The 72,089-nt window shown below is 42.3% G+C and overlaps 3 protein-coding genes across 3 annotated transcripts in view; 2 read left to right on the forward strand and 1 right to left on the reverse strand.

Moving 5' to 3' along the window:
- Positions 1 to 4,625: 4,625 nt before the first annotated feature.
- Positions 4,626 to 21,388, reverse strand: leo1 (LEO1 homolog, Paf1/RNA polymerase II complex component). The gene is made up of 14 exons (XM_080429424.1): positions 21,306 to 21,388; positions 20,963 to 21,114; positions 18,968 to 19,506; positions 17,582 to 17,838; positions 16,422 to 16,643; positions 16,170 to 16,264; positions 11,498 to 11,643; positions 11,081 to 11,165; positions 10,460 to 10,554; positions 10,227 to 10,361; positions 8,289 to 8,424; positions 5,584 to 5,779; positions 5,283 to 5,380; positions 4,626 to 4,924 (listed from the first exon to the last, which is right to left on the reverse strand). The coding sequence occupies exons 1-14, from the start codon at positions 21,364 to 21,366 to the stop codon at positions 4,799 to 4,801; spliced, it is 2,343 nt and encodes a 780-aa protein (XP_080285550.1). The 5' UTR covers positions 21,367 to 21,388; the 3' UTR covers positions 4,626 to 4,798.
- A 5,200-nt stretch (positions 21,389 to 26,588) lies between these two features.
- On the forward strand, positions 26,589 to 51,513 carry tmod2 (tropomodulin 2). The gene is made up of 10 exons (XM_080425493.1): positions 26,589 to 26,710; positions 34,286 to 34,500; positions 35,872 to 36,028; positions 44,133 to 44,255; positions 44,793 to 44,867; positions 45,984 to 46,114; positions 46,387 to 46,494; positions 46,650 to 46,793; positions 47,236 to 47,380; positions 48,567 to 51,513. Exons 2-10 carry the CDS (start codon positions 34,375 to 34,377, stop codon positions 48,596 to 48,598), a joined length of 1,041 nt encoding a protein of 346 aa, XP_080281619.1. The 5' UTR covers positions 26,589 to 26,710; positions 34,286 to 34,374; the 3' UTR covers positions 48,599 to 51,513.
- Positions 51,514 to 66,883: 15,370 nt separating this feature from the next.
- The window catches only part of lysmd2 (LysM, putative peptidoglycan-binding, domain containing 2), an 8,151-nt gene continuing 2,945 nt past the window's right edge, over positions 66,884 to 72,089 (forward strand). Inside the window, exons 1-2 of the mRNA XM_080430227.1 lie at positions 66,884 to 67,344; positions 68,617 to 68,966. Of these exons, the coding sequence (XP_080286353.1) occupies positions 67,078 to 67,344; positions 68,617 to 68,966 (617 nt within the window). The 5' untranslated portion in view covers positions 66,884 to 67,077. The remainder of the gene's footprint in view (positions 67,345 to 68,616; positions 68,967 to 72,089) is intronic.

Here is a 72,089-nt window from a genome sequence, read left to right on the forward strand (position 1 = left end):
GAAGCAGATGGCCGATACACAATGGAAATTTTGAATTCTGTCAATATGGGATTCTATAGGACATTGGTTCTCAAAGTGGGGTCCGGGGACCCCCAGGGGTCCTTGAAGGAGTTCCAGGGGGTCCCCAGCTAAATTATGGATATTTAGGAACTAAATGGACCCTTATGGGTCTGTAACTCTGAGAGTGTACAAATGGAACCCATTTGTACACTCTCAGAGTTAAATTAACATTGATTTTATATCATATAAATTGGGCTCACAGATATAGGAATGCCATTAAATGGGGGTCCGTAACCTAATGCATGTCGAACTGAGGGTCCTTGAAATTAAAATGGTTGAGAATCACTGCTAGAGCCGTAAAAAGTCTTCTCTTATGGGGGTCCCTGGCATATCTTTTCAAATGGGGGTCCGCGGGCTAATAAGTGTCAATTTGGGGGTCCTTGACATGAAAAAGTTTGAGAACCACTGCTATAGGACACAAGAGGTTCGAACCGCTATGCGGCCTCCACACCTACGTGGCACCGCCGATCCGACCAATATGTCCGAGTCATAGTGTCGGGGGCTTTGTCAGAGTAGACTGCCGGTTGTATATATATGGAGATCTCAGTCCCATATATGCACATGACCATATATGGGCATAGCGGTCGGATCTGTGGCTTTGGATAACCGGATCTCCATATATGCCTATATATGGGCATATGGGGTTTGTTTATGGTTATGTCTGAGTCATAGTGATATGCCTATATATGGGTGTATCTGGTTGGTTGGTTTGTTTGTTTACGGTTATGTCTGAGTCAGAGTGACGTGGCTGTGGTTCTGCCTATATACGGGCGTATCGGGTTTGTTTATGGTTGTTATGTCTGAGTCAGTGTGACGTGGCCGTTGTCCTCCCAGTAGCCAATATTAATATAGGATAGGATAATCAAATAGGAAAACAATAGAAGCATTAAAAAACAAAAGCAGGAACATTTCGTTTATCAATTTACATTTCAACAATGTACAACAACTGTTGACAAAATGTCTCATCTCAATATTCTGGTAAAGAGAATAGATCTGACAACTGACATTATAATAAATGATGAGTCAAGGAATCAAAGCATGACAATGAACTTCTGACAGTTATCATCGCTAAAGAATAAATGTTTTATCACTCATGTCATCTACGATTATTGGTTAAAAGATATCAACCATCCATATGTGTGCACATGCACATACTAACAAAAACACGCCCCACGTACGCACTCGTGGCACGTTGTAGATGTGCTAATTTTGGCAAATGTTCACCCCAGAATAGGAACACTAGGGTTCATGGGGTTAATTTAGCAAAAGCTGGGTATACGCCAACCTCTTTTCTAGGGCCCAAGGCCAAGTGTGTAATGAATGACACCCTAGTCTAACAGAATGACTCAGCCATATTTTGTAGAGGGCAGAGTATGGAGAGACCCTCACTGCCTTTGCCTGCCTGGGCTTCTTTTGAAAATGTAATGCCACTGAGTACAAGACCACAGGATCAGACTGACTGAGGAATGACAGGGGGAAGCTGGCTGGACAGCCGCAGTGTTAGAGAGAGAGAGAGAGAGAGAGAGAGAGAGAGAGAGAGAGAGAGAGAGAGAGAGAGAGAGAGAGAGAGAGAGGTTGAAATGCTGCAGCATGTCTGTAGCAGTGCCCCCCCCTTTACTCCTTTACTCTGTGGAGCAGTGTTACGTAACCCCACTGCAGTCTGAAATAAAGCAGTGCGTACGTACACACACACACACACACACACATTACAATGCATAACATGTATAGCTTTATGTATTGTTTACCATGTGAAGATTCATAATGGGAGCATTGGTTTCCACACCATCACTGGTTGTATGAAGGTGCATGAGTGTGTGAGTGCACACTCGCACAGACACACATGTTTATGTTAAACCTAAATAGCTGACGGAAAGGCCAATACTGCTGGGGTTATTTTGGTCCATGCCTTCAGACATGAATCATCTAATGACCACACACGCAATAATTTCAGACCTACCACACAGCTTCATTATAAAGTAACAGAACTGTAGTGTCCGGTTTCCAGACTCGGAACATGCTCCAGGCCGTCCCACTGCCACCGTTATTCCACCGGTGGCTGGCTCTCTTTATTACATAACATATATGTTCATTCGTATGCAAACAAAGGCCAACTCACACCCAACCCATAAATATTGCACAAAGGTCTTTGTTGTTATTCTGAGCTGAGGTTACAGATGTCTGACCCTATTTGGAAACCGTGTGTGCGCGCGTGCATGCATGCGTACGTGTGCGCGTGTGTGTGTACAGTATGTCTGGGACAGAGGAGGCTGTTGTCGACAGAGAGAACATTTTACGTAGCTCTGCAGTCTGCACTTATTGTGATTGGCTACAACCGGTTCGGTTTGGATGCGGTTGGTGGTGCGGTTCCAAGCAAAGGTCACCGTCTATCCCTGGGAGTCCAGTTTAAATGGCTGTGTGTATTGGTGTGTGACACCGTGCGTCACTGTGGCTGTCGGGGGCTGAATCAGTAACCAGGGCTGTCATTCCATCCATTCTTATCAGAATCAGGTGGATCAGACGGGATCTAGGGTCACAATACTTCAAACATCCCTCGACGACAGTCCTGGCGTCATCACTATCACTGTACAGTGAAACACTGAGTGTTCATGTGACTAATTAACTCCTTCTAGCTGGGTAGGCTCTCAGGTCTCTTTCAAACAACACCCCCCTTCCTCCCTCCCTCTAATTGGCAGTATCAGGTTTAGATGGATCTCGCTATTACAATACCACACATTGCTATCTCTAACTCACTTGAAACAATCCGCAAATCTCCTCGTCCCTGGTCGCTCATCAGTTAAGCTCAGATGGTTTTGGTCTCAAAGTAGTAAGACTAGTGCTTATTCTTTCCATCAACCACACCTGTCTGCCTACTCCAATACCTTTCCTAAATGCGCTCTCAAGTCGATGCACACAGTAGGCACGTAGGTTGGAAAATGCATTCGCATTTTTCTACAAAAAGGATTTGACATGTCATATATTGTTTTCTTTTGCCTCATTAAAAGTGTGAGTGGGTGAGTGAAACTGGGTGAAATAATAATCCTATCATAAAAATCTCTACCACCTTTCCAGAGTTTCCGAAAGATTCTCCATTTCAGAGGCTCCTCCATCTGATACCATCCTAAGGGTGTAACATATTTTATTTGACACACTTTTGATAAAAAATATGAAACACCTTCCAATCCCTGATATATCTCGGACAAAGACGAGAGAAAGGCGTAACTTGTACCCATCATAATGCAGACTGGGAGAAAGTTATGGAAAGATTTAATATAGTGTTTGCCTCTCCTAGACAGAAATTCAATTTAACATTCTACCCAGTCACACAACGCATACCTAGCACAACATAGATCGCATTAAACTAAAATTTATATATCCGTCATATACCAAAGATATAAAATAAGTATTTGATTTTTATGCTTTGGAAAAGGAGCCCAAAACGTCACAGCAGCACTCAAAGAAAAACAATTCTACAATTGGAGCCCAGTGTGCCAGCGTTCTTTTAGTTCTCGTTTAGTTCTCGATCTCATACACCCTACTAGACATGTTTAGTAGGGTGTATGAGTGGTAAACCTATTTCCTTCCTCATCTGTGGATGGATTTGTTATGGGGAAGAAAAAGTAAAATATACTGTACATTGATGTACTATAAATAAAGCTATTGCCTTCCTCTTAGAAACCCACTTTGAGTCATGCAGTCCCCCATCAACAGCCTACCTTCAGGTAGGCTTACAATTTAGGCATCTATTCAAAGCAACTTACAATGTGCAAGATCAGGGTGAGTGGCATGAACTCTAGTCAACAAGCGACCTAGCATCTGTCTCATGCTGATAACTTAGGATTTGTGGATAAGCAACCCTCATTCATCTGTCTAAATCGAAACATGCATACGTCTGTATAGTATAACTAGCATCCATCAAATGGATGATGAACAATGAGTGATACAAGGAATGTGGTCTTTTTTTTACTTACATTTTTTATCCCACGATTTTGTAACACATTTTTGTCACCCAGTGCCAATTGCCTATGTAATCCTGGGCGCAACTCTCCCTCTGCAAGCCTGGGAAGAGCCCAGAACTGAGCTCATGCCTCCTTCAATGCATAAGGAGCTACTAAGCCGCTTCTTATCACCTGACAGGGGGAGAGTTTCCCCGGTTGGACGTAGCGCGTGGAAGGAACACGTTATTCCAACCAACCAGTTCCTTTCCCCTCCATCAGGCGCCCCGGCTGACCAGGGGGAAGCAGTATAGAGACCAGGACTACTGGATGTTTTTTTGTGAGGGTACATGGGGGGGGGGGTGCAAACAACATGCAAACTCCACACAGAAAGGCCCTTTCGTAACCCCACCTAGGGTATGGGCACTGATGACGCGGAGGAGAGGACACGCCCCCAGCGCCCCCAGCGTCCCTGGCGGGAATCGAACCCAGGACCTTCTAGCTGTGAGGCGACAGCGCCACCGTGCCCCCCGGTGAGGTGGAGTCTTAAGAGATGAGTTTTCAGCCTGTTCCATAATCTCAAAGCATTATGGTTTACGTCCCTGATTCATCACATTAAAAAGAGACCTTGGGGAGCTTTGGTTATCCGAGACATTTCAATTCTTTATTTCTCGACTCACCTCAAATGTACAGAACACATACACACACACACACAAGTTCTCTGAAAATGTACAAAACAAAATGTGGCTGTAATACGCCACGCAGACGGAGCACTGATAATGCAGTGATAGTATAAAAAAATGGACTTATTCATCATCCTCTTCATCTTCTTCATCACTGATGACATATTTCTTTGCCTTCTTAGTTGCCGTTTCATCGTCATCATCATTATCATCGTCGTCAGCCTTTCTCTTGCCCGAGCCCTCGCCCTCCTGCAGAGGCACACACACACACACACACACACACACACACACACACACACACAGAGTGAGTGTGAGAACTTGAAGGAACCCTGATTTACAACAGCAGCAAAACATTGAGTACTGCATCTCAGGACTCTGTGTGCACGTTATAATTTCAACCCATAGCATTTTATTTGCAGCCTCAACACAAAAACTTTTCCCTTAGCGTCAGCTGGTGCTGCAGACTGACACTTTATGTTCTTTACAAGGGACTGTTTGTTCCCATTTACTTTAGGAAGAAAAGTAGGCTTTGAAAATCTTTTCCTTCCCCCCAGCAGTGTTCTGCATTACAGTGCCCTCTTTCTCTTCCAGCTGGTACTGCACCTACCTCGTCGCTGTCCAATTTTTTGGCCTTCATCAACCTCTGGGCCTTGTCGTCATCGGAGCCTTCATCGCTGTCAGATGAGTAGATCCTTGCTCGTTCCTCTGGATGGGGATTAGGAGGGGAAGCGAAAAAGTGAATGCACTGGTTATTACACAGCAAAAACCACAAAGTTTACACTACATATCTTTGCAGGAAATAGTCAATCTACAAGCTTCATATTTAGTGTAGCGCGAAAACAGGATGCCTAGTACAGAGCCCTAGTATAGAAGTATACACTTTAAGTGGTTAATACTCCGATTCTCACCCCTGAGGCCGCTTCCTCCTCCTTTGTACTTGCTCTTGATGGCAGCGAGGCTGACGGCCTCGTCTCCCTCCTCGTCGTCGTCATAGCGGTCAGGCTCCAGGTAGCTGCTGCTCAGCCCTCTCTGGTGCTGTTTCTCCCTCATCCTCCTCTGCTGGGACTCCCTGCGGATGGAGGCACGCAGACGCTCCTCCTCTTTCTACAAAAAAGGTGCGCACATGCGGAAAGCCGATGTTCATATCCATGCATTGACCATGTGCAGTGTTTCTCAAACATTGACATGTCAAGGACCCCCCAATCTGTTATGTACAGTGCCTTGCGAAGGTATTCAACCCTTTCACTTCCACATTTTTAATGTTAAAGCCTTCCTTATTCAAAAATGTAGAAAATTCATTTTTTTAACTAAATATTATCCAACTATACCCCATAATGACAAAATAAAACAAAAAGTTTTTTAGCAAGGTAGCTAGGCACAGATCTAGGGAGGGTTACCAAAAAACCTTCCGCAGCATTGAAGGTCCCAACAAACACAGTGGCCTCCGTCATTCGTAAATGCAAGAAGTTTGGAACCAACAGGACTCTGTCCTGGTCATCTGGCTAAACTGAGCAATTGGGGGGAGATGGGTCTTTCTTGTTCAGGGAGGTGACCAAGAACCCAATGGTCACTCTGACAGAGCTCAAAGTGCAAAGAATAGTTTAAAAATGTTCGCTTTAAATCATATATTTTCAAAGATTTGCACACATTTTCACTTTTTTTCAAAAATAGCAGATCTACAAGTTCGAGTGCCGCGCTATGAGCTTGTATATCTGCTATTTTTGAATAGCCAAAGTGTAAAATAATGCTTTTTAGCTCAAATGAAAAATTGACACAGATGCGTTCCAGGTCTTAACGGGTTAAGGTAGAGTGGCCTGATGGAAGCCAATCCCCAGTAAAAGGCACATGACAGCCCATTTGGAGTTTGCCAAAAGGCACCTAAACATTCTCTGGTCTGTTGAAAACCAAGTGTAATTGTCTGGACAAAACCAGGCACCGCTCATCACCTGGCCAACACCATCCCTACAGGGAGGCATGGTGGTCGCAACACCATGCTGTGGGAATATGTTTTAGCAGCAGGAACTGAGAGACGAGTCAGGATCAAGGGACAAAAGAATGCAGCAAAGTACAGAGAGATCCATGATGAAAACCTGCTCCAGAGCGCTCTGGACTCAGACTGAGGCAGAGGTCCTTCCAACAGGACATGGAGTCTAAGCAGTAAGCACACAGACAAGATAACACAGGAGTGGCTTCAGGACGAGTCTGTGACTGTCCTTGAGTGGCCCAACCGGAGCCCAGACTTGTAGCATCATACTCAAGAAGAATTGAGACTCTAATTGCTGCCAGAGGTGCTTCAACTAAGTATTGAGAAAAGGTTGTGAATACTATGCACATGTAATTTTGTATTTTTAACACATTAAACCATTCTAAAAAAACGTTTTCATTTTGTCATTATGTGACATTGTGTGTAGAATTCTGAGCAAAAAATGGAATGTAATCAATTTTTGAATAAGGCTGTAAATTAACAAGGTGTAGAAAAAGTGAAGGGGGGTGAATACTTTCCCAAGGCACTGTGGTGCCTTGGGAAAGTATTTTTGAAAAGCCCAAGTATAAACTATGGCTAAAGTGGTGAAAGTTAAACTGATGCTGGGTCCCTCCCTGAGACCCCTTCAAGGACACCTGAAGGCCCCAGTACCCCACTTTGAGAACCACTGACCTAACCCTAGCATCCCTATTCTGGGGGGAAACATTAGCAGAAAATAGCACGTCTAGATCTGCTGGACGGCAAAGAGGATAGGTGTAGAGGGGGTGGGGGGGAAAGGAGCAGACCAAGGACAGAACCGACCCTCCTGTTCTAGTTTACTAAGTAACAAAGTATAGAGAGTTTAAGTGGTTAAACACCAATTGAAGCACAATCCCACAATTATTGGGTAAAAACATTCTGCAGTGACACCAAAACCCTAAGATTGAACACCTCTAGCATTGCGGAGGATTTTTGCCTTGCAAACAAGAGTTATTAAGACGAGAGAAAATATGAACGCATGTCAGTCAGTGTTAATATTTGTCTATTGAAGCACTCAAGACACTTTAGGGTCCAATATCCTGCAGACGCAATGGCTGCTAGTCTACTAAATATACTAAGGGAGTTTCCAACACAAAGATAAAGATGTTCACAGTAGAAACAGATCAGTCCTTCACTGTTGACACAAATTCTGCGTCACTAAATTCTACATGACTGCATTATGTAATATCAGATTATGACTTTATGTAACCCATTTTATCTCTTCTGTCTTACATGAACTCAATCACTCACAAAACACACCCAGAGCGTGTAGAGGTGAATGAAAGAAAGCACAACCAGGTGGACTTAATACTCAGTGCACAGCGTGATCCTACCTTTATCATCTCACATACTCAAGAGTACAGAGTGCAGACTTATGGTACTTTCACCATCTCTTTAATACTCATTAATTCTCAGTGCAGAGTCCAGCGTTATCACACCTTTATAATCTCATTGCGCTGGGACTCAGGGTCCCGTCCATACCTTTATCATCTCATTGCGCTGGGACTCAGGGTCCCGTCCATACCTTTATCATCTCATTGCGCTGGGACTCAGGGTCCCGTCCATACCTTTATCATCTCATTGCGCTGGGACTCAGGGTCCCGTCCATACCTTTATCATCTCATTGCGCTGGGACTCAGGGTCCCGTCCAGCCATGGGAAGGATCCTGATCTTCTGCGTCTTGGAGCAACGGTCAGCAAGAGACAAGGTCATCTTCCTGTGGGTGGCGCTGTCTGTAGAGTGCGGCCTGGCAGGACGGAGAAAGCATAAACCTATAGTTATAACTTATTGTAGCTCACTTATAGACTCTGACACATTAAAGTGCTAGGGCTAATGGTTTCAGTGCATACGTTTTGCATATGTACTGCTCCCCGAACTACATTTACTTGAAGTGTAAAGGTGTATTTAAGCTAAATCAACACTGGCACTATGCGTAAAACACTTGGCATGATATCTTCTTTGCTAGCCAGCTCTCTCGTTAAGCATGCATTTGATTTCCTTGTACAGTATTGCTAACGTGATAAAATTCAGAGACCTTTTTGTTTTCACATTAACTGCAGTCACTTGGATCTCCTCTCTAACCTATTGTTGTGATCATTTGATTCTGGAGCAGACTAAAGGTCCTTATACACCGGGAGCGTTTATTTTGTACGATTCATTCACATGAATTAAACTACTTGTTTGTGTTATGAGGGCGATTATAAAGAGGCGATGAAGCGACAATTATTTTCCGAATCAAGGTAAAAAAAAGAAATCAGCGTGAATACATAATAAACCTGTATGAATGAAGCATCACCAAAATAAAACTTTGATGTGAAATAATCGCGTCACTTTTTCGTATGTTTATACGCGTCGCTCCTGGTGCGTAATGACCTTTAGTCCTAAATTCCTGATCAAGCCAACACGGCTCTTATCATAATACTCAATCAAAACAAGTGCCGATCTGCTGTACAAGGTCTAGGAGGGCAGTCAGGCGCAGTAAATCAGCTTTTGCAGGCATGCTACTTGTCCCAAAAGACAGAACATCCAGGTAGGTGGAGAGGGTAAGAGGCTTATAGACGTCTGATTGGTAGAAACCAGGGCAGCTAGAACAGGGTGAATCTGGGAGTTAAAGCGTTGAGGACATTTCTGCACAGAGATCAAATAAAAGCTGCTATTGTTATTGGGTTGAGTTGGAACAAGCTCTGGGGGTCCTTCGACCAGGTCTGGCAGCCGAGGAAAAACTCTGCAAACTCACATTTCTTTCTTTTTAGCCCAAGTCGTGTGGTCAACACATTCTCACTCCCAACTCGTCACATACTGACACTCGTGTCACAGTTCAACGCACTGTGTGGGTACACCTTTAGTGTCACTTTTAAACATTCAGGGTAGTCTGCGTCATGTGACGTATGATGCAGACCATTTACACTAAACATCTAGTGAAATGAAAACAAATCATAATTGAATCTTTAAACAAGGCAAGTACAGCTTCAGAAGCGGACTTGATCACCATGAGTGACCTCGCTCGGTTGTCACTCATTGCTAGTAGCCAAGCGAGTGCCCACGCAGAGCGGTGTGACTGCCGACTCAACACTGTTCTAGTTGCATACTGATAGGCAGACATTTCATTCGATTTCATGAATGATAGAAACACTGACAGCCAATCACAATGCATCACAAGGAGATCTGGGATCGGTCTCACCCTCTGAATCAAAACTACCACTGAGGTAGTTTTGATGTTATTAGACGGAGATGAGAAGACGATTATGAATTGCTAACGCTAGCTGGTAGCTGGCATTACCTCAGGTAGCCTACAACTATCTCGCCTATTCATAATTCAAAATCAGTCAGATTATCCATATATATAGCATATTGCACGGATCTTTCAACACCACTGTCACAGAAGCTGAGATCTGTCTCTCACTCTCTCTGCCATGCTCGGTGCCACTCTCTACTGAACGTATGGTTCATCTGTGTGTACGCTCACATAATTATCGTTATAGTCATCATGCTTGGTGTGAAAGGCCCTTAACATGCTCCTAATACCAAGTGAGTGTGGAAGTGTGTTACCTGAATGTGAGTTTGGTTTTGAACACAGCCTGTCCCTGTAGTCCAGTACCCTGCCTGATGAACAGATGGTTATGATCGCCCTGCAGGGGAGCTTTGTAAACGTCAAACACCTCATTTCCAAGGTGCAGTGACATGCTGTGGATGGGAAAAAACAATACTTTATTCTACACTACATCTTAAAACGTTTTTTTTTGTTTATAAGGCCGAAGCCTGGGGCGCTACAAAATACAGACCTGCCATCAGACCATTTGACGATGCGCGCGTTGCTCTCACGTGTCTCATTACCCTCCTCATCTTTCTTTGCTCTCCAGCGAATGGTATTCTCCACCTATAGCAAGTAGAGATGGCTGGGTTAGCAAGCTTGTTGATTGAAATTCTTTATTTAGGAATAACCCCTTGAGATGTAGCATCTCGTTTGAGGGGGTTGGCAAGTACCACAGTATAATTCAGGCATTATTCTCCCTCCCTGATACAATACAAACAAGTAGCTGGTAGCAACACTGTAGGCAATGAAATTATTGTACTTAGAGCTTCCTCAAATGTGTGTACATTGTTATAAACAATGTGTGTATAACAATAGAAATAAGAAAATGAATAAGAATAGCCCAACAGCAATACATACAGCCAAATATCAATAAGACAAAGTGAACTGTAATCTGCACAGACAGTATATCTATATATTACATAATATATTATTGCACAGCTGCCTTTAACTTTATTCTCAGTCATCCAACGAAATATTTGACAGAACAACCATTATGTAATGCGGCCACCGTAATTGATTTAACCACTGAATCACTTTGTCAAATAAAGTATTATTCAATTTTTACACTCCATAAAGCAAAACCACGTACCTTAAGTTTGAGCCTGGTCCGTCCCTCTTCATCTAACATCTCCTCATCCTCAAACTCATCCTCATAATACTGAGGATCGAAGGGCCTGTGACGGATCATACAAGAGTAAATACAGGACAACACCATACAATATTTGTTACATGTACATTTACAGGATCAGCAACACCCAACATCTCTGGTGATGAGCACACTAATGCATACTGCATCAGTCTAAAAACAATGCACCATAGTTGAGCCACAGCATCCTCTAGTGGACAAATGTGATAGACATACTTTTTGCACTTTAATGCTATGCGGCAGCTCAAAACAAGTTCAAGTTCAAAAGGTTTATTTTTAAAAGACCTGAGTTTACTACATCTTTCCAATCTTTTCCATTGAGTGAAACTTGCAAATGGATGTACGGTGCTGGACTCTGACCTTGGCTCCACAGACAGGAAGTTAGGCAACTTGACAAAGTAGAGGTCAGATCCCAGATCAGTGCTGACTTTGGGTATCTCCACCTCAATGCGGGTCTCAGGGACTGCCTCGTCAGCCTGTGCATTCTCCATGTCATCCTCTGCATCCTAGGCATGGATAAATAAACAAACACACACACACACACACACACACACAGAGATAATGTTTTGTAATACTTTTGACGGTGCCATTCTTCTGGTTGCTTGTAAAAAACAATTTACAAAAACGTTTTGTTTACAAGTCGCATAACCTGGGTCTCACACACTGACAGACAGCTAATGGACCAGATCATTATTACTTAGAAAGCTGAATGTACTCCGTCTAATGGGCAGAGCAAGACAGAGCCAGAAGTTGTTAAAATCAGTTAATATACTGTAGATTCATGGAGGCAACAGGCAATAGGGTACGAAATACAGACTAAATTAAAGGGTTTACTGACTATCCGGAAAGCAAATCACAGAATCAGACCAAATTAGCACATTCCAGAGCTCTGTTTTCATTTAGGCCCCTCGAGGATCTGGTAAGCTGAAGAATTTTGTATATTTTATAAAACACTCATATCAGCAAGTACTCATAAAATAAAATACTCATATCAGTGAAACCAAGTACTAAAGTACTAAAGTACTTGTGGTTGTGAAAAGGTGGTGAAAGCAAACAGTGGAGATCCATAGTAAAATGTGTATTCCAGCATTGTATATGTCACAGGTAAATTGGCATTCCAGGTAAATTAGAAGTGGAGCGCTTGTTTTTAGGCGCGGGGCTGCGAGGCGAGGCTTTGATGCGAGGACGACAACAAGAATATAGCAACCGGGAAATGCAATCACCAGCCACAGTGGCGCACTTCGATAATCATTGGACTCCCCATCCACTACCACTGGGAGTCTGGGTTTGACTGAATATCGACATGACACTAATTAAAGATATAATCGAAACAATAGTCACACCACTCACACATATTTGTAACCAATCATTCTCAACAGGTATTTTCCCCAAAGCCATGAAAACAGCCAAAGTCATTCCCATCCACAAAGGCGGCGACAAACATCAATTCACCAACTATAGACCTATCTCCTTGTTATCACAATTCTCAAAAATACTAGAAAAATTATTTGTTATAAGGTTAGACAGCTTCATAGATAAACATCAGCTACTGAGTAACCATCAGTATGGTTTCAGATCCAACAGGTCCACATCGATGGCAGTAACTGAGCTAGTGGAAGCAATTGCAACAAACACAAACAACAGGGAATACACGGTCGGGGTCTTTATAGATTTAAAAAAGGCATTTGACACCATAGATTATAACATACTACTGAAAAAAATGGAAAGGTATGGTATCAGAGGAGTCGCCCATTCATGGCTAAATAGTTACCTAAACGACAGACAGCAATTTGTTCATATGAACAATGTTGACTCAGACTTACTTAATACTACATATGGAGTGCCACAGGGTTCCGTATTGGGCCCCAAATTGTTCATCATGTACATAAATGACATATGCAAAGCATTGCCACGGATGAAGTGTGTCCTATTTGCCGATGATACCAGTCTATATAGCTCCGGGAAAGACCTCGGGCAGCTCCTGCAGGCAGTGGAAAGGGAACTAGAGACCCTCAAGAAGTGGTTTGATATCAATAAATTATCATTGAACTTATCTAAAACCAAATACATCATCTTCTCCAATAGAAAAATGATGACTCCAGTCAAATTATCAATCAATAACATCGAAATTGAACGAGTGTATGAGCATAAATTCTTGGGAATTATAATAGATAATAGACTCAGTTGGAAACCCCATATAGATAACACAAAAACAAAAATATCAAAATCAATTGCAATATTATATAAAATGAAACATTTAGTAAATAAGAACTCACTTCACATATTGTATTGCTCCCTCATACTTCCATACTTAACCTACTGTGTGGAGGTATGGGGGAACACATACAAAACCACCATAAAACCAATCTACATGTTACAAAAGAAAGCAATACGAATTATAACCCATAGTGATTACCTTGCACCCACCAACCCACTATTCATCAGTACAAAAACTCTCAAATTAGAAGATCTAGTGGACCTACATACAGCTGTAATTATGCACAAGGCACACAATAATATACTTCCACCCTGCATGCAGGAGCTGTTTGAGGCTAGGGAATCCCAGTATGCACTCAGGGGTACGTGTATATTTAAAACAAGAAGTGCTAGGACCAACACAAAAGGCAGGTGTATATCGGTAAAGGGGGTGAACCTATGGAATAACTTAGATAGAGAACTAAAAACTTGTAAAACTGTCACTACATTTAAAAAGATGTTAAAAAATAAGTTACTAAACAAATATAAAACCTTACTATGATACAGCACTCAAACAAACAGTTAATAATAAATAAAAATACCAGTATACAGAAGAAAAAGTTGACTTGTTTGACGAGCCTCTTGGCCCCATATTCTGTGGTTAAAAAGCCACCCAGTATGGACTCTGCCGCTTGGTGTTGGTAAATGGTGAACCAGAATTAAACTGTAGTCTTTCCTGTCTTGTGCCTGGAAAGTCCTTCCGAATTATGCCTTTTATTTTACTATAATAATGTTTGTTAATTACATTTATTTATGTTTTGAAACTTTTGCAAATTTTTGGAACTTTTGTTACTCCTCAAATTAGATTATATAAAAGTTGTCTTTTGCTTAGATTTCCTTTAGTTTTGTTAAAACCAATGTTTGCCTAGATTTATTTTCTTTTTTTCAATTTACCTGATGAACTTAGCTTAGTCAAAACAATGTGTTACTACTTTTTATTTTATCTTCGAAACCAAAGTTTTCTTTTTCAAAAAGGGTAGGCAAAATAAGCTTCGGCTTCAGCCTACACCTTTTCGGTGCCACTTGTAAAAGTGGACTCTAATGTATGTATGTATTTTGTTTTTTTTTAATGGACCGAAATAAAGATTTACTACTACTCCCGCTTGGGACATTACTTTTTCAAACAACCGCGGACTACTTTTTTTCGCCGATAAAGTATAGTTTTGGGCCATGACGGAGTTATGTACCGAGTTATGTACCGATAGGCACAGAATTGTAAATGATGTTGTGGGGACTGCGTTTGCCCCAACTGCCACTCACTGCACTAACATAGCCCGCCAGCACCGCCCCCTTGTGCTTCAACTGCATGGAATATGGCTGTGTGTGTGTGTGTGTGTGTGTGTGTGTGTGTGTGTGTGTGTGTGTGTGTGTGTGTGTGTGTGTGTGTGTGCTCGTTTGTGCGCGTGTGCGGCTCATGTCTGGCTTGCATTGCCCTCTAGCGTTGATTCTACAGAATTGCCTGGGGGGGGGGGGGGGGGCGGTGAAAACAAGCGCTTCTTTTCCAATTTACCTGGAATGCCAATTTACCTGTAACATATACACTGGATGGGGTACAACGTTAAGAACAAAGTTCAACTTCGTTTGGAGTATGCTTCCAGCTGTAATATGATACTTTTCCCCTCTATGCGCCCAGGGGAGGATTAACCCTTTGTGGTGCCCGATGCTTGGACCCGGTTCGGTGCCCCCCGGGGCGGTTTTGTCAAAGGACGCTTCACCGGCGCGTTTCAGTGTTGTAGCGCTCCTTTAGCAGCCCTGCTTCTAATTTTCTGTGTTTTTCTGCGGGGTGTTTTTGCCACGCCGTTTGGTGCCCCCCCAAGGTTGGTGCCCTGTGCTTCAGCACCTCAAACCCGTTGGATAAGCCACCACTGTGTGCGCCTCCCGAGCCTTTCATCCTCAAAACCCTGCCTCCAATCACTGTGATCGAATGAGCGCTTGTTTTGCTTCGTGTAAAAAAGAATTTCGCCCACCACATCTTGCCAAAAAGGACGGCATGCTTGCATGATATTGAGTTCAGTGAACCAAAATGAGCACTCCCCCAAAAAAATTGTTTGGGAATTGGCTCCCATTTTCAAACCTACAAAGTTTGACTACCATAGCAACAGTAACTTAAAGGGCAAGACCACTTTGGTAGAGGTTTGGGTTGTGTAGTTACCTTGCCATGATGTAACTCCAAAGGTGGACAAGAAATCTAAAATAATTGCTCCATTGATTAGAAATTGATAATTCTCAATTTGCTCCTCATTGACTTACATTGTACAGTAAAACAGCTCTCAAAGTCACTCTATAAGCACGTAAACGAACACGAACAAAGATGATTCAGACAATATAGAACATCACCAAACCCAGTACTGTTTGTTTTTTTAATAAAAATGTTAACTTCCTGCTGATTTTACTATTTGAAGATCCGGATCCGGATCCGCGAATCCAGTCCAGGTTTTCTTCTTAATAAAAATAGCAAAATCAACAGTAAGTTAACATTTTTATTTAAAAAACAAACAGTACTGGGTTTGGTAATGTTCTATATTGTCTGAATCAACTTTGTTTGTGTTTGTTTATGTGCTAAAATAGTGACTTTGAGAGCTGTTTTACTGTACAATGTAAGTCAATGAGGAGCATATTTTGAATTATCAATTTCTAATCAATGGAGCGATTATTTTAGATTTCTTGTCCACCTTTGGAGTTACATCATGGCAAGGTAACTACACAACCCAAACCTCTACCAAAGTGGTCTTGCCCTTTAAGTGGGTGTGATTTAGCAATTTAGATTTAGACAAACCAGGGGTTGTCCTGGAGTGGGAGGCTTCTCAGCATCACTGTCTGAAGAGATGTCATCAGCTTCTCCAAAAAGGTCATCTGCCGCTGGCTTTCTAGCTGTGGGGGTTGAGGAAAGATTGTTTTAAATAATAATAACAGATACTTTCAAGCTGTATTTCAGTATACTGAGGGAGCATTGTATCCGAAATGCCTTAGGGAAACTGATGCATTACATTTGGAGTAAGAAAAATAGTATTACGAAATAGTTTCTTACTTTTCTTGCGTCCAACATCACTGTCTGAATCAGAATCAGAGGTGGCCTTCTTCTTGGTTTTCTTTTTCCCGATGAAATCATCTTCACTATCGCTGCCCTTTGGAGACTTCTTGGTTTTTTTCCCCCCGATGAAATCATCTTCACTATCACTGCCCTTTGGAGACTTCTTGTTTTTTTTTCCCCCGATGAAATCATCTTCACTATCACTGCCCTTTGGAGACTCTGAATAAACAACCAAGTGGAGTAAAATGTTAACCATTATAAGACAAACAAAATAAATAGTATCATGTGGCTCGAATGACTTGGCTTCAATGTGGATCTCAGACTTCATGTGGCCAGGCTGTGACATCATCAGTCATCTATGACGCATTTATAAGAGTCCTGGGGTCCCATGTGGGTGGTTACTCAAATGGGTCAGAGGGAAACTGAATGGGTCTTTGTCTTTGATTTCAAGGGTTATAATTATGGTTATATTCATGTATGATGAACTGATCTGAAAATTAAACAATTTGAAAACTTTACCCATAAAAGAAAACTGTAAAATTTCACACAATTCATCTAAAATTCAAAGATAAATTTGATATAGAACGTAAGGTATACCATTGATGCTATATAGAACATAATATGCAGTATCTGAGAGGAGCAGAAGATATAAGTACTAGCAGAGGGTAGATACAGGCAATGTAGATGTATTCATGGTAGGCTGGGCAAAGGCTGAGGCAGGGAGGTGGGTATCATAAGTAGTTCATTTGGCAGCAGAAAAATAAAATATACCTGCAATTGTTTGTTGACCAGCAATAAGCTTCAACTTCTTCTTTGATATAAATTATAATACTGTATATAACTTTATCATATCATTAATTATTAATGAGTGATCGATTTCGGCTACTGCGCACTTGCAAAATATCGGCATAGACGATCAGGCTTCAGGTTTCCGTTACGTTGAAAAATGTTAAAATCACGCCTGTCCAGTGGTAATCCGGTGTTTTGTCGATGTTTGTTACTCAATAACAATCTTTAACAAGATAAAACTTTAACCTGTCCTGAGGGGAAATTCAGAATTTTAAGACAACCTTCAGGTTCAAAGTTCTTTTACAATTATAATTTTTTTGTATCTCTTCCTTTGAGATTCTAGTACGTGATCTCAAGGAGTAGGCTACCTGACTTCCTGTTCCTTGGACCCTCGTCATCCGAGTTCTCTTTTTCCTCATCAGAGTGGTGACGCTTCCGCTCCTCATCCTCTGACTGGTCACTCTTTGCGCCTCCCCCCCACTTTTCATCATCCGATTGGTTCTCCCTTCCGGAACCTTCAACGTCAGAGTGGGGGGTACCCGGACCGTCAGAGTGGGGGGTACCCGGACCGTCAGAACGGGGGCTACCCGGACCGGTCTGGGGAGTTCCCGGTTCACTGTGCATACTGTATGGAACAAATAAATAGAATAGAAATAAATAAATCACATAAGATTTTGGAATGAACTTGAAACACTCACTCCATCCATCCACCCATCTATCTTCAACCGCTCTATCCGGAGTCGGGTCGAGAGGGTCAACAGTTTCAGCAGAGAGCTCCAGACTTCCCTTTCCTGAGCAACATTAGCCACTTCCTCCTGGGGAATGCTGAGGCGTTCCCAGGCCAGTGTGGAGATGTAATCCCCTCCTCCCCCCCCCCCCCCATCTAGTCCTTGGTCTACCAGGAGATCTCCTCCCAGTGGGACGTGCAGCGAGGATCTCCCTAGGGAGACACTCGGGAGGCATCCCTACTAGATGCCCGAACCACCTCAGCTAGGTGGTTCGCTGCTCCTTTCCAAGTGAAGGAGCAGAGGCTCTACACCGAGTCTCTCACCCTATCTCTAAGGGAGATGCCAGCCACCCGTTTGAGAACACTTATTTTGGCCGCTTCTAACCGGCGACACTGCTCCATGAACACTGATGACCTGAACCAGTGGACACTGGGACAATACCTCAGATCAGATGGTTGGAAGGAGGTTGATTGTTTAAGTCATACTAACTGTATTACATTCATTTTAGTAGTCTTTTTGGTGACACTTCTCACAGCTCCGTTGTCATTACAGCGTTTGTCTATACGGCAGTACTGCTCGAAAAGGAATGCTGCAAGCAGTGATGTGTTCTACCGTGTTACGCTGTATTACGTAGTGTGACCTGCAGAAACATGATTATTGTATCCCTCTGAAAAAACCTAGAACACACCACTGGCTGCAAGTCAAGCTAGTGCCAGAGGATGTTTTTGGAATACAATAAGTTGTCGGGGGGGGGGGGGGGGCGATACTCGCAAATAAAAATAGTGTTCAGAAAAGTTGTCAGTCACATTTATGTGGAATGCTTATTGTGAAAAGTATACCAGTGATATAGATAATAAAAGTTAATTGAAAAAGTTTCTCAAAAAGTTACACACTATGACTTCAACTTCTACATTTGGAAGAGCGCCCTTTCATCATGTTCAAAAACGCTGATCAATCTGCCAAGATCTAACATGTACATTTTGATTTATTTGTTGCCACCAGCGGTAAAGCCTGCCCATGTCCTACCTTCTGTCTGAATGGGCACTCCTCCTCCCTGATTGAGGGCTCCCCCTCGCTGATTGAGGGCTCCCCCTTGCTGATTGAGGGCTCCCCCTCGCTGATTGAGGGCTCCCCCTCGCTGATTGAGGGCTCCCCGCTCCCGACACAGCACTTCCAGCCGGGCTCCCCGCTCCCGACACCGCACTGCCAGCCGGGCTCCCCGCTCCCGACACCGCACTGCCAGCCGGGCTCCCCGCTCCCGACACCGCACTGCCAGCCGGGCTCCCCGCTCCCGACACTGCACTGCCAGCCGGGCTCCCCGCCCCCGACACTGCACTGCCAGCAGGGCTCCCAGCTGCACTCCCAGCATCCGACCGATGCCGGCCGTCCTCCTCATCCCGACGGCCACGCTCAGAGCCACTGTGCTGTTCAGCATCAGAGCGGTCATTGTCCTCTTGCTCCGAATGCATGCTCACATCTGACTGGTTCCCTGAACGCACCGACTGGTTGTCGCTGCCACTGCGTCGGCTGTGTCGCTCGTCCTCGCTGTCATCTCCAAACAGCTCCTAGTTGGTACAGAGACAGTGTTTAGTACCTTTAAGTCGCCAACACATACGGTACATTAGTAATTATTATAACCTTACACCTCTTGGCTGTCTTGGGATAGGAAGGAATATACTCAACCTGTCTTGGGATAGGAATATACTCAAACTCAACCGTCCATTGCCTGTCTGGAAGTGTTTAAATTGATTATTTTGTCGAGTTGATGTATTTTAATAGATTTCATCTGTTGATCCCATGCTGATGCTGATTTTAAAAGGGTAGGGTAAGTGATATTTTGGGGTATTTAAAAATGTTAAAAAGGTAAAAAAAGTACTACATTCTGATAGTAATCATTGCTACAGAGCGTTTGTTCGGTCACAGGGGTCTCTCAAGCTCTTTAGTAAACAGAATATAGTTATAGTACCATTTCAGGTAGGTGACAACATTTAAGCCAAACAAGAGAGAGCACTGAAAATGCATTTTCTGTTTAATAAAGAGCTGGAGAGACATGGGAGACTCCTTTTACTTAACAAACACTCTATAGCAATGAGCACTATCACAATATAGAGCTATTTAACACTTATTTTAACCAAAGTAAAACCCTGATGGCTTAGGGTTGAGGACAGAGTACAGCAACTTGCTATGGGCCTGGTCTTCAAGATACACCACAACATTGGGATCCCCCTGTATTTGTCAAAATACTTCCAAAATGTTAATGAAGTCCATGATCATAACACCAGAGGCAGCTCCACAAATCATGTTCAACCCAGATTTGGCTCAACTAAGGGAATGAACTCGTTCTCATGCTATTCATCAAAAATGTGGAATGCCCTACCAAAAGGAGTAAGAGTGTAAAACCCTACTCACTTTCAAAACTGCCCTAAAGATACACCTTCAGGAGGCTGCAATTCGAAAATGGCCCCTGTCTAAGTCTTAACCTACCCCCCCCCCTCTTTCATTATCTTCTTTTGTATATATTTTTTTCACTCTTCATACCAGTAACCTGTAAGCTGATTGTATGACGTTCTGTATAGTAGTGTGTATATCGGTCTGTCTCTTATATGTCATCATGATTTGTGTGCATGGGGTTCTCATCTTAAACAAGCTCAGTGCTTAATGAGTCTTCCAGTTTAGTAGACCTTGTATTGTGAATTTGTACTTCCATGTACTGTTATTCTCATGTCTTACTAAATAAAAGTACATCAATCACTCAATCAACTTACCCTACCTATAACTTATTTTATTTGTTGATTTTATGTTTGCATTTTATAATTTTTTTGCATATTTGTTTGTAGTCTCGGTATCATTGTAAATGAGGATCACCCTCAATGATTTCTCCAACATTCTTAAATAAGGGTTGCATGAATGAAAATTCATCATAAAGAGTGATCTAAAATAAGTTTTTCACACAAAACAGTAGGCATTGCAGCTTTAACATTGCCGTCACAGTAATTTTTGGGGGTGATAAATAATTCACACCTTATTGATGCTGGGCTTCCCTGCATCCGGACCCTCCTCGTCGTCATCATCAACCCGTTCCCTCTCACTGTCGCTGCCGCTGCCAGAGACATTACTGGCGGACCTGGGTCTCTCCTGCTCCGAGTCAGACCCGGAGCCAGACCCGGAACCGGCTGAAAAGAACACAAAATATGCATCCTTTAGATCTATTACAAAATACAGGCTGTTTCCAATGAGACACGAGAGACACAAACTTAATACAGTTGGGTTAAGTTATAGCCGCTAAAATGTAGTCCTAGGTTAAGTTGTAGCCGCTAAACGATCATCCTAAATGAAGTTGTAAGATCAAAAAGATCGTTCTCACCACGTTGTTGTTCATTATCACTATCGCCATCACTCCCAAACAGTTCGTCCATGTCCGCCATTTCTCCTCCGTTGTAAAGTAAACGTGACCTACAGGAAGTGATAGTAGACAGTTAGGTTTTGTTTCCTGGTTCAGCGTTGTGTGAGCGACTAACGTAGTTACATTTGTCAGACACAGGGGGGCGACACGACACAAGTCAAGGTAGCCTATAATGCAGTGGTTCTCAAACCTTTTCATGTCAAGGACCCCCAAATTGACACTTATTAGCCCGCGGACCCCCATTTGAAAAGATAAGTCAGGGACCCCCATAAGAGAAGATTTTTACGTCTCTAGCAGTGATTCTCAACCATTTTAATATCAAGGACCCCCAGTTTGACATGCATTAGGGCTACGGACCCCATTTATTGGCATCTCTATCTCTGGAACCCCAATTCATATTGTAAAATCAAGGTTAATTCAACTCTGAGAGTGTACAAATGGAACCAAATGGACCCGTTAGGGTCCATTTGGTTTCATTTGTACACTCTCAGAGTTACAGACCCATAAGGGTCCATTTGGTTCCTATCCATCATTTAGCTGGGGACCCCCTGGAACCCCCTCAAGTACCCCTGGGGTTCCCCGGACCCCAATTTGAGAACCAATGCTATAATGGACTAGGTCAGGGGTGGAAAGCCTGGTCAGGGGTTAGGTCAGGGGTATTCAACGTTTTCAGGCCAAGGACCATTTACTTTGCTCAGAGAGAGATGTGAAGCAGGGACCCCCACCACTACATATTGTTTAATTGTGTTGATTTCATAGATGGCTTCATAGACTTGTTTGACAGCACTATCTTGCAGTGTTGTGTAAATTAATGTTGTTTGTTTGTTTGTTTACACGTTATCTTTTCTATTCATATGTGTCCTGGATGTGTTTATAAAACATGGATTAGGAAGTCTAAACTAATATTATCATTTATTATTGGTTAATAACATCGTGGGAATTTTCAGCCGAGGCTGTGACCTTTTGGAGACAAGAGGATGAGAAAGCAGTCACTAATACACTAGAGTCAATCAGGCAGCAGACCCCCTTGATTTGAATACAGATGTATGTCTCTGCATGGTTTTGGCATGGTATGTAGCATGGCATGTAGCATGGCATGTATTTTGGCATGGTATGTAGCATGGCATGTAGCATGGCATAGCATGTTGCATGGTAGCATGGCATGTGGCATGAAACATGCTACAGCATGGCATGGCATATATTAATGCATGGTATGTAGCATGGCATGTGGCATGACATTTGGCATGGCATGGGGCATGGATTATTATGGCATGACATGGCATGTAGCATGGGGCATGGCATGTGGCATGGATTATGGCATGACATGGCATGTAGCATGACATGTGACATGACATTTGGCATGGGGGCATGGATTATGGCATGTAGCATGGGTTACTGTACGGCACACCGGGAGCAGTATGGGTTAGCGCCCCAGCCTGTGTCTTCCGTGAGGAAGAAGCCCAACAAACCCACGGTGAGGCCTTTAGGAGGGCCATTCAAGCAAACCGCAAGTGGAGCTAATACCATTAGACGGCCCAATCTAGTGGTATCGGCCCAAGGAACCATCACGCCAGAAGGAAATGTTTGGATCGGGATGGTGCAGAGGATCTGATACAGCGCTCAGGTCCTGGACCTGGTGAGACGAAGGAGGAGCCCTGCCAGGAGGCCACCCACAGAGCCTAGTCCCTCCACGTGCCAGAGCCTCCCCCGAGTTCTGGAGAAGCGGTCTGATTGGCCCTGTCTTTCCCTATAGGACTGACCGTGGGTAGCTACCTGGGACGTAAATTGGGGCTTGATCAACCCCGGCTGGGTCACCTGGACGAGGGTGTATGTTGCGAGACCCGAAACACCCTATGACCCCAGGCTACAACACTGATGATACGTCCCAGGTGCATCCATGTGATGTATTCTTTATAGTATGGCATCACATGTCATGTAGCATGGCATATGGTATGGTATGGCATGGCAAATAGCATAGCATGTAGCAGAAACGACAGCATTTCTCTTCCTGGAAAGATAACATGCTGAAATAGAAGCCATAGCCCCTCCACAGTCCCCCTCTGAGACACAGAGTAAGTTGACAGAAATGACCCTTTAACTCAAGTACAAATTTGACAGAGCATATTTGACTTGTAGATGAGTAATATTTGACCATGAGTATCTATACTTTGACTCAGGCACTAGGATTGAGTACTTTGTCCACCACTGACACCTAGTAACTTGCTATCCATTGCTACGGATGGATTGCCACGGGAAGCCATGCTGTTATCCATTCATTCATTGCCAACTGCTCTGCACTGCTAAAGTATGGCATACCATTGAGAAACCACAGAGCTTCTGTTTGGCAGTGCCAATCCCACATACACAAGCACAAAGAGCCATTCTGCTCCAAAAGCAGGCACTGACAAAGGATCAGAAAGCTACACCATATTTGACCTCAGATAAGATCCCCCTCTCCAAAGAATAAGATCATCATCATCATTTTGTTGTACAAGTAACCCAGTTTATAGTTCTCAGTCAGTACACAGGCATATGTGTAACCTGATACCCTGGATTAAGTTATTTCAACCCATGGGGCAATAGGTTATCTTAAGTGAAACAGGCTGATCCACGGCCACTTGCTCAGGTTTCTTTGAACAAGTCCATCACTCAAACTCAATTTTTTTCCACTGTCAATGCTAAGTCTTTGATGCTGTTTAGTTACTTTCCACCACTGGCTGTATGATGGGGGGAATCAAGTTCCAAGCTATAGTACCTTTATCTGGCCCTGAAAATTCTCCAATACTGTTTTGCTTGAAATGACTGACTGATGGTACTTAGCTCAGAATGCACAATAAGCACGAGGTGCTAAGGCATAACTAATTGCAGAGCTTATGTCCTGCCATATTCATGTATGTTTGATCAGCTACCACTCTTCTCAAGGTATTCGTATTACATGTGAGATATCTTGTTACAGCCAGACAGTGCAGCCACACAATGTATTGTGTGACTGAAAGTGTACATGACATTCTAACTGCACTGTTGTGTAATGGAGAATAGTTGAAGGAAGGTTAAGTTCACATAAGTTGCCCATGATCTTTGCGAACTGAGGTCCAGTGATGTCTACAGTTCCTTGTGTGTGTGAATATTAGGCAGAATGCAGAAGTGACAAACAGGCCTGTTGGAAGGGTGCCACTTCTGCCCAGACGGCCATTTAAGTCTCTGCCTCACCAGGTCAGGAGTTCAAATATTCCAAATTATAAACGATCTGCAGGTCAAGGACTGGCCTTTACTGTACAAGTAAGCCAGTGTGCCACAGAGCAAAAGGACCCTTAAACTCTTCCTTTGATCTTTTCAAGAGAAAAAAGCAGCCTGTGTGTGTGTGTGTGTGTGTGTGTGTGTGTGTGTGTGTGTGTGTGTGTGTGTGTGTGTGTGTGTGTGTGTGTGTGTGTGTGTGTGCGCGCGCGCGTGCGTGTGTACGTATCGTGTGTGTAAAAGACTAGTAAACAGTGTTAAGCTCATTGTACTATTCATTAGTTTAATCCAAAACAGATTACACTCTGCAGATGCAGAGTATAGTTCAGTCTGGAGGGATTGGAAATTCCGTGTTGTATCTGTCTTTCTTCCTCTCCCTCTCTCTCTCTCATTCTGAATATTGTCAAGGGTTGCGCTTCACATTCCTGAGACAGATCTTAATGACATTCATTGAGTCAACATTCTCAGCAATATGTATGTCTTTGTGTCAGTAAGACTTCTGTTCTGTTCTTCCTACTCATCAGAGCTAGTGGACCTGAACACACCAGAGGAAGTGCTTCTTCAAAATGACATTACAATGTTAAAATAAATCCAATGAAAAGGTTATATAAAACCAGGAGTATCGGTGAGGTGCTGTTCAAAGAGTACTGTACAATTATAAAATAAAAAATGTGCACACTTCAGCTCCACATGCATTTATCTTTCTTTGAAGATATTTCTTCAGGATCAGAAAACAGGTTGTACTGTAAGCTATACAAGCCTGACAATAGCACACCAGGAATATTATTTGAAAATAACAGACGCTATTAATGGATAAGTTCACATACATTATTGGTGTAGTCCTTACTAAAGGAATACAATTGTACTACTGCTTTTAATTATACTGTGTTATATTAAAGAGCAAATACACTGACTTTAATCACTTATTATTGTATCCTATGTTAAAGAGCAAATACACTGACTTTCATCACTAATTATTGTATCCTATGTTAAAGAGCATATACACTGATATTCAACTCTCATCCTAGACTGGTTGCAAAATACATTTGAGAAGACATTCTGCTGCAGGGTTCTGCAGCAGCAGTTTTTGGCATAATGCAAATGCTGTTCACTATCCTTATGTTAGCAACTGTATAGAAACCAATTGACTATGACTATGACTATTAGACATGATGTAGAAACCTAATTGAAATGTTAGAGAAGAAGGGAGGGCTAGTTAGATCACATTGCAAAGGACAAAATAAATGCATATAGAAACCATCGACCAACTTGATCTAGTCCTAATTAGGGCTAGGTCTTGTCAGACTCTTTGACATTCATCAATACAAAAATGTGTCTGACAATGTTATTAATAGCTATAGCTTGTGCTTTTTGGGAAAGACTACTAAGAGTAGACCAGCTTATTAGATAAAGGTTATTGGATCCTAAAGCTACCAGACTGAAATTCAACTGTGGCTGGGACCATGTAGTTATTATTAAATTAGTTTGAATATGACCATAGAGTTATACATTACATTACATTACATTACATTACAGTCATTTAGCAGACGCTTTTATCCAAAGCGACTTACAATAAGTGTATTCAACATAGGTAGGGAACGAAAACTACTAATCACCAGAAGTCTTTAGTGCATTTTCTGCAAAAACAAGCAACCAAGAGTATACCTAGCGCTAAGGTAAAAGTGCAATATATCAGCTACCTATAGTTTGAATATGACAATATACTTATTTAGTTATATTATGATATATTATGACCATAGAGTTCTAAGTTATATTATTATCATAGACTTATATTACTTATATGATGACAATAGTTATATATTAGTTATATGATGACGATGGTGAGTGACATTAGTTTTATTATGACCACAGAGTATTCTTTGCTGAGACCGGATTGGCTCTCACACCATTGGCTACACCTACGCTGAACAATGCCGTGCCGCTATTGGTTCAAACGCCCGTCAGTCTTCTCAGTCAGTGAATAGGCTCCGCACCCTCTTCCTGTGTGGTGCCGCCCTTGGGATAGTGAGTGTGAGAAAGTAAGCATTTGAAGAAGGCATCGCATTCATTGCATTGGGAAAGATAGGAGTTATAGTTTGGCAGCGTTTCAAGTGGAAATACTTAAGATACAGGTAAGGAAATGGTCGGCTCGCATTTGCCATTGGTTTTCACTGATATTTAACAAGCTGCCAGCTGTACGGTGTTGCAAGCTGTCAGTGGCTGTAACGCTCTTTCTAGCTAGTATGTTAGCTCAAGGGCTAACAGGGACGTTAGCGTGTGGAACTGACTGAGGTAACGCTGGGTGGCTGCTAGCTGCATGTCTGTCTTCATTGAGTCAACACCAGGCTGCTCCTTTAATCATGATGTACTTGAGCGCATCCAACGTGAACCAATGTATTCAGCTTTAAGTGTGAACGCGTGTCTCATCATGACTTGATCTGATTTCAGTTGTAAAAGCAAGGCGTTCTGTTGTGTTGCCTTGTGCTCGGGGAAGATGAGCATCATCATTCATTGACCCAGCCGTGATTTTGTCTTTCCACCCTCCTATTTAACCAAAGTTACAATCACATCAGGGTGTGTTTCCGTACGTGTGGTTGTGCATGTGTACCTCGATCTGTTTTACGTGTATGTCTGCTATACATGTATGTGTCAACACTATAGGTTGCGTAATTCGCGATGATCCTATCATCATCATCAATGATCATCATATCATCATTGGGGTGGGTGATGGTGGTATGATGTGATGTAAGTTGAAAGCTCATTCGAGTGTATTTCATTGCACACTACTGCCAGTCAGAGTCGCAAGACAAACAGAGAGACAGACAGACGCCTATGATAAAGATACCGTCAGCGCGTCGTAAACAACCGAAGTTAAGCCAGCGATGACTCAAACACCAACCGGGGACACCCAGTTTTCCGTGGCTGTCTGTCATGCGTGATTGTTTACCGTGAATGTGTTGCTCTGATTGTTAGATTTAGACAAAGGCTTTGTCTTGACACTGGTTGTTTGTCCAGTGGTGCTCTAGATGCAGGAGGGTGTGGTCCAAGGGTAGAGACGCTTTGCTTTGCGTGGGGAAGTTAGTCCCCCCCAGGCTTGGAAAGCAGGTAGTTTTCCAGGGGATGATATCATTGAATGGAATCTTTGCGGTCACTCACTGCTGACTAGGCATTGCTTGCGAATGCAAGCCTGCTGTTTGAAGTATAACAAACATGCCACAAACAACTGCCATTCAGTAGTTGCTGATAAACAGGTTTCGCAGACTGGATTTAAGTTAAGCCTGCACAAGTGTTTAGACATGCTTCATTTGTAGTGAGAAACGCCTTCATTTAGAGGGAGAAACAACAATGTTGTTGTATTAGAGAAAGGTGAGATAATGATGGGGGGAAAGTAGAGATGTCGTGATGCTATGTTGAGCTATGTGAAGCCTGGGGTGCCAAAGAGGGCACTCCTTGAGTGGTGTCCTCATTACTTAATCATGTGTTTTGCCTGTGTGTGGATGAGTGATGGGGCAGATTGGGGTGAATACACATCTTGTGTAAGTCTGAGAAAAATCCCCAGACTCCTCACCCCATTTACTGATGTAGAAGTATGTGGGGATCGCTGTGGTTGAAATGGTTGTGTGTAGTTGGAATTTATGTAAATTCAATGTATTGGGATTTGGCACATAATGAACATCTAAAACATGTTGTGCTGCTAGTGCTATTGTCTGAAAAAAGCTATGTCATTGTCGCATGATGCAGTTGCCAGTTTAAAGCCCTGTCGAAAACAATTAACAATACAATGCAAAAGTACATGACGTCTTCTTAGCTATAATGTGAGTTTAGTCGGAGAAGCTGAGAATACTGCAGTTCACTGCAAACAGTGAATATAGGAAAATGCTATATTGGTCTGAAAAATCACAATTGGATATTCCCCCCAAATTGTTCAGCCCTACAACCTACGCCAGATCACAACTTTTTCACCACTTTTTCACTTTCTATGTGCTAGTTTGTAAACTTTATTGCAGTGAAAACATCCTCACATCAGCATGATGGGACACTCCCTGTTTCTCCATCTGTTTGGCATCATGCTCTGCTTTTCCCTAGACACTGGGAGTGGCAGACACTGATGAAGGGGAGATCAGGGGACCATAGGGGTGGAGGAAGTGAGGACGAGAAGAAAATAGAGATGGAAAGAGTTGGGGAGGAAGGAGTGTTGAATTTTGTCCCCTGAACAGTAGACAAAATACACTCTAAGTATAGCCGTACTATAATAAGTAATACGTTAATACCCCGTCTACACTTCCTGTGTTCATCTCTCAGCCTTAAATTACTATTCCCCAGCTTCTGTCTGTGGAGAACTAAAACAACAGACTCAGAGGCAACCCGGTAGTAATTAGTAAGAATTATTGTTGATGGAATGATACTTAGAATGTTTAATTGCAGTCTGAATGTTTTGAGGTTCCCCTGGATACCTGTGCATGCTTACACTGTACTGTAGGTCCATTGAATTCCGGTCTGTATGATTTAACTCTATAATGGGATTTAGATTATTATGTTCCTGTAATAAAGAGGTGAGAAATCATTCCTTAGTTTTGTTATATTTACATTTACTTGAATACAAGAACGCTGACCCCAAAGCACGCTCGCCCGCGTCAAATGTCCGGCGACCTCAGAACGATCGCCACCAAGTATTCCTAAATGTAACCTCAGTAACCTAACCTTATTATTCCTAAACGTAACCTCAGTAAAACTATGCCTAACCCTAGACGTATTCCTAACCTTAACCTCAGTAAAACTAATGCAAGAATACAGTCCGCACCCAAAAATGGGTGCGAGTGTGTTTTGGGGCGAGCGTTCCGGTTACTTTTTGCAAAGTATGTTTCCCATGCCAATAAAACCCAATTGAATTTAAATATCTAGCCTTAGATATCGAAATACTAATAGCTTTGGGAACTGCAAAGAGACCACACTGTCTTGTAAACCTATTCTATGTGTGTCTGTGACACATGTCTACAAATCCTAACTAGAGGTAAGTAGAGGAAAGTGTGTAAGGATCACTTACGTTGTTATTGGCCCTAGCCATCTGTTGTGTGTTGTTGTTGTCCAGTGGGATTAGCACACACAGAGGAGTAGGAGAAAGGCATTGATCAGACTGAATCCTTTGACCGTCTCATCCTCTCCTCAGCTCACTCAGTGCCGTCATTACCGCTGTCTGCACGCTCCATTACTCTTGTCTGGGTATCATCATTTTCATCAGTACTGGACCTTAGGCATTGGCATTACATAACCTGTGGCCATTCATTTGAACTTGGGGGTGAAATCATTTATGATTCAGTGTGGTACAAAAACTGTTTTGGAGAACAGTGTGGTAAAACAGTGAATGTTATAGGCAGGCATATTGTTGATTTTAGCATAGCTTGTAATTACAGCATTACAGCACATGTGCCTGTGTGCTCTTGAGGTGACTTATCCCTGTCCTTGGGTGGCCTTTTCTCAGTCCAGAGTTGACATCACATCATTTGGCGTCTGCAGATTTGAGAAGTATAGATATTACTAAAACTAACCCAATGTGCTAAATGTGATTATAAAATAAAAAAAACTACCAGAACATTGTTCTATGCACTCACAGGCTATACGAAACACACATATTTGGTACTAGTGTACACTAGTACTAGTATGCACTTGGTATTAGTACTAGTGTGCACTAAATACTAGTGCAACAAGGCAGTAAAAAATAGCAGCAGATGTAATGGCAGATATGTACATAAGGTCAGGTGCATGGTTTAAATTTCACTTTACAACCTATTCTAACTGAGTGACAAATCAGCTGTAAACTTCTTACACTTAACTATACCCTTGATAGTAGTGTAGTAGTTGACTGGAATCCACTTAGCTCAGTGATCTAATTTAGTCATTACCCAATTAAGCACCATCTTCTCTGATGTATTCTGTATTTATTTTTTTACTTGGCTTAAATGACAGCATATGAGGTTATGATTATCAATGGATTCCGTTCAAAGCTTGGGTTGTGGAGAGAAAGATCCGAACTAGTCTTGGGCAGTATCTTGTTTGTTCATATCTTGCTGGAGCGCCTGATGACACTTGTTGCTGTGGCTAATACCGACACATCAGTGGGCTAAACAGAGATGTGTGGATCGTAGTGGTGGCAGACTGGCAGTTTTATAAAATCATATGGCTAATAAATGGCTTTTGTAGCCTGAAGACGTCATCATCTCAAGATAGTTATAGCCTATGTGGGCAATATTTTAATTATTCCATATCCAGGAGCATTTGTATTTTTGACGGTACAGAAAATCATGCCTTCGGTTGGATCTCTAAATACCCTTAACTCGTAACAAGACTTTTGTCTGTTCAAAGCACAACTTTATTACTGGCGCTCTGCCATCATGCCACACCATAACAGCTAATGACCACCACCCCCTTCCAGTCATTCCTTCACAGTTCACAATGAAATGTCATGTCACCCCATTGCCTCACAGACAGTGCACTACATTTCACACTGGTTATTGTTGTTAACAGGAAATAGGTGTAGTTTAACACCCTGATATCCCATAATAATATGATACCGACCCAGCCTATCCTAAGCTGACAACTATACAGGAGTGAGATGTCAGGGAACTCTAAACTGCAGACATCACCGCAGGGAAATGATTTACACTCCTCAGTCATTTGCAGGCCCCGGGATAGAGGATGTTTTTCTGCTGTAACAGAGTCTCGGATAGTTTTTTAATGTAATGTACAGTTCAGTATATGCTAGACTGAGTGGGAGGGAGCCATGTTCTATGGCTCCCTCCCACTCAGTCTTGCAGTATGGTTCCAGTACTTTAATAAACTGGCCTGGCCTTCGCTCCCTGTTCTTAACCGATACAGAATGGTCTGCTTTATGGGGGAAGGCAGTCAGTAGAATGTGTGATGGCATGACAGAGCTTCCTAGTGAAGTCAGAGGTTTCGTGTGCGACAGAGTGATTAGGAATGAAGACCATCTGTGAGGACCGGTATGGCAGGGAATGTGGGTACAGGAGGTCACGTGTGAACTTCAGACTGTGTAGTGGGAGAGGGTGTAGCGTACACCCATTCCCTAGTTCACACACACATCTGAGCTTTGTTTGCTCTTTACTAGCTATAGACTCTTATCTATCCTCTACTGATTTTCTCGCCAGTAGCTCTGGCTCTTTTTTAAGTCTCCTTTTTTGTAAACTTATCTTTTAGCTCATACAGTCTATATACACACATAAGATTAGGGTTACATGTGGAGTTTGTTGTTGATTCCCATAGGACCTGACATTCTGTTCTCTCATCCTGAGAAAGTTCCTCTTTTGTCACAGCTGTGTGTGTGTGTGTGAGACGTGTAATGTGTATAGTACGTATGTACTGTACTGTATCATGTGTCCATGCACATGTTTGTCCTTCCTAGGGATGGGTATCGTATAGTTAAGACATTATCGATTGCAATTTATATTCTTCTAATCAATTCCTGTTCTAAAAAAAAGAAAAAAAGAGGTCAGATGTTTAGATAACAAAAATATCTTGTTAACTGATCAGTGGTATCTGTCAGTGTTAACAGTGTAAAAGTAAATAGTATTTACTTTTACTGCTTGTACAAAAACTGCGTATGTTAGTACCTGAGAGAGGCCATTCTGAAACCTTTTGTTAAAAATGAAATGAATGAAAAGACACAATTGTCAAAGAACTGTAATAAATATGAACCTGATGCATTCCTTGACAACACAGTGGAAAGCAGTAGTGGTTGACCTATTTATAGGATACCTACTGGCTAGGACGACCATATTTTCAAACCACCAAACCGTGACGGTGTGACCCTTAAATGTTCATACATGTGTGTAAATTTATGCACACATGTATTGTACAGGCCTTTTCATCAGGATTCAGGATGTGGGACAATTATTTTAGTGCTTAGCAGCACACTGTAGTGACATACTATAGTGACTGCACCTTTCAACACTATGGATGGTGGTTATAGGGAATAATGAGTGGGACAGAACATGATAAACGTCTTAAATTATTATTATTTTAATTGTTTACTCACTTACTTTTTTAATTGTGAAAACCGTATGAATTTGCCAGTAAATGTTGAAATCCGTGACATTGACAATCCGTGAGTTTCACAGATGTTTTGTTGTTCATCACAGATATTTATGGGGACTCTGCAGTATGGCTTCGATCTAAGAGTGTACAGTTTTATTGTCTCGCGGTTTTCGAGCCTGTGGGTCCTAACTATCACTATTAGCAATTTGCTGGCACCCCCTGTAGAACCAGCGACAGCCAGTCACAACACCCCTTATCAAAAGAGAGAAGAGTGCGTCAGAGCAGTAATTTGTGGTTAAAGGACTTCACACTGTTACATTAGCCATGCATGATACACGATAACTCACTTATCTAAACAGATGTACATGCTGTCTGTTGTGTTGATGTGTGAGATGTAACCACATTAGTTAAACAGGTCCTGGCAGAGCGCTACATATGTCCTTGAAGATATGTAGCCTTTTCAGACTGAAAGGGACATTTTCAGCTGTAACTAGACGCGTCGCAATTCAGGGCAATTGCAAAGTGTGGTTGCGCCGACGCGATTCGCGGGTCGGTGCCGCCGGGACCCGAGTAATACGCTGGGAGGAATACCGTCGGAGGCTGCGGCAATTACATTGTCACGTCACTCCTGAGATCACTTGCTTTTCATTTTGAGAGGATTGATCCCCCAAAAATCATGTTTTTGCATAAAACGGTTACGTTTTGGGCATTTGTGGCGCCCTCTATGGGTCAAAGTGGAAATTATTTTGGGGATTCGTTGAGTAAACCACCCTCGACATGTGATTCAAATTTGGGATTGACCGGACGTTTCGTTCGTGATTTGTAGCATTTTTGGTAAAACGGGCCCCTCCCACTAACTTTGGAAGCCATTTACGGACGAACGGTAAGGACTATCAAAATGCCGTTTGGATATGTTTATCGCATGGGCCCAGAGATTATGTGTACCGATTTTTGTTAAATTTGGACAAAATATATGGGAGGAGGAGCTAAAAGTGTGTTTTGAAGAAAATTCAAAATGGCGGAAAATCTATCCTGACGCAAATGGGCGTGGCCTATATGGGGAGATGCGTCATGACCCAAGGAATCTAGGGAAAAAGAAATTTTGATTTTACGACCTACGGTTCAAGAGTTATAGGCCAAAACGTAAAGGGGGCTGTTATAGCGCCACCATGTGGCCGATTAGTGTAATTATTTTATCAATAATTTCGGACTAAATTAGGAACCTCCCCTCCAAATCTGGTAACTCTAGCTCTTACGGTTTCTGAGAAAAAAATACTTGAATTTGAGTTTTTGCACTTTTCCATTAAAGTGGATGGGGAAATTTAATGCACTAATAAATCAATATCAATAAAACTATGCAACCAATCTCTTAGCCTTATACAAGCGCACGATTCCCGGTGAGGCCGGTCATTTTGACATATGGCACTAAATTGGGAAAAATAAACTGTGGGAGGAGAGACTATCTAAACTATTGTTTATCTCCATTAATAATAATAAAAAGAATAATAATAAAGTGTGAGGATTACTATAGTCTGGTTGCCCTGTTAGGGCAACCACACTAATTACATTATCCCGTTATATTTCTTGTCATGTCAAATGTCATTCCTTCACTCCCTTGTCTCTGATCATGCGTGTCATTGGCCTGTGTGTTTCTTTAGGAATACTCGCCCTGGTTCCGGAGCCGTGAGCCCTGAGGGACAGTGCTGTGCTGTAGGAGTATCTAACTTGCTGTAGCCCGTCGTTAACCATGGCGCTGTCATACAAGAAAGACCTGGAAAAGTACAAGGAGATTGACGAAGATGAGATCCTCAACAAGCTGTCGGCGGAGGAGCTCAAACAGCTGGAGACTGCCCTGGAGGAGATGGACCCAGAGGTGAAGGCTTGGGGAGGGGCTGTGGGAGAGACACAGAGACCCAAAAGATTTTCTGGGAGAAATTAACAAGTTGTTGAAGGGGTTGATGTGAACGAAAGTGGGTGGTTGCATTGGCGGTAGGGATGTGTGTGTGTGTGTGTGCATCGACTAATTTCACTGAACATTGATTTTGTAATGACTACACAACTAATTCAAATAAGGAAAATAGCCAACACTGCGAAAGATTGTGGTGTGTGTATATATAAAAGCCATTTGAAATGCTTAATATCATTTTCTAATTTCAATTTAAAAAATGCCACACAAAAGTATGGCCTGCCCTGTGGAAAGCAGCACAATGTCATGGGAGAGGCTAACACAAGTCCCTTGGTCCCCCAGACGGCCCTGTGTTTGTGTGTTTGTTTTTGCGCAGAGCTGTTGATTTAGCATAATAAAATCTCCCCGGGCCACCGAGAGGTTTATTTGTTTTCCATTTAGATTCCCGAGTGAGATGAATCACCCGCATGATAACCAGGCAAATCCCAGAGGAAACGCTAAACAGCAGTCAGAACAATTTGGTCATTCCTTCATCTGTCTTAAAGGGAACACTTATTCCAATGTATTAGTGGCATGGCTATAACATCATGAACAATACTTTGCAATGGGTATCATGCTGCAGCATTCTCTTACATTTCTCTTATATTTTCTCTTAATTGTCTGTTAAGAGAACATGCTAATTATTAGAGTGGCACAAAGTAACTCAAATTTAAAAAAAGAAGTAGCTAATCACATCCAGGTTGTTATTGTCTTAATTGGGATCAATGACCAAAAGTATTTTTTTAGCCCATGAATTTAATAATCCAATCCATATTATTTACTGATATTCATGCATTTTATATGTTCTCTAATGTAAAATGCCTTCTTTCTAGCATTGGACAAACAATATGTGGACTCTTATCTCAGTCAGTATAAGAGCGCTCTTGACCACTCTTAAAATATGCTCTTACCTAAGAGAAGAGCAAAATAAGAAAACATTACTGAATCCCCAAAACTAACGAAATAAGAAGAAAATCATGGATAAGAACAAGAAGAAAGTTGTTCTTATTCCTGCATGAGGCCTGTTGCTCTCTTTTTAGAAGCCTAGTCTAATCCACCACCCAGTGACGTAGTCTCTGGAGGTTCAACTGTATCTGGTTGAGGAATGAATGAATGAACCATATTTCTTTCAACTGACTATCAGCAATGACTTCATATCCACAAAAAAGTGGTAAAGTTCTTTAACAATACCATGCTCATGCACTTCCCAATGCTTATAGTCAAAGGCTTGTTAATACAACTGTAGGGTCTGTCAGTCTGTAGTTAACCTGCCTAAATGTGTCTCCTCGTCTAATCCAGAACGCTCTGTTGCCGGCGAGCATGCGTGCGAAGGACCAGACGGCCAAGGCAGATACAGGAGCCTTTAACAGGGATCGCCTTCTCAACTACCTGGAGAAGGAAGCCATGGAGCATAAGGACAGAGAGGACGTTGTCCCCTTCACCGGGGAGAGGAAAGGTAGGAGTGTTAGTGTTTTGATAGCTTGTCTCTTGCAATAGTCAGATAGGTCCCAGAGGAACTGTGTACTTTATATCATTGTACAGTATGTACAACTTAAATGGGTATTTAACTTAAACACTTCTCGGGTCATTTTAACATTTACTCTGGTGAACTTTTGTCTGCCACCCAGATGTTTTTATTTTGTGTAAGACATTTTCTTCTGCGTTTATTTGATAGTCGGGATCGGGACCGCTACGCCAGCCGTCCGGGCCCACCCCAAACAGTTTTTAAGTTGCTTGATATTTGGATTATTTATTTAATTTGATCCTACAGTATTATTTTTTTATTAGGTTTTTTCATTTGACATGTTGAATGTTAGAAAATGAAGAAAAAAAGTTTACGGAGAAGGATTTTTATCCTTGAAATGGCCTTAAATGTAAGAAGATTTTTTTTAAAAATCTCAATCATTACAATGTCAAGTAGTTATTTGTTAATCAACTAGCCAATTACAATGTGACCATCCCTCTGTGTTATTATCTCCACTAGGCAAAGAATTTTGCCTGTTTGTCTGTGTGTGTGTATGTTAAGGCTGCCGCATACTCAATACGAAATATCTGCTTCAGCAGGTCAATAAAGGACAAAATCACGTGACGTCATTGCAGCGCTAAAGAATTTCGGCAGTGCCTTGCCGATTTGGTAGTTCTTGCGCTTCTGATTTTCTAACTAGCCGAAACCCTCCACTAGCCAAACTTCATGTGTGATTGAACATACACTCAATTCACTTATAATTATTTTTGATTTTGTAATTACACATTACCCCGTTTTCTCCCCAATTTAGTCGTTAATATGCCAATTGATTCCTCCCCACACACATTTGTGTGTTCTCACTGCTGTGGTGTCCTACTGACTCACCTACCAGTGAGGAGCCCCCACCGGGAGGACGTTGAGCGTTCGTCCTACTCCTCCCGCCCATCACTCCCTGCTGACAGGTGCCGCCCCCGGCCCGTAGGAATGCGTGCATCTTGCTTCCCTCCCCCGGACATGGGCCAACTGTGTTCGTGTGTAGACGCTCGACAAAGCCTGATGCACCATGGTGGATTCGAACTCACGACCTCTGCGGTGGTGGGCAGGCACTTTACCGCTGCGCCACCCAAGCGCCCTGTTTGCTCGTGATTTTATATAGTTTTATTTCCGAAAAATCGGCTTGCTAAGTAAATCCCTCTCTGAGCGACTACAAACGCAACCAGATGGCAATTAATTAATGCAAAGAGATGGCACACACTTTGTCCTCTGTGCCTGTCGCCTAAAGCTCATTACCGTATGTCAAAGCACGTCAGGTTGATGTAAACAAACGGAGAAGAGCTGTGGTAAAATGGCTGTTCCAGCAGTGTTATACATTGGGCGCGTCTAACGTTCAGAACCCAGAGCGGAGTCGAATAAAACGGTTTCGTCCTCACCGAGCTTTGGGAAGCCCTGCCAAGCCGAAAAATGTGTCTGGGTGCTTCCGTAGTTAATCTTGCAAACCACTGGATTGATCAGTGTCAAACGTTTTTCGTGCACACTGCCAGTAGGCCAAGGAAGTCACTCCCAAGTTAACCCATTTTTCAAACCGGCCTCATGATGATGGCGCTATACCAGGCCGCTTTACATTGAACCTTCGATCATACGAGTATGAGTGGCCTGGTGTAACCTAATACCCAATACCAGTATTAGCTTTGTACACCCCAAGTCATTTCCATAAATGATGGCAACATCTAAGCAACTGTCTCTGTTTGTATTGTGTTTCACAGGTGTTGTGTGTTAAGTTTCTCATTGCACAGCTGTGTGTGTGTGTGTGTGTGTGTGTGTGTGTGTGTGTGTGTGTGTGTGTGTGTGTGTGTGTGTGTGTGTGTGTGTGTGTGTGTGTGTGTGTGTGTGTGTGTGTGTGTGTGTGTGTGTGTGTGTGTGTGTGTGTGTGTGTGTGTGTGTGTGTGTGTGTGTGTGTGTGCTAATTTCTGCTCCCCTGTCTTTGCAGATCCACGTCTGCTCTTATGCAACTCATAGTAGAGAGAGGGTGGTACAAGTAGGCTCAGGGAGGAAGGGAGGGAGAAATAAGATACCATATACAGTACATTTAGGTGTTGGGTCTCTTGAATCGGTACCAAGGCCACTGTAGGCCTGAGTTTTAGCACTTTATCTATGTATTGATGTCATATGGGAATGATTACTTACTATTATTACCTCCGCCAGGTCGAAGGCTGGTAACGGAGATTATGTTTTCGTCACTGTGTGTGTGTGTGTGTGAGTCAGGAGCTTATCTTGTGTGCTGGAACCAATCAGTGTCAAACCTTTTGTGGAAACAAAGTTAATAAAGTTGGACTTATAATGGCCTTATACCACCCGCTTTATGTTTTGGCCTGTAACTCTTGAACTGTTGGTTGTACAATTGAAACTTGATCATGACGCAACTTCCCATATATAGGCCACTGCCATTTCCACCAAACTCGATTTTCCGTTACTTAAATCGCAACACAGTCTTGTGATGAACTCTTTCAGTATAGCCCGTAGAGAAGCAATTATTAACCTATATAAACGGACTAGTGTATTCATAAACTCTTTTGGTATTATTAACCTATATAAACGGACTAGTGTATTCATAAACTCTTTCGGTATTATTAACCTATATAAACAGACTAGCGTAGCGTATTTTAACCATCATCATCAGCTATTTATACATTGTGGAAACAGACAGGCAGCCAATGGAGACTGTCGGGGCGTGGTTTGGATTCCAGCTGCGTGGTTTGCTAAGAACTCCCTTACGCGGGGGTGGGGGGGGGGGGGGGGGGCGCGCGCGACAGGAAGCGCAATAACCCCACGTTTGCAACTACTTTCGCCTGCGCATTTCACCGGGTATGGCCTAGTAATATACAAACTGTAGTCAGTAAATGTGTGTACTGTCCTACCAGCCACTACTGAAGGCCATTTTCTATTCTGAACCGCCTTGTTGGCGGTTAAATTCGTAAAAGAGAGACTCCTCAGCACCGGCGGGCTGTAAACGTAAAGGTTAATTTTTTACTCAGATCTCCCAAGTGACTGGTTGTTCTGGAATGGATTTGATGCAGACTTGACTGTCTTGGAGGAGGCTCAGTGATTCTGTTGGCAGTGGAAGACACAAGTTGAATGTCCTCGTAGCCACTGTCTGGAATATGGACTGGAGGTGATCTAGTGACAAGTGAGAAGAAAAGAAACATTTTACACATGGTAGGAATTCTGTCCAATCGAAGTCCAGAGTCATAACATCAGGGCCTCTGGGGATCCAAGCACTTCTCTTCTTGCTGGAGAGGAAATCAGTAACTGACACATTCCTCTACGCTGACCTCCTCAATATAATACTCTCACTGTGTGTGTGTGTGTGTGTGTGTCTCTTTGTGTGTGTGTGTGTGTGTGTGTGTGTGTCTCTGCGTGTCTGTGCGTGCGTGCGTGCATGAATTGACAACATGGAAAACTCAAACTGAGGTGGTTCTGTGGAATGTGGTTTTTCTCCCATATTATTCTCACCCCCTGCTGATAAATTATGTGTTACTCGAGACACGCACGCACACACACACACGCACACAGCTATTTTCTTAGCTGGTATTTGTTGTATAGTAGCTATTTGTGCAATCCTTAAATGTGTAATCTTGTTTTACATCTTATTTGACCACATTAAAGTTCAAATTTAGTAATAATGTGCAAATAGTGTCTCTAATATACACACAACGACAACTTGAAAGGAAATAAACGTTTACAGAGTGAAACAAGCGAGGACTTTTCTTTCTTTTTTTTCTGCTTTTCTGCCTTTATTGATGTACACAGTAGAGGGAGTGACATGCAGCAAAGGTCATCTGGCTCAGGAATCTAACCCGCGACTAAGCGAGGACCTTTTTATTTAAGATATGTTTATTATGCTTCATTTCAGATAGGTCAGTGTAGAGGGACAGGAAACTAAATGGAGAGAGGAGAGACGTGTGAGACAAGATAGGGGTCAAATTCGAACTTGTTTCCTCGCACTCACAGGAGCATATGGTCTGGCTGAGCCACCAGGCACCCTCAACGACTTTGTTGAATAATTTATTTATTAAAATGACTCTGAAGACAGTGGTCATGGAACATGCAGGTGTAAGGACGACGTAATGTTATATCTTTACATGGCAGTGATCAGCGCAGCAGACTGTCTTGTGTGGGAAAGACGCATCTAATTTCAGTGTGCATACCAAGGATGCATGTTAATGCCAATGCACAAAATGTAATTGAGTTGAATAATATGTGGTGATGATTATTGCCATGCGTGTTCAAGTGTCGTGGAGGCTTACTGTATTGTCAGCATGGTAGTGATGAGCGGGTCGACCCGTAACCCGCGGGACCCGCGGGTCAACCCGCGGCGCGGGTAGGTCGAGTCAGGATTTCAGAGAAAATTATGCGGGCTGAGGGTGAGCGGGTCAGCCGCTCTCCACGAAAAAAAATAAAAATAACCCTATTTTGACCAACATGCTTGTTTATTCAGCCCATGACAATGTTGTGCTACTGTAGACATTTAAAGGGACTTTGGGTACTTAAAAGAGCGCTATATAATATATATATATATTCCCACCGCGGGTCGCGGGGCGGGTTGAGCCATAGATTTATATATGGGTTCGCGGGGCGGGTTGAGGCGGGTCGCGTTCCGTCGCGGGTTGGGGCGGGCGGGTCATGAAAAAACCCGACCCGCACATCACTACAGCATGGTGTTGGTGAGCAGTATACTGCTCTCCTCAAGTGAATTTAATTTGAGTATAAAGGTGACACCAAGTGATTGAACCACAGCCTTTGTTCTTACTTTCTCACATGCCACAGAACCTTTGAGAATTTCCCTCTCCGATGACTGAACCATCTTGTTTCCTGAGAAACAGTGGAGGGTGTGACTGCTTTACTGATTACAAATCTTGCTCTCACTCTTCACTCACTCACTCACACGTCTCGCCAACTTGAAACCACTGAGACACAGCCATTAAGAAGCACTTTCTACCATGGCCAGAACAAGAGAACGCAACTTGTTCGTTACTAACAGATCCTGTTCTCCCATAGCCATGGGTTTTTATCCCTCCGTGCTTTCCTCGCATTTAGGTCATTAGACATGTTCCTGTGGGATCATGGGACTGTCAGCCTTTTCTGGGGCTCTCCCTCTACTGCTGTGGGGCCGGGTGTCAGTCCAGAGGGACTGGCACAGGATGCTGCCTGACTGTATTTACTGTTTACTGGCTTTTCAGGAAGTGCCAGGGCCCCCTGGAGACCAGTTTCAGTATGACTGGTTTGACTGACAGACTGTGGGAGGGAGGGAGGGTATCTGGGGTTGTTTTTGTGTGAGGAGACGGACGTTTGGGTGAGAGAGGTCTAGGGGCACTCACTGTACTGTATTTGTTCACATGTTGTTGCCCCGGTAGCACAGCTCTGTTGCATTTACTGTCATTGTTCCATGACTTCCTTCTCTCCCTTTTTTCCCTTTTTTTTTTCTTTTTTTCTTTTCAGCTTGGTTGCCATGGAAATGTGACTGGAGTCCTGGCATGACTCAGTTGTCTCGGTTAGTCTAACATGAGTTCATAGGGAGTTGGCTTAGGAGAGAGAATGGTTAAATTAATCCTGCACAATAAATTACTGTTTAAAAGTAATGTAAGTGTGCATATCTCTTTTAGCTTCATTAAAATGCAGTTCCTACATCAGTGAGTCTCCCTCCCACTCTCTCTCTCTCTCACACACACACACACACACACACACACACACACACACACACACACACACACACACACACACACACACACACACACACACACACACACACACACACACACACACACACACACACACACACATACAGTTGAGCCCTGGCTCTGCAGTGTGGAAGCCCTGACGAGGTGGAAATTATCAGTATGGCAAGGTCAGTTTATTTGTATAGCACAGTTCATGTACAAAGGCAATTCAAAGTGCTTTACGTATGCAGAAAAGAGCATTAAAATACATAACAGGCATTTACAAGCATGAGGTAGGCTGCCCTGAAGAATCTATACTAACTTTTGGGTGCTTGCGTGGCGCAGTGGTAAAGTAGCTGCCCACCATCACAGAGTCTAGAGGTTAGAATCCACCGTGGTACATCCGGCTTTGTCCAGTGTCTATATGAACACAATTAGCCCGTGTTCGGGAGAGGGAAGTCGTGCGGGGAGGGTAAGGATTGATCCTACGGGCTGGAGCAGCACCTGTTGGGCAGGAGGAGTAGGACGCAGGCTCTACGTCCTCATTATGTTATACATTATGTTATTATGTGTTTGGAGCTGGCTTCAATAGAAGTGTCCTGTTTTCATGAGACCAGAAGGAGTGTTCTCTGGTTAATTGTCTCCGCCAGGCCGAAAGGCATGGCGAGAGAGTATGTTTTACCCCCTGTCCGTCCTTCCGTCCGTCCGTCCGTGTGTGTGTCCGTGTGTGTGTCCTGTCCGTGTGTTACCAGCTAATCTCCGGCACCGTTGGCCCGGTTGCTGTGAAACTGTGCACACACACTCCCTGGATGCCAATTCAGAACCTCTACCTCAAATATTTCACATGGGCCTGTTATAGCGCCACCTGGAGGCCGATTTGTGCAAAACCATTTTTTTAATATTACTCCTACAGATTTTATCCAAACGTCATGCAAATCGGTACACAGTATTTGCCTTCCAAAATTTGCAGGATTGGTCCGTTTTGAACAAAATGCCTCAAATCATGAACGCAGCTTGTGATTTCCGTGAAATTTCACAAACACATTCCCACTAGGCCGAGGAAGAAATGCCACCTGCCATTTTTCACATCAGCCTCATGGTGGCGCTATAAAAGGCTGATTTGTGTTTTTAACTATAACTGCACCGATCTGCGTGAAACTTTTCACGCACACTCCCTAGAGGCCAAGGAAAAACATCCGCCCTGCATTTTTCACATTTGCCTTTTATAGCGCCACCAAGAGGCCGACTTATGTAAAACAAATTTTTGGATATTAAGCCTTCACATTTTATCCAAATTTCACACAAATCGGTACACATGATCTCTATAGTCATGTGATCAAGATGGAACTGTTTGATTTTTCATATTCCATCCTGATTGGCTAACAATGACATCTAAAGTTTGCAGAAGTGGCCCGTTTTTAACAAAATGCCACAAATCATGAACGCAGCGTCCGATTGAGGTGACATTTTACAAGCACATTCGCACTAAGTTGAAGAACAAATGCCACCCTTTAACATTTCCCTATTATAGCGCCACCAGGAGGCCGATCTTTTCAAAACTTTTCTTTGTTGTATTACTCCTACAAATGTTGTCCAATCATCATGCAAATCGGTACCCATTATCTCTATAGTCAAGTGATCAAGATGGTTCTGTCCGATTTTTCATATTCCATCCTGATTGGCAAATTCCGAACATTGTTGGCCCACAATAACCTACCTGACCTGGCGGAGACCTGTGCTCCGAGGAGCACTTTTTCTAGTTTCAACCTGCTTCCCATTTTGCCAGGTGTACAAGCCTGCTTGCCTGGGCTATGGAGAGTGCTGTCAGACTCAGGCACCACAGGCCATGCAGTGTGCATGAGGAATAGAGTGGTAGAAACGTTGTAACCTGGATGGTTACGCTCATCTCACCACTAGGACATCTATCGCCATGTTGACCGGTCCAGAAAACATGTAGACAATGTCCTGTCGATTTATTTAGTGTCTGCATTAACTGTACATTTTTGTACTTGAGTTCACTTGGAATCATCTCCTCTGGCCCTCCTGTGTCTCGAGCTTGGACACAAACAGTCAGACGTGTGTGCATGTGTTTGCATGTGCTGCCGTATGGCGTGTGTGCTGCTTACCCATCATGTGATCCCTTGTCCAGGGCACAAGACAGGATGGGAAGGGCTGTGAGAGAATAACATCCAGCTACTCAAACTAGGCTAACTCAAGCCAACAGTTTGGCATTGACAAGCCAGTCCCGGAAATGGGAAGTTGTGCCATATCTCTGTTCAACCTTATTGGTCGTGGTTGTTGTATTTTCCCTACTTGTATGGTTATATTTATCCCATATTGGTTAAATGTTCACCTCTCCCCCTCTATTTCTGTGTCCATAGGTAAAGCATTCATTCCCAAGCAGAGACCTATAGAGATGTGCCAGGAGGACATCACAACCCTTGACCCGGAGTTAGAAGAGGCCCTGTCCAGCGCTACAGATACAGAACTGTGTGACCTTGCAGGTAAGAGTTGAGGGAATGTCCCTTGGGACAATGTGCATAAATGGCACTTGAGAACACTACTTTGTGTGAAGGAATCTCTTTAAATGGAGCCACACAGAATGCCCCTTGTATCCCACTGCTGCTGGTCCATGTTGGGACAGTAAAACACAGGCTCCTTTCACTCTAGACAGTAAAATCCTTAGTGTTACAGGTCCATTTCATTCCATTTGTTCACTCTTGGGAGTTAAATCAACGCTGCGAATTTTACTGTGCAGACCGTGTTTTCCCAGACCGCTGTCCTTTTACTGTGTGGTGCTGATTTGAACTGAACGGCCACAGTGAACAAGAGAATGACTCTGTTGTTTGCCATAGTCAAATCCTGAATGTTAATTTAACACTCAAGAGTACACAAATGGACCCGGTATGGTCACAGTCACACCCTTAAGATTTAGTTACTGTTACTTCACAGCGCTGAATTCTTTACCCCTGGGTAACACGCAAACAAGATACACTGCTTAGCTTGTTGTTGACTGTGTTTGTGTTCATGTCTGTTTGCAGCGATCCTTGGGGTTCACACACTGGTCACCAGTACTCAGACCTATGATGGAACCACTTCTAAAGAAGGCTACAACAGTGAGTAGAGTTCAGCCTAATTTATACTTTGTTACACGACTGCGCTGCTCGAGCTACATGGCCGTACGACTAGGCATGTAGCGATTTATCGTGAGACGATTAAAATCGATTCAAACTGGAGACGATTTAAATCGGTGTAATAAAAAATGTATCGCAACCCAAACGCAGAGGGCGCAATCTAGTTAGACTCCCTTCCTTGTTCACCGCCTACTATTTCTGCCTGAGTTCCCTCATCACTCGCTGAACGGCCAGTTGTGCATTAGGCTACGTTCACCCGGCCGAACGTCCTCTCAGACTATGAAATCTAAACAACTAGGCGCTAGCGCTGCAAGAGGGACTTGTGCATCGCATGTAGGCCTAAACGTTTATTTGACTGATGAATGGCCCAAACTACACCGTTTACTGAGAGGACCCCCTCCCCCGTCTGACAACGTTGTCAACAGTCTGATTTAAACTCTGCAGGGCACTGAGGTGCTCCAAATGAGAGATTAGATAAGAATGAATTGATTAACATAAATGAATGAATTCACTTCATTAGAAGTCTATCAGTTTAAGTTTTCCTTATTACATAAATGTGTTGTTTTGTGCGTGTTCCTGTTGGCTGAGAATGAAGCATAGATAAAAACAAATAAAAAAAACATGTAAATCTCAAGCTTGGAACAAAGGCTAAGTTAAGTTTGTTTGAAGAGGTTTTCTTTATAATTAATTTATTTAATCTGGGATATATGTTTTAAAATATTCATTTATTTTATTTTAACTCATTCACTGCCAGGCTTATTTCAAGCTTGTTGATCCCTATGCCACAGGCAGGAAAAATGGAACAATGTAATTTTTTTCTCCGTTTACATTTTAACATTGAAGTGGATAGAGCATTAACTTTTTGAAAATCGTTTTCTCCTAGTTCCTTTGAGATAAAAAATAAAAAAAATACAAAAAAAAATTAAAATGTTATTGAGTGAGTGAATCATTACATGCCTACGTACAACGAAACGTAAATTAGTGACCTTGCACAGAATTCTATTTTTAATAAACTGAAAGTGAAATGTGGCTCAGGTCCAATCACCTGATACGTGCCTGTATGTGTGCGCACGCTCATGCTTGTGCATATGTTCCCAGATGTAATCAAAGGGGAGAAGATGACCCCTGTGTTTGATGAGCCTCCCAATCCCACCAACGTAGAAGATACCTTGCAGAGGATAAAGGACAATGACAGCTCTTTAACGGAGGTCAACCTCAATAACATCAAGGTACACACAAACACATACAAACTCACGCATGCACGCACGCGTGCACACACACGCCTAAAGTGAAGAAACCGAAGTGTTCCCAAACAGGAGACCTTAATGATGATGCTTAACAGCGGTATGCAAACTCTCTTCCTTCTCAGCTGGCAACGTGACAGGCTTTAGGGCTAAAGCGTTTTGTTAACAAACTCCATACATAGTAACTTACTATCGATGGCTAAAGCTTGGACAGGAGGGCCATATCTTTATTAGACTCTTATGTCTTGTTTTTCCAGAACATTCCTATTCCCACATTGAAGGACTTGGCTAAAGCCATGGAGCACAACACACATGTCAAGAAGTTCAGCCTGGCGGCCACACGGAGCAACGACCCCATTGCAGTGGTTAGTGTCATTGCATGTTTTTGAGTGTTGTGATGACATGGCTCCCTCTCCGTTGTGTGTCTGAATTGAATTGGTTTCCCACAGCTGTTGACTGATACATTTTTCATGTTCTCACCAATGTCAACTCTGGCTCTTTTTCCTTGGCCAATTGGAAGGCATTCGGCGACATGCTGAAGGAGAACAAGACATTGCGTAGCCTGAACTTGGAGTCTAATTTCATCACCGGGGCTGGGGTGCAGGCCCTGGTCGACGCGTTGAGGGACAATGAGGCACTCATAGAGATAAAGATAGACAATCAGGTACCGAGTCCTATGTGACTACACACACACACACACACACACATTTAACACACACACACACACACACACACACACACACACACACACACACACACACACACACACACACATATATATCTATTATATATATACACACACATATATACATATATCTATACATATACACACACACTTGCAAACATTTGGGGAAATTGTTGTCTTGTGTTCATTCCATAATACCTTAACCATAACTGATCTAACACTAACCTCATGAAACTACAGTAAAACCTTATTAGGGAGACCAGTTTTATCCTCAATTGGAGTTGGACACATATCCCCAATCAACTGGTTTATTGTCCAAAATGTGTCCAAAATGTGTCCTATGTCAGTAACACTAAACAACACAACACACACTCGCATACATGCATAACTAGCTTTGTGTATATCTGTGTGTGTTGTTCAGAGGCAGCAGCTGGGTACTACAGTAGAAATGGAGATAGCGAAGATGTTGGAAGACAACAACGGTATAATAAAGTTCGGCTACCACTTCATGCAGCAAGGACCACGCTCCAGGGCTGCTGCAGCTATTACCAAGAACAACGACCTGGGTAATGATGACACGCATGCACAAAAATCATTCCCTGTATGTTTCCTTCTTACTGTCGTCTTGAGAATTTTCTTTGTCTTCCAATTTCTGTCATTTCCAAAATCAGATCATCATCATTAACTCTTTGACTGCCAAATCAATAGTGTGCCACTGCTGCCAGCAAAAACAGCGATTTTACTGTACCTTTGAAAAATCATAGAATATCCTCTGTGACCGCCGTCCTCACAGAGATCGGCGCATTACACACAGGGTTGTCGTAGTAGAGGGGGAAAAAATAGTCTGGCCTCCATTCAAGAGCTATGGCCGAGCTCTAGCAGAGATATGGCCATTTCACTGCAGGAAATAAACAGGGAGTAAACAAGCCTTTATTCTTTACAATGCCATTTCCGGGTCTGCCGTCATCAGGCAGTGAAAGCATCATCCATAGGATAGCCATCTAGTGGAAAACCACTGAAAACAAAAACTTGTCCAAACTGTCTTGGCAGGCTGGGACCTTTAATTTCTTTGTTATACTACTGTTATAATGTTTAGCTACACAAAGAGTGCTTGTGGAGTTTTTATCTACTGATGTGATCCACTCAGCATGTGGACATCATATTCAAGGGTGGTGGAAAACCCAACTATGACGTATGAACAAAATGGTGTGTAAATATGGTCAATTTGGAGTTCACCCCAAGTATTAAGGCCTCAATGACCTCCATTCTGTTCTTTCTTCTAGCTCATCATTCTCTCAGAGCTGCAGTAGTACAGGTCTGATGCATGGGTGTGGTGTGGTCCCAAGTGTGTCTGAACGCATTACGATAACAACCATTACCTTCACAGCACGTTGGATTGGAGCATTCACCCTCATTCACGTTAACAATACAGAGGTTGACCGCGCAATGTTACAGCTTTGGGGCGTGAAGGAGTACTTCCACTTCTTGTTTTCTGTCCACGCTTATCACACTTGTTACACTCGGATGGGTGTAAACTTTGACCGCGTAACTTATGACTCACTGCCTTTTATTATACTACTAACAGGCTTGAGTTGGTTGAAGGTTGTGCCGCATGTTTGCAGTTCTTCCGTTTTTCCCTCTCCTCTTTCTTCCTCATCAGTCCACCAGAGGAATGTCGCACCTTGCTTTTCCTCATTTAGTTTGATTTGTATTTATTTTTTCATCTCCATTCATTGTGCCTGTCCTCTCCAGTCCGCAGGAGGCGAGTGGAAGGAGACCTGTAGGGTTGGAGCCCGTCCCGTCCCCCAGCCAATCCTGTTGTCTCATCTCACCATGTGGAACAATTTCAGCCAAGCCCCTGGTCTCATCTCACTGTGTGGAATCAAAAGTCTTGTGCCAAACTGTGGAGCAAGGCGCCCTCAACAAGAATCAACATATGAGAAGAAGGGAAATAACTGGAATTGCCCTCTCCCACACACATGTTCATACTTCTTTTTGTTATGTTATTATGGATGTTATTATTGCAGCTGTACATGTTATGTTGTAGTTTTTAGTCATTCCATTTCAGTTGCTTTCTTTTCTTGTCTTTTTAAGCCTATATGAACTTCCCAGACATGTATTTCTTTCATTTTGTTTGTTTTTTATACTGTACTATGAGCATGTGAAAAAGGACATAATCCTAACCATCTAACAGGAACATCTGCTGGTAACCATGAACTAACATTGAGGAGTTCCTTTATCGTCAATTGTGACAGCTAGCTATAAACGCCTGAGTCCATAGAGCTACTTAAGAGTGCAGTTTTTGAATGACTGGGTTATCTCAACTCGCTCCTTGTATCTGTCATGTCTTTGGGGCAAGAAAGCATGGTGAGGCAAAAGCCTAAGTTGTACTTGGTCGCACAATAGGGCTGCTCACCGAATAATAACTGATTCTCAGTTATTTTCGGTGTGTCGTACTCTTGTATACTTTAGGCTAAAGCTAAACCAGTCTTTGCTAGAAAGCTCAGGTGACTGGTGTCCCACAGAGAAGGTAATGGCTCAGCCATAGCCGATAGCTAGCCAGCCATGACTGACTGAAGAGCACAAAAATACTATACCTTAAACTCTTGCCTGTTACCATATTACCAAATTCCCTGCTCAATGTGATTGAGTAGATGAACTGTTCCTCTGCATCTCAGCTGTGGAAGATATTGATTGAGATGCTGTGACGGTGACAGTATCAGATGCTGGCTGATTGTTAGGTTAGTTCGCAGGGCTTTGCTGGTACGGGTTGCCGTTTAAAAGGTTAATCTATACTTTCTTGTGCGACCTGTTAAAAAGGCTAATCTATACTTTGTCGTGCGACCTAACTACCTAAATATTTAACTGAAAGAAATAGGGGTGACAAGATCTTTGACTTGAAACCACGTATTTTGTGTCAGTATTGAAATAGTTGAGAGACAAAGTATATATTTGCCTTACGGCTAGCAAGTCGATTCTTAGCTTGTGCTGGCCCTATGCTCGTCAGAAGGCACAATTTGTCTTTCAGATCTGATATATAGACATATTAAAGACATACACTTGGCTTAGCAACTTGAGATTAAGCGCATGGCAGTCTTAAATGGCTTTACGGTTTTATTCGCAACGGAAGCTCTTGTTTAGATATGGTTTAACTTTCTGATTTTTATTATTACTGTTAATTTCTTATATTCATTGGAAACGGGGAACCTAGAGGTTGATCATTTTGGACTGTGTGAAGTGTGATTGTACGGTGACCGGAACAGGATAGTCATCCATTTGAGGCTGAAGAATCATTGACCTGAGTCTGCTATGTTACCAATGGTCTCGCTGTAAAGTTTTGCTCAATCGAGTTTCTACAATGTTTAACCATGCCAAAGACTAACATGCAATGCTTAATATATTCATACAGAATTTGATAGATATGGTTTTTCGTTTTCTTTTATCAGATAGTAATTTCCTTATCCAGTGCAGTTCCAATGGTATAGGAGAGTATCTAAAGAGAGCCTTTGTAATAGGAACAGTTATCTGAGCATAATATGTGCAATATCATAGTCTTGCTTCCATTTCATTGCATGCTTATATTCTGTATCGTGTACCATCCTAGTATACTGCATAGCAACATCTTAAACAAGGAGGTTGATGAGATGTTAGGAAGAGATGATTTGTTTTACTTGCCTCTCAGGTCCCAACTATAATATCTGTGATATTGTATGAGGCTACTGTTTCCAGGTTGAAAGATTTTGACACAGATCCTGAGGTATTTGCATTTCCCCGCCAGTCACACAGACACATACTCTCATTTACAACTCTGTAGGATCTAGTGAGTGAAATACCACTCCTTTTCTTACGTTGGCAGCATGCTGCATGTGATCCACACTCCACTGGACTTCCTTAGGAACACTTGCCTGACTCGGTTAGGCAAAATAGGACCAATTCTGCACTTAGAAACATGCATTTTTCTCCTAATGTCTTAAACCACTTGAACCCATAGCATCCCTATTCTGAGGGAACATGCGCCGAAAGTAGCAGATCTACAAGCTCAACGCATCACGACACGTAGACTTGCAGATATGCTATTTTCAGAAGACTTTTGGTGTATAGTGTAAAGGAGAGCGGACCAAGTACAGAGCCGACCCCGGTCAACTAAGTATTAGTTTACCAAGTATAGAGGGTTTAAATGGTTAATAGGAAGAAATATGTTGGCATGGAATCACCTTTTGCGATCATGTTTCTGTCGACCACAATGTTCTTTCATCTTAACAACTCCACATTCCTGGGATGTGAGTTGTATGGCTGAGCTCTGTTTTGGTTTTATTGTCTACATGCCTCTCAGCTATCGTGATTGCTGTCCTTCCACCGTGTACTACTTCTACATTATTGTCCTTTGCTGGTGGATTGTCTGCCAACAGTGGAGTGCCTCTGCTCTACCCTGTTGAGATTCTGTGATCTTATACTGTATTATTAGAATATAAAATGCCATCTCATATTGGAAACACATTTCTGTGTGTACTGTATCACTTGTAAGACACTCACTGCTGAGGTTTTTTTCTTTTTTCTTTTTTGTACCTTTTAAAGAAAAATAAATAAATCCAGAACTAGACTCGAGGAGGGAATATCTATTATTATAAAACCATAAGATGGGGAAAAGGCACTGTTAAATATATGATGTCCTCAACAATAAATGTTTTTACATACTCTGCACCACTGTCCTGCTCTTTTTCAACACGGTTATATATTTGGGTTAAATGTCATAATGTGATCATAAATTATGGTTCTAAATCTTACTTTAGGGCAGCTATTCAAACAATAATTTTCTCCAGTTATGCAGCTTTGGAGTTCCCTGGTGGCTCAAATAGGTAAATACACTGGCCGCTTTACTACAGTACAATATCCTAGGTACAAATAGAGCTACACCTCAAGTTCAAAAGGCCATTCTCATGGTAACAAGGACAGACAGGACACAGCCTGTGGGGGTTTTCTGTTGGTGGTGTATGTACGTATATGCAAGCGTCCTTTAATTAGATTCAGCTTTTGTGATTTGTTTGCACATGCCTGAGCGATGATGTAATTGTAATATATGACTCCATCCCTCTGGGTTTCCTGTGCCAGAGAGCTGCGGCGAATCTAGCTGCTGTTAAAAAAAGTTGAAAAAAGAAAAACTACTGCTGGCAGCCTCAGAGCAGCTAACTGTGACCAGAGGGGAAGTCAATGACTCATGTTTTTCCACTCTGTGAGAAAATGGTGCAAGAGAACCTCTTGTATGAGAGCAGGAGGTTTATGTCATCTGTGCATTTATCACACCAGAAGGGTTTATTTAATGGAAAAAGACAACATTCATTCTGAGAGCCAGTGATAAGACTACAGCTTCCATATGAAAGAACTGAAGATGTGAAGGACCTTAACAAGAAATGGTCTACCCCTTCACACAGCATGTAGGAGTGGAGATAAACAGAAAACAAAAGAAAGAAACGGTTAAAGATTGCATTGTCCCTTTATTGAAGCTTGAGGTTCAGAGTACTGCCAGGAAGAGGGTAGTGCAGAATGTTATGTTTGGTATTAGGGAGTAGAGACTCCTTCTGGCAGTGAAGATGAAGCTTGATGGCCCTCGTCTGCTCTTATGATCTGCGTGGTATTAATTACAGCAATGGGACTCTGCTGTACAGTGAGTTACATAGTTGAATGTGATGTTGATGCTTGCTTATGCTGATTTTCTGGCTGAACATGACCTCTGTTCTTTGCCTGCTGTTTTGGGGGTTTCTTCATCAAATTTTATTGTGCCCCATATTTTCTTTAATACTTTCACATACTTTTAAGTTCTGTATTGTGACTTTGACTGATACAATCCATCTGTGCTTCATTATAGTTGGAATACTGTTTGAAAGAGTAACTGAACCTTCCTTTATTAAAACCCTGTTCAAAGAAGAAGACTGTGTCCACTTTTGGGTCCAAAAGCATTACCCTGACACAGTATAACATGGAGACAATAATTAGCTTGGCTTTTGCAGTGAGATTACTATGATGCTGCAACCCACAGCAAGAGTGTGACTTTCATATAGTTGTTCTACCTGAAATGTACATACTTCTAAAAATCTTGCAGGGAAAAAATAATCTTCAATTGGAACTTGGTGAAACACATGCCATCTCAGCATGACTTTATGCCTGAAGAAAATAGAAATTGTATACTGACATTTCACCCCTCAAATGTCAGGCCCTGTCATAGACAATTGTATGTGCTAGAATATAGGTTTCCTAATGAATTTCTCTGATACACATTTTCTAATTTCTATATTTCTAAGAAATATAAGCAACGTTTCAGTTTATTGTAGTGGATGGTAAGCACTGAAGCACTCATTTTATGAGGTACATATCTGTATGAATTCAAAGTCGAGATTAAATGAAAAACATCTTTTAAAACTTTTAGAACACATCACCAGTCATATTGTCCACCTATTTAACAATATTTGCTTTCCTTCCTGTAAAACCAAACAGGACACGTGCTTATGTACTGTAGGAACCACCCTGTTTTTATTAGTCATCCGCAGGAACATACCAAGGTCAATACCTTCAAATGTGCAAATATCTCTATTTCCCTGGTACCCATAGTTCTGGATGATAATGACCGACTACCGAACTACAGAGAGGTCACAGGTGGCGTTAAAATTAGCCATGACTCCTCAGTAAAAGTGAACACAGCTCAACATGAAGTCTGGTGATGTTATTTATGCTTAATTTTATACTCTGTCGTATGACGATGTCACACACCAAAAATCTAATCTACAATCACAGTCACCATATGAGAGCTAGATCCCAATGGTTCAACGTGTGATCCAGGAAACACATCTTCGATGGTGTCCTGTAGATCTGCTAAATTCAGCGTGAAACACCATAGAAATTGGGCTTATGACATGTCACAACTCATCACAGTGCCTTCCATCTCCTCCCAACTATACCTGTTTACACACACAGGGGCTTTGTTCTAAAACAAGTGAGTTCACTCTCGGTCGAACAGATGTGAGTGTGTCATGTTGTGAGTCATCACTCCACTCACCCTTACACCTATGACCTCACCTTTCAGCAAACAGAAATGGGTTGATAATGATAGACGTCAAGGTGGAAAAGAATGGAGAGCAAGCTCTCTGTTTGCAAACAGTGAAACAAAAGACGGATTATTTCCCAGTGGTGTGACTGAAACTGCAGACCAGCAGGGAGCGGTATGATAAAAATGTATACCAATAAAGCAATATGAAAATGGAAACACTTGCATACAATGAGTTCATTTTAGAAGGAACAAGTAAGACGCGCGAACGCGGGAAGCGAACGCAGCTCGAAAATAACAATAAGAAGAATAGAAAGGAATGAGCAATTGTAGAGAAGTGGGTGGTACAGTTAAATTAGTGAGAACAGGGCCGCCACAAGAAGGCTCCATACCGCTAGCCCCCTTTTTTTTTCGTTTTTAAATTGTTATGTTTGTTTGTTGTGTTTTTTTTTAAGGCGTTTTCAACTTGCCATCCGGCCTGAAATATGCACAAATGACATGGAAATCTTAGATATCCCAATAGATGAACTCGTGTAGATGCTTTTAGATGTGTTATTTTTTACTGTAGCTGCTATATTTCTCTCAGAGGAGTGTAATTAGTCACCCAGGGGCAGGCGGATTTCAGCCACACTGTAGTGCACTCTGAGATTTGTCAGTAGCCAATGAGAGCGTGAGTCACATGGGGGCGCGGCTGCACACAGGCAGTGCACACAATACTGCACACAGACACACACACACAACCCGAGCATGGTTTCATAGTAAGCTCCACTTGCGCGAAGGCGCGGCTCCTTCCGCTGCGTTCGCAAACACAGGGGCATCCTAGCAGTTTAGATCTGAGTTGAGCAGTTCAGCTTTCATTATCATCTCTTTTGTGAAAGTAATTTGATTGATGAACAAAATAACGCATTGTCTTGTGCCTACCCCCACCCACCCACCACACACACGCACGCGCCCACACACACACACACACACACACACACACACACACACACACACACACACACACACACACACACACACACACACACACACACACGACAAGAATCAGTCTGATATTCAGGGAAACCTCATGGGATGACAGGTATGAGGTCTCTGTCTCTTTTCTAGGACATCAAACAGAGCAGAGTATAAAAAGGCTGTTGTCCTGCCTCAACCCCCTGACCCCTGAGTTGTAATCATCCTCACTGAAAACAGTGAGCCTCTTATAAGTGCACCTGCAGGAGAAACAAAAGAACATCTATGTGTGTTTGTTCCAAGCATTCTGGTAGACAGTGGATACGGAGTATTTCTCCAATCTCACCGGTTACATCAGAGGTGATGTGGGAGATATTTCTTCCCTCTGAAATAAGCCCACTGAAGTCATGTGATGAGCTAATGTAACCCTAATGAGTAAATAGCTCATCCAGGGCTTTATGTCAAACTTTTACAAGGTTTACATAAGTATGTCGTATCAAATTAAACCCTCTCGAGTTGCATGCTATAGCCTACTGTACTGTAGTTAAAAGAAAATAATAAATCAGGTGTGTTAAAAAATAGTATGATGTTTCTAGCCTGGGACCAGACGAATCTGCGAGTGCAAAAAGCTACAGTAGGTACAGACTACCTAATGTCTGAGCCACTCTTTTAAGTTAAACTGCCAGTCAAATCCCTGCTTTTCATCTGGGGTAAAAATGAAAGTTCATTGGCACTATAAAAGCCATGCAGAAGTTCTCTGGAGGCAAAATTGTGCCACTAATAATGCCAGATCCTAAACTGCTTTTTCAAAATAAGGTTCCATACCTTATTTGGTACCTTTTAGAATAGAAACTGGCCAAATGAAGTGCAATGGCAGTCAGTTAGTCTAATCCTCTACTACAATAAATGTCGGGTTTCTGCTTGAGACTAAAGCTGAATAGAGAACCTGAAAATAACCTTTTGGTCCTTTATACAAGCACATTTTCTAATATTACAATTCTCAGTCTATGGACTAAATATCCCCTGCCAAAGACCCATGTTTGTTTCTTCTCAATGTGTCTCTGACACAGTCACTAACACTGATGTATATCTGAGAAACAGGTTTTCCTATTCCTGCTGTTAACAGACTAACCCAACCATTTTATGACTGTTGATTAAATAGCACCACCTGGTGCTTGAGAAAACTAGCTTTCACTTTTTAAAGTGAACGATAGGGGTCAGTACAAAGTCAATAATTAAAACAAGGGTAACAGCTGTCTGGCTACTGAAACCATACCGGTGCCAGGGACCACTATAAGAGAAGCTTTGTCAACATTTGTGAACATTTTCAGAAGATAGCCGATCTACAAGCTCACACGGCGTCGCATGTTGTGAGCTTGTAGATCCACTATTTTCGAATAGCTGGGAAAACAAAATAGGGGTTAAGTGTCTCATTTTTCTGAGGACCCCCTGTAACCCCCTCAAGGACCCCTGGTGGTCCCCGGACCCCACTTTGAGAACCACTGTCCTAAAGCCTTCATTTGAATATGTGTAACTGTCTCCCACCTTACTGACTCAATACTGTACAATCTTTACCATGAACACATTGCTTTCCAACATGGGAACTTTGTGGGATGTTTGCATAGTATGAGATATCACATTGCAAGCATGGTGAATTACGATGACTCATAAAGACAATTAATTTCCAGTGTTCGCAAACAAGCTCACATCAGCTTGCGTAATATTTAACGGTTAATAATTATCATTCTGCTTGTTTATGGCCCTTTAAAGCCCTGTTGTGATTGCCTCTTTCGTCACCATGAGAGCCTGGAATAATAAGTATAGCCTATATGGCTCTGGAGTTTGATCTCTGATTATAGGCCTACTTTACATAAATGTTTCTCTTTTCTACTTCTTATTCCTTTTTCTGAGCACAAGGCCATTCATTTATCTCATTCCTAAATAAAGAAGAATGCTGTGTTTTTCCTCTGCTGTTTACAGTGTGAATGATTGGACTTTATAAGTTGGACACTAGTAAGCAGCTACTGAAGAAAAACATGCTGGTGGTGTGTATACAACATACCAAGTTTTTTCTTTATTTTTATGCACATGTACATTTGATTTGATGATGCTCTTTTTATTCTCTTTTTGCTCTTTTTGCACTCTTTCTTAAATCTTTTTGCGTTTTCTATCATTATTCTATTGTTATTACCTATGCTGCTGCATTGTCTGAAGGAAGCCAAACCAAAATAAGTTTTACTCTTATGTTCCTGTACACAAGAGTAACAATAAAGTAGGCCTACAACCTTGAATCTTGAACCTTGAACCTTGAACCTTGAGACACTTCCTCCTCTGCCAGACTGTGAAACTGGTGGCTGTAGTCTGGAAAATTTCCTATGAGTTTTCCGTTGCTTTTACATTTATGATGTGGTGCCCATGACTGTACCATTAGGCTAATGCTACACCCAGGCGCTCTGTCCAAATAAAGACACAAGTTTTTCCTTAAGGTGTCCAGATGTCACGTGCAACCTACGGTCACAGGGTCCTGCTGAATGTTTCCAGTCCATGTGAACAGAACAGATGTCCCCGATCCTGCATGGCTCCACCACTATCTCTGTGTGTGACACACACACACACACACACACACACACACACACACACACACACACACACACACACACACACACACACACACACACACACACACACACACACACACACACACACACTTTCAGTTTAGTGACATATATGTATCACATAAGATTACAGTAGGTGTCAATTATTGTGGGTGTAATATATATAATATCAGGGCCTCCATGTAGGATCCAAGCGACTGTAGGAGTGATTCAGATAACAGATAACTGTATTGTTAAATTTTCCGACGACACAGCTATTGTTGGTCTGATTGAGGATGATACTAAGCTATCGAAGAACAGTGGATGAGTTTGTTAGTTGGTGCAAGAGTAACTTCCTTCAGTTGAATATTAAGAAAACTAAGGAGGTTATATTTGATTTTTGGAGTGCTCATGAGGCACACCAGCAAATAGTTATTGATGGGGATGGGGTGGCGACTGTGGAGGAATACAAGTATTTGGGTACAACGATTGATTCCAAGCTGACATGGAATTCCAACACTGATGACATCTATAAGAAAGGTCAGCAGAGGCTGAATTTTATGTGCAGACTGAGACAGTATAACGTGGACAAAAGTTTAATGGTACTCTTCCATCGATCCTTTGTGGAGAGTGCATTGACTTTCTGTTTTGTTTCCTGGTATGGCTCATTATCATTGGTTAATAAGAACAAACTCCATAAAATCATCAATGTATCCAGCAAGATAGCTGGGGTACGACTTGAGAGTATGGCAGCAATGTATGAGACCCAGGTGCTTAGGAAGGGGAAAGCAATTGCTAGGGATAGAACGCACCCGTTATACAGTCAATACCACCTTTTACCATCAGGACGACGGTACACACTACACAGTGCCAATGTTGCAGGCTAGGGCTTCAAGATCATTTGTCCCTATAAGTATAGGACTCCTGAACAAACCGGCCCATTCTCAGTTCTGTGCATGAAATGTAATGTGATGCCTCTTGACTTGAATGGCAGCCTTTTCTAGTTTTCACTCTGTAAGAGAGGAGCTGTGTAGCACTGTCAATGTATTGTGTGATCTGTCAATGTATTGTGTGATCTGTCAATGTATTGTGTGATCTGTCAATGTATTGTGTGATCTGTCAATGTGTTGTGTGATCTGTCTATGTATTGTGCATTTATGTTATGTTTTGTGATTTTTTTGTATCCTGATGGCTGCTTGGTACAAAATGAATTTCCGCAAGGACAATAAAGTGTCTATCTATCTATCTATCTATCTATCTATCTATCTATCTATCTATCTATCTATCTATCTATCTATCTATCTATCTATCTATCTATCTATCTATCTATCTATCTATCTATCTATCTATCTATCTATCTATCTATCTATCTAGCTATCTATCTAGCTATCTATCTATGTGTCGTATCCCGCCCCCCCCCACCCCCTTTTATGTCACTAATGAATTTAAACTGTATTTACATTTTAGATTTTTTTGTGCAGTTGTTGTTTGTTGCACTGTTGATTTGTCCAGTTATTTGAATGTTTAATGGACCACAATTGAAACAAGTCTTTGGCTTTTTGTGTAATCCATTTAGTTTGTTTTTAACTCGTATACTGGATGTTCCTTTCAAAATCATCAATCGTCAATAAAGTATACAATCAATCAAACAATACATACAGTGAATATTTTGAATGTATTTGTCTCATCAGCAACAGCTGATTGATTGATTGATTGATTGATTGATGTACTTTATTTAGTAAGACATGTGAACAGTACATGACAGTACATAACAGTACATGGAAGTACAAATTCACAATACAAGGTCTACTAAACTGGAAATCTCATTAAGCACTAAGCTTGTTTAAGATGAGAACCCCATGCACACAAATCATGATGACATATAAGAGACAGACAGATATACACACTACTATACAGAATGTCATACAATCAGTTTACAGGTTACTGGTATGAAAAGTGAAAAATATGTACAAAAGAAGAAAGGAGGGGGGCGGTAGGGGGGTAGGTTAGGTTAGGACATGGGGTAGGTTAGGACTTGGACAGGGGGCATTTTTGAATTGCAGCCTCCTGAAGGTGTATCTTTAGGGCAGTTTTGAAAGTGAGTAGGGTTTTACACTCCTTTACTCCTTTTGGAAGGGCATTCCACATTTTTGATGAATAGCATGAGAACGAGTTCATTCCCTTTGTTGAGCCAAATCTGGGTTGAACATGATTTGTGGAGCTGCCTCTGGTGTTATGATCATGGACTTCATTAACATTTTGGAAGTATTTTGACAAATACAGGGGGATCCCAATGTTGTGGTGTATCTTGAAGACCAGGCCCATAGCAAGTTGCTGTACTCTGTCCTCAACCCTAAGCCATCCAATCCTAGCAAAATGAGAAGGGGTTAGATGGGTTTTGTGATTGAGGCCAAGAAGTAGCCTTACAAGTTTGTTTTTAAGGCCTTGGAGGAGTTGTGATACCATGAAGTGCATGCATAATCATAATGACCTTGTATGAGGGCCCCTGCAAGAATCTTCAGAGTATTCTTACTGACTAGACGATCAATCCTCCACAAATAGCGTGTTGTTTGGTTGACCTTTTTGATCGCTCTTTCGGTGTTTTTGTTACCGGAGAGGTTTGCCTCCAAGCTGGAACCCAGGTAGGTAATTTCCTCCTTTCTTGTGATAACATCATCACCCACTTTGATCGTGAAACTCTCAGCCTTGCTAAGGTTAGGACTGGACCCAAAGAGGATGGATTCAGTTTTACCCAGGTGTAATGAAAGTTTGTTGTCGGAGAGCCAGATGCAGATCTTGTTGAGTTCAGTGCTGAGAGTTTTCTCAACCTGCAGCCTGTCCCTGTCCGAGACCAGCAGAGCCGAGTCATCTGCGAACAGGAACAGTCTGCAGTCGCAAGCTGAAGACATATCATTCACATATATCAGGAACAGTAAAGGTCCTATGCAATGAGGGTGAAGAATGGGAACTTGAAAGCAGAGAAAAAGAAAAAAGGAACTCAACTCTTAGCTGTATGTATTTGTACTGAGACTACATCAAGTGCCGTCATCATTATTTTAAGTATGTATTTGTACCATAGGCTATATGAGACTACATTCTGTCAACAGTATTTTAAGTATGTATTTGTCTCACCAGCAACAACTGCACATGATGGCGACGAAAGGGGACTTTACACAGTATTGACTGTGTAAAGTCAATACACAAATTCACTTTTCCAGCTGACAGTGAACTGAGAAAAGAATGAAGGAACTGAAATATCAACCCACTATAATACATATATACATACAAGTGAATCACTATTGGCTCTGTGTTGCGTAGAGCCCCCTCAATATGCATTTCAAATATGGGGTTGATGTGTTCATGATGTCTGGCATTTTGTTTTTGTCAAATAGGCCCCTCCTGCAAAGGTTGGAAGGCTAGCCAATCGGTATGGAATATAAGAAATCTGTATAATACATATTGATCACATGGAGATAAAAGTGCCGCCATGATACCGATTTGAAGAAGTTGGGGTGGAGGCACTTCCTTGGCCTATGGCTACTTCTTGTTTTGCTATAGCCATAGAGGTGCTTTGCATGTAAACAATTGCTGGTGATTAATGGTCAAATAAATGTTATGCTATGCATTACTGACACACTTAACACTATATTAAATGTATTGAATTTCATAATACATTTCCTTAGAATCCTATGTAGGCCTACTGTAGGCTATATAAGCATGGTGTTAAATCTTTAGATTATTTACAGAGGAAACCTTTATGTAACATCTTTCATGAAAACAGAAGTACAAATTATGTAATGTATCCACAAGTTTCCTAGGGCGTTGTGGGCATCACTTCCTGTCGATTTGAGCCCTGATACCTGATCAAATCGACAGGAAGCGATGCCCACAACGCCCTAGGAAACTTGTGGATAGTCATCATGTTGTCACTGCCAGTAATAAATTACATTTGTAGACATTTCTGTACATTTTAACAACTTTTCTGAAAAAACACAGTCTGAGCTACCGTATATGCCCACCTATTTTTCAAAGAGAAAAGTTCAATAATAAGAGAGAACCATCAGTTTGAAGTAGAATGCTTCATTCGGTTCTATGTATAATTTTGAAAAGTGTGTTTTGGCATGGGGTTATGAATGGAGTGACAACGCACTGTATACTGAAGGTACGTATACTGTACTTTCCCAAAAATCACTATCAGAATTATTCCCCCCATGATGGTATCACCGTACCGGTGCCCCAAATGTGGGGTCCTGGCTTATGGACTACATGAACAGGGGGTGGAACCTGTAGTAGGATAGGCTAATTGATTCGTCCCACTTATTGTATGTCAAAAATGGTGCTTTGCATGTAAACAATTGATGGTGAAAAAAACACCTGCTGCAAAGGTGATATTCATGTATGTAATGGTAAGATAAAAGTTATTACTTCACTATATTTAGTTTATTTTCATAATAATAACTGTGTATGTAAACATGGTATTACAACTTTAGGCTAATTACAGAAGAAACCTTTGTGTAACATCTTTCATGAAAACAGAAGTGCATCTTGTGTAATGTATAGTCACTAGGTATGTTGCCACCGCCAGTAATAAATTACATTTCTAGAGATGCTAATTTTAACAACATTTCTGTAAAACATATAGTCTGAGCTATATACTAATATGCAGATATGTTTTCAAAGAGAGAGAGAGGGTCAATAATAAGACAGAACCATCAGTTTGAAGTAGAATGCCTCATTCAGTTCTATGTATAATTGTGAGTGTGCTTTGGCATGGGGTTATGAATGGAGTGATGATGACACACAGAAAGCTACCACTGCTGCAATGCTATCACATCATTGTCAGGCACTAGGGGGATACCTTCCCAAAAATCACAATGAGAATTATTTCCTCCAGATGGTACTGATGGCCCAAATTTGAGGTTCTGGCTCATGGACAATCTGTATGCATCTATGAGATCAATGACTGAGTTGGATAGTCCGCAAATCTCATAAAATTGGTACTCACTTCATGTATGTCCATACATTGCCATTCCCATAACTTTTATGCCATAATGACAGTGGACTTCAGACAGCACCCCTCTCCTCTCTCTGACCCGCCTCACTATACAGTAGCAGTAGCCTATGCTGTGGTAGACTGGAGACCTTCAATTTCCTGGAAACTAATTTCCATAGACCTGAAGTGAGAGACCAATATCATCTCCATCACCAAAAAGGTACAGCAGAGTACATACTTTCTGTAACAGCTAAGGATGCTTAAACTGGTTACATTATAGTTACATTTTTTAAAGTTTTTTTTTAGCCTTCATTCCAAGCTCTGTTCATCACTAAAGCCAGGAAGAAAGCAGGGAAGATAATCAGGACCCTTTGTCATCCTGGCCACCGCATCTTTGAACTCCTCCGCTAGGGAAAGCGTTACAGTCACAGAGCCATGTACACCAAACTCCAGATATAGGACTATAGCTTCTTCCTAACTGCCATCACCCAAATGGAAAATGAATCAGTGGTTCACAAACACTTTAGCTCGAGAGCCAAAAGAGATGTTTTATGTCTCCCTGCCCCTGGGACCCTTTTGGGGGATTTTCTTGTAAATCTTTTGAAATAAAAATAAGAATTTTTTTTTTAGAAACTAAAAATAAAGAGGTATTTACTCGTGACCCATAAACATTGGTTCACAACTCACATATGGGTCCCGACCCACTGTTGGAAACAGTGCTGAAAACATAGTCCCACACATACGGACAGTGTCCATTGGACCAAAGCTGAATGGGTAAGTAGCCTTCTGGGAACCAGATGGTCCCCAGACCCCGACTCGCCCAGTCTAGTGTCCAAGTGTCCCTGTGCAAGACACACAGGGCTAATGTCTAACTGCTCCCTGGGCACTGTATTTACAGCTCCTAATACTGTAGTTATAGGATGGATGAATGCATAGGACAAATGTCATGTACTGTATGTGCAAATTTACAGTGACAAAAAATACCCCAAAGGATGGGGCCTTGTGCAATACATTATTATATATTTCTTATACTTGTATAGTTTATATTTAGTTTCTCTATTATAGTTATACTGTATGTAGTAGCCTATCTATCCAAATATGCACAAACTCACCATATGAGCACTCTTTACTGCGATAAAACTGTGTAATGTAGGCTCTTGTGGTTAAAATATACCTTTTCTGTTGTTTGCCATTGCTGTAGTTGTGTCCTGTTGAATTTAAGTAGCCTACAATGAGAGTCACTGAACCGGAGTTAATGTCACAATCTCGTGTGGTGAGGACCCAAAAGCAGGACAGTCAGGCAGGTAGTGATCAAAAACCCATGGTTGGGTGTTTCCATTAACAGTAGGTGAACATTACAGAAATCACAAATACAAACTAACTAACTAAGGAAGTGACACCAAACAATGACTCGACAGGGACTGACTGGGGACTAATATACACATGAGGACTGATTACACATGAGATTATTTTTAACTCTATGCATGAGATACAGCTGGGGGAGACCTGAACATAGAACCATGAAAACTAGAACAAGAACAAGAACATAACACATAGAAATACTAGACCTAGACAAGACAGGCAAAGTCTGTGACTGACTGTGACAGTCAAATTCCAAGCAAATTCAAGCATATTTGGCCAACAAAACCCAATTGTGATTCTGATTTTAATAATGATACAACATTTTGTGAAGATATTCATTCAAACAAAGAAAAGAAAAGGTTAATACAGTTTCATCATCAGGGACTACTAAAGCAATAATAGTGGACACTATGGATCCAAATTTCTTTTTGGGAAGAGAAAAATCAATAGATTAAATTATTATTTAGATGGGCTATGGGTAAGCTATGGGTAATGTTGATTGATTGATTGATTGATTGATTGATTGATTGATTGATTGATTGATTGATTGACTGAATACTTAATTAACAGTTTGCTAACCCATTGGGGTCAAATGGAAACATGTAATGTAGCCTAAATAAGCTAGCTTATGCCTATTCATAAACATTTTTTACATTTCTTTAAATGGTAAAATAAAATGGTGCATTTATATAGCGCTTTTATCCAAAGCGCTTTACATTGATTGTGCCATTAACCCATTCACACACACATTCATACACCGATGACGGAGGAAACCATGCAAGGCACCAACCTGCTCATCGAGAGCAATTAGGGGTTCAGCGTCTTGCTCAAGGACACTTTGACACTATCTCTAGGGGAGCGCCCCAGCCCGGGATCGAACTGGGAACCTTGCGGTTTTCCAGTTGACTCTACCCGGCCACTCTACCCCTGAGCCACTACTTTAAGATAATCTAAGCTAAATAAATCACCATCATCACTGATTTTGTTATACAGTTTTCCTATAGACAGGTTCAAGGGGTAGATGGGAGGGAATTCGTCAAAAATCATCAAGATTGTGCACTTGGTGATTTTTCGCATGGTGTTTTTGAAAACCTTATGCCGGTACATACCTAACACCATGCCAAAAAAACAAAAGCCCAAGCCCACCATCCACCACCTCCTGGCTCATGGACTTAATGCCATTTCTATCATCGGAAAAGGTAAAGTACTCTCTAAGAGGCTCAACTGCCACTTTTTATGACAGATGGCAACCACTTATCACATTCATAAACACCCTCACATCCCTTGACCCAGACTGATCCTAAAGAAATACTCCTTCTCTGAGGTGAGCAAGTTAAGTTAACCCCGCCCCATTGTATCCTGGTTATTTTTTAATCTACTTTATTTTTGTCTGTGTTAAATGCTGTTTTGTTGTTTGTTTTTTGTTGTCCTTGGTCAATTTTCAGTCCTGTCTGTGTTTTGTCATGTCCCATACAAGTAAAAAAATAATCATGGTGATATGTTAATACCGATAACCAACCTTCATGTCTCTGTAGTAGTACCACCTGTTTCACCACTAAAAGATATTGAGAGATATGAATACCCTCCCAGCTAGGGGCCTAGGCCCTAGGCTAGAGTATATGGGGCCTAGAGGCATACAATTCAATTCAATTCAATGGGCTTTATTGGCATGAGAAAACATACGTTTACATTGCCAAAGCAGAAAGCACAATACAACAATACAGCAATACAATCAAAACAAAAAATATGTACATTTGAAAGTCAGAATCTTCAATAGATCAATTTCTATGTACCAAGATCACTGGGTTCAGGTATAGTGCCGGAATATACACAATGATTAGTCTTTAGGGTGGTTGTGTTCCGTTTGATATCCTTTTCCTATCACAGCAACTCACAAATCTTGCTGCTGTGTTTGCACATTGTTGTACTTCGCCCAGCAGATATGGGAGTTTTTTGTCATTGGTCATGTTTTCAAAATCTCCGTGTGTGGTTGTAATCTGTGGGAAGTATGTGTCTCTGATGTCTTGGTACAATGGACAGACGGTTAGGAAGTGTAGCTCGGTTTCCACTTCATTTTGTGTGCAGTGGGTGCATAGTCTGTCTTCTCTCGGGATACAGGTCTGCCTGTGACGACCTTTCTCGATCGCAAGACTGTGCTCACTGAGTCTGTACCTAGTTAAGATTTTTCTTTGTTTTGGGTCAGTCACGGTGCTCAGGTATTCTGCCACTGCGTATTCTCTGTTTAGGGCCAGATAGCATTCTAGTTTACTCTGCTTTTGTGTTGCTTCTTTCCAGTGTGTCAGGTAGTTTTCCTTTTGCTGTTTTATAATTTGGTTTAGTCCAATGGGTTTTCTATCTCGTGGCTCTGTTTGTGTTTGTGCCCGGAGTTCCAGGGCCAGCTGGCTGAGGGGGCATCTCTCTAGGGTTTCGCTGTGTGTGAGTGCCTTGTTATGGAGTGCATCTAGGTCGCTTTCTTTTAGGTGGTTGTAGAACTTAAGTGCTCTCTTTTTTATTTTGATAATTAGTGGGTATCGTCCTAATTCTGCCCTGCATGCATTATTTGGTGTTTTTCGCTGGGTACGGAGAATGGATTTGCAGAATTCTGTGTGTAGGGTCTCGGTTTGGTGTTTATCCCATTTTTCAAGGTCATGGTTTGCTAATGGTCCCCAGATCTCACAACCATAGAGGGAAATTGGTTCTATCACAGAGTCCAGTATTTTAAGCCAGGTTTTAATTGGGATGTCTATTTTATGTTTCTTTTGATAGCATAGAATGCCCTTCTTGCCTTGTCTCTCAGGTCCTTTACAGCTTGGTTGTAGTTCCCTGTGCTGCTGATGTTTAGGCCAAGGTACGTATAGTTTTTTGTTTGTTCTAGTGGGATTGTATTTAGGAAAAATTGATGGTTTTGGCGGCTGGATCTTTTTTGAAATATCATGATTTTAGTCTTAGTTAGGTTCACTGTCAGGGCCCATGTCTGGGATACATTATAACTCTATGGGCCGCCCTAGGGCTAAATGACAAAACTATCCAACTAGGGTGTGTGGGCGGGACTAAGAGGCGCCGTGCTGCGTCACGCGAGGTAGGACGCTCTTTACGTTCTTACGTAAACGTAACGGATCTATTTCAGAAAAAGAAAACGTGAGGACATGAGTGGAGTGGACCCCGAAACAACATGTCACATTCTACCTCGGCTGGCCGGGATGCATAACAAAACAACAGACTGGAACCGCCCCGCAGCCTGAAAGAGCGGCGACCAGCCCTCCCGCCGCTGCGTGAGTCCCTTTTTAAAACAAGCAATCACGCTCTTTATTTATTCAAGAGAAGATGGCGGAGTTCTCGCCCGTCCTGCCGATGCGGGGGGATGGAGGAGGAGGACGGTTCGGTCCCATCGCTCCCATCGGACCCATCTTTCCACGGTCCAGGTCCGGGTCCGAGTCGGAGAGCGAGCTGTCCCAGAGCCTGGCCCGGACCAAGATCCGCTCGTACGGCAGCACCGCCAGCGTCTACGCTTCTCTGGGGGAGAAATTCATTGAGCATCGGGTTACAGACAGTGATACTCTGCAGGGGATTGCTCTCAAATATGGTGTTACGGTAAGACTTGTCATCGTGGCCAAGTTTTCATGAATTGGGCTGTATGGTTTTCATCTGAGAAATTGAATAAATAGGTCTATATTTAATATGACGTGTGTGTTTGATCAGTGGCCAGGGATGCGTGCGTCACTCCATCATCTAACGGGTACTAGTACGGTGTACCACTACCTACCTAGCCTTGGATCAAGACTATCATACATGTAGCCTTTAGATCAAGACTATCGTAGATGTATTTGATTTTGATCGAGTGTGACTTTTACTTTCGTATCTAGCAAATTTCAGAAACTAAAATACATCTGTGACAGTCTTGATCCTAGATTAGTACCTAGCAAACCGCATCACACCTACATAGTTTCACTGGTCTCAATGACTCACATCCCTTAATATCTTTCACCTTCTGCGCTCAAAGCAGCATTGAACCAGGAACTATCATATTATTTCAGACAGGCCTATGGCTGTGCTCAATGCATAGAGTTATAGGATCAATGATGCTGCAACACTGAATTAATCACCAAACTGTTGCTGTATCCTTTAGAACAGTGTTTCTCAAACCTTTTAAGGACCCCTTAACTCTGACAGTGTACAAATGGAACCAGTTCCATTAGTACATTGTCAGCGTTACAGACCTGTAAGGGTCAATGTAGAACCCCCTCATGGAACCCTGAGGGTCCCTGAACCCCACTTTGAGAACCACGGCTTTAGAATTTGACTAGGAAGTTGTTGTGGCTCATTACAGTACGAATCCAGGTGCTTAAGTTTGCATTCATCTTCGTTTCCTCAATTATTGGCGTGGAGCTTCAGTTCAGGGTTGGGGAACCTGCTTAGACAAGCAAGCATTCCGGTCAACACAAATAGGCCTGCAGTTTGTGCTTGAACACTACACAGCTCTTTATGAATGAGTCAGCCTCTTGGACTGACTTATTGGCTGGAATGAACATTTTCCACATCGGAATGTGTCCTTGTAGTCTCACATCACATGACATGTCTTCACTTGCTTACTAGCTAACATACCACACATCAATACAAGTGGGCTAATGGTAATTATGTATGTAATATGTATAGTTGCTTGGTTTTGCATTTATATTGTAAATAATGTTAGCTTAAACATACAGTAAATTAGCAGTCATTGAACATTAGCCTGACATATAGTGCATTGTAACTTTGTAATTTATACATACAGAGTGGTCAGACTCAGAGTGATTGATGTGTGATGTAGGTTGGCTTGTATATATTCTACTAAAATGACTGACGGTTCATTTCCCCCTGCTGCAGATGGAGCACATCAAGAGGGCCAACAAGATGTTCAGTAACGAGTGCATCTTCCTGAGGAACTTCCTCAGCATCCCGGTATTGTCGGAGAAACGCTACATATTTAACGGACTCAGTCTGGAGTCCCCTGACGGGGAAGGGGAGGCCGCCTCCCTGTCAGACTCTGACGCGCCCTGTGTGACGCAGGACACGGAGGAACCCTCGCCCGCTCCCTCCCCGCCCCCCGAGGAGACCTCCAAACCAACGCGGCCCCAGTCAGAGGAGCTGTCGGCCAAAGACTTCTTACACAGATTGGACTTGCAAATCAAACAGTCGACGCAGGCGGCGCGCAGGCTTAAAGAGGAGGAAGTAAGGTGAGGTTGCTGAAGCACGCTGGGCGATCCCTACACTCAGACACAGGGAGGAGGCGGCGAACCACTACACATGTATCTGTCTGTAGGTCTGGGGAATAGACACCTTGAGCTCTGCACACATCTCAGAAATGTTCTGCCCACCCTGGCTTTCTTTCCTGATTTAAAGTGAATTAAAAAAATAAGCCAAAGATAAGGCTGGCCTAGTGGCCTTGTTCTCCCCTTGTGACCTGTAGCCCAATCAGTGTTGCGTTTGCATAAGCTTGGCGTCCAATCAGACAGTGTCATACTGAGTGGGAGTGCTGCTGACATTTGCCTCACACAGATGCCCATCAGCATGAAAGCTGCCCTCCTCTGGTTTGTATTTGGCATGGGCACCGTAAGGGGGGGGCTGAATGATTCAGAGGTCCGAGACCTAGGAAGTGGCCTGGGACACGCCAGAGATTGCAGGGTAAAATACTCTGTATTGGTGAAGCTCACCGATGGCAAGAACCCCTTTTTTATTGAATGCTCACCACTATCCAGTTCCTTGTGTCCAAAATGTCAGTGATTTTGGAGTATCTTAAAGGTGCACTATGAAGCGTTTTGCCGCTTGTCCCCAGTAAAAACAACTTGCGAAGCGCTTTGTTTACAACTGACATCTTTCCCATAACCCAAAGCAATGGCTCTGTCTTTCTAAGCACATTGATCCCATTACCAGGAGGGATGTAGTGGCTGTTTAGATCCCATAACCCAGAGGTACAGGCACATTGTTGTTAAACAGTAATGATTGAATTCTATAATTCTAGGATATGCTTATGCTACTTCAAACAGGGCTAAATCCAGTATACATTGTATACAAAAATGTGAAAAGTTGTTGCATAAAAAAAGAAAAAAGAAAATGACAACAATAGACATTTTTTTGAAAATGAGTAGTACTCAAATACAAACCACTCGTATGTCATGAAAAACTGTTATTGGTGCTCCCCTAATATGTCAGTTTTACTCATATTAGATGGCCCTTGAGCCCAGGTTTAAGTGGGCCCAGGACTGATTGGCCACTGTGCTCACAAATGCTGAGTCATACTGTATGTCTGCGCACGCCTTATTCAGTGTGTGTGCCACACTGCCACAGCTGCGTGTGTGTCTGCACGTTTCACAGGAGACTGTGTGTGTCAGAGGCATAGAGGAGAAGATGCTGTCGATGCAGACGTCTTTACTCTCTTTCTGTAAACCTCCTGTGGTTCTGCCTTTTCTGTTAAGAGCTTTTGAATTGACTATGGATGCTTCAGAGACGTCACGGGCTTTGTGGCACCGTTATTGTCAAACTCGTGACCTCTCACGGTCAACTTTAGGACCATGTCCAGTTGTGTGTACTGTTTACTCCTGACCTCAGTCATTGATGGTGGAGGAGGGTGAAGGGGATGGTTAGAGGTTAGAAAAAACGTAAGGAAATGTAGGGGGCGGGGTGCACAATGGAATTAAGGCAGGGGGTAGGAGGATGTATAATCCAAGCATAATGGTGCGTTCACACGGGCAAATTAAAAGATACAAAAATACACCGCATCTTTGTCGCTGTGTTGCTTTGTATGTGTGTTGTCTCTGACGTCATCAAACATGCGGACATCGGAGCTACAGTTGTATCTTTGTATCTGGAAGTTGGACCCAGCTCAACTTGAATTTGTAGCTTTGTATCTTTGTCGCTAGAGCTACAGCTACAAACGTCAGAAAATGAATGGTAGCATGTATCTTTTAATCTGCCCGTGTGAACGCACCGTAATGGTCTTTTGCTAATCTGCTGTTAAATGATAGTCACCCAGATGCCAGAATTATGTAACGGTCCATTACACCGCAAAATCCTCAGTATTAATTCAACTCTGAGAGGATAAAAAATGTGATTCTTGGTTACAGGGCAACTTCTACACTCTCCAAGTTAAAGGAACACTCAGGACTTTACTGTTTTTGATTCAGAATGAGATTTGAGGTATTGCAGCGGTCCGCATCTGGCACAAACATGTTCCCCTGACATTGCATGTTGAGACAGACAACAACATGCTCACATGCGCTCTGTCGTTAGGTTAGTTGCCTGGTATGCCATGCACCCATTGTCAATAACAGAAGTTTAATTGGGCTCGAATCACAAAGCCACATCTTCTATTACAGACAGAGGCTTTTGTTTCCAACAATTCATATTGATTGATTGATTGAATACTTTATTAACAGTTTGCAAAAAGTATAGAGGTACAGTTTTACAATAATGCTAAAAGGATAACACAAAAAGCCCTGAGGGATTGTTTCCATCGTAGTCCAATTCGCCTAACTAGCTCTCTGACTACCCTGTTAAAGGCCCAGATCTGGTATTTTGGACTAGTTCCAATCCAGAATCCATTTATTGTGTAGTCCAGTGGCTCTCAAAGTGGGGTATGGGGACCCCCAGAGGTCCTTGAAGGGGTTCCAGGGGGTCCCCAGCTAATAAAATGCGTTGAAACAGCATCAGAATCAGTTCAACCACTGTAACCCTGACTATTTGAAAAGAGACAATCTACAAGATCACAACACGCCGCGATGCTTGGTAGATCTGCTATTTTCAAAACATTGTGAATACTTTTGAAATATTTTAACAACATAAATGGGGGGGGGGGGGGGGGCATTGACACAAAGGGTGTCCCTGACACAGAATCTTTTCAGATGGGGATCCAGTCACGGCCAAATACATATTCTATGAGCTTGTAGATCTGCTATTTTTGAAAAGAAATCGTGAAAATGTGTGCAAATCTTTGAATAAATATTTTTTAAAGCGAACATTTCTAACTCAAATCTTTGCTTCTGGGGGTCCCTGGAACAAAATATTTTACAAATGTTCGCTTTAAAAATATATTTATTCAAAGATTTGCACACATTTTCACGATATTTTTTTTTAGCAGATCTACAAGCTCATTGCGCGGCACTCTGTGCCACGCTATGAGCTTGTAGATGTTTTTGAATAGCATGACAACGTTTGAGAACCACACATGTGTAGTCAAAATGGACTGAGCAGACTGGGGTAGCTGTTAAACCAGTCTCCATCATGGCAGTCCAGGATACTGTTTCATTACCCTTTTAGTAACAAGTCAGTCACGTGAGCTACTAATGGTTTCCAATGTGATC

The sequence above is a fragment of the Gymnoscopelus braueri genome, assembly GCF_963280865.1.
Source record: "Gymnoscopelus braueri genome assembly, chromosome: 1".
Lineage (NCBI taxonomy): Eukaryota > Metazoa > Chordata > Actinopteri > Myctophiformes > Myctophidae > Gymnoscopelus > Gymnoscopelus braueri.

What these genes read in the sequence shown, in the direction of transcription:
- leo1 (XM_080429424.1), bottom strand. Translation starts at nt 21,366, where the DNA reads ATGGCGGACATGGACGAACTGTTTGGGAGTGATGGCGATAGTGATAAT. An exon ending in GGACCAGGCTCAAACTTAAG is followed by an intron (nt 10,555 to 11,080) that starts GTACGTGGTTTT and finishes TACTTGCTATAG; the next exon opens with GTGGAGAATACCATTCGCTG. An exon ending in GTCAAATGGTCTGATGGCAG is followed by an intron (nt 10,362 to 10,459) that starts GTCTGTATTTTG and finishes TCCCATCCACAG; the next exon opens with CATGTCACTGCACCTTGGAA.
- tmod2 (XM_080425493.1), top strand. Translation starts at nt 34,375, where the DNA reads ATGGCGCTGTCATACAAGAAAGACCTGGAAAAGTACAAGGAGATTGAC. An exon ending in TGGAGGAGATGGACCCAGAG is followed by an intron (nt 34,501 to 35,871) that starts GTGAAGGCTTGG and finishes CGTCTAATCCAG; the next exon opens with AACGCTCTGTTGCCGGCGAG. An exon ending in GCAACGACCCCATTGCAGTG is followed by an intron (nt 46,495 to 46,649) that starts GTTAGTGTCATT and finishes GCCAATTGGAAG; the next exon opens with GCATTCGGCGACATGCTGAA.